This window comes from Bicyclus anynana, chromosome 4 (genome assembly GCF_947172395.1).
Source record: "Bicyclus anynana chromosome 4, ilBicAnyn1.1, whole genome shotgun sequence".
NCBI lineage: Eukaryota > Metazoa > Arthropoda > Insecta > Lepidoptera > Nymphalidae > Bicyclus > Bicyclus anynana.
Window position 1 is genome coordinate 12370184 of NC_069086.1, and position 71232 is coordinate 12441415.

Below are 71232 nucleotides of genomic sequence, written 5' to 3' on the forward strand. Positions count from 1 at the left end.
TTCCAGATAAATGTTTTAATCTGTACTGTTTATTAATGATAATGGTTTTATTCTGAGGTTGGTAGGGTATTGTGACATATACTCTATGAAAAAAGAGGGGAACATGCGATTAAGTGGCGTGAAGTTTATTTAATTAATGTATTATCCATCTACCAAAGTAACGATTTGTTTAAGAATGAGTAATAAGTTATTTGAAATACAGTTTATACATTCCAGCTTGTGTTATTTTATTCCTTTGCTTTTATGTAGTAATGTTTTCACACTAAGTTTTTTTAATAAAGATTATTAGATATTTTTTTAAAGACGGGGGATTTCATTTCTCTACTCTCATTAGCGAAACTCTGGTCTTGAATAAAAGTTTTGAAGTTTAAGAATTTTATTTAGAATAAAAAGCTACACATTTATGTCAAATATGTCAGCATCTTAATTCTCTTTGGAGTAATTTAGTCTTTGAATTTATTCTTTGGTCAGCATCATTACGTCAAATCAAATGTCATCCTTTAATTTAATGTCAAATTCCTGTAGAAAAACTAAACTTCGAATTTTGACTTATTTTGATTTGATTGAATTTCTGCTAAAAAAAACGTTCCTACGGCTATGTGATTTCAATTTCTTTATATTGTTTTTCTTGCATTCGTATGCAAGCTTATATGCCTGATTTTTGTATATGACAGACTTATTGAGATAGAATAAATCAGTGAGTAAACAGACATTATGTAAACTGCACCGATTTGTATTACAATAAAACATGATACAGATACATCTAACGTAGCTTACATTCTAAAGACCTCGAATGAAAGTGAAAGTGTGCACGCGTTAATTCAAACGGTCACTTATACAGCTCATTGGAGAGTTAAAACCTCGTGTAATTTCAAGCTTGGAATTGCATACTATTCTAAAGGGTATCTTTATATTGTTTGTTAGTGTTTTACATTGATACTTGTGTGTTACCTTCATTAAATAAGCCATAACTTAATAACCATTATGATAATACTTATACTTATTGAATACTTGAACTGTATGTTTGGGTTGGAGATCTTATTTTAAATTTATGCAAATTATTTGGTAAACTTTCATTCAATTGAACAGCTGTCCCTTTGTTCAGTTTGAAAACACATGTAACTGTATACATATCTCACAACTTAATTGTCACATCACCAATTAATTCTTATGTTTTGTAAAGCCAGGTTGGAATTATGGAGCACAGTGAACCAGATTATTCTTCTACTCATGACATGGGGCATATGAATCATGACATGGGGCATGCAAATCATGGTGCCCATCATCATGATATGGATATGCACGACTCTCACAATACAGACAACATTATGAATGTAAGTATTATTACTGGTATAAGATTTTTCTATATTAATAGTTGATGGAACAAGTGGATGGCTCAACTGATAATAAGTGCAAAGTACAACAAGGAACACTTTGTTACCTACAAAGTGTTCCTTGTCTTGTGTAAGCATATATCATACTAGCAGACCCAGTCAAGCTTTGCCCTACTCTATTCTACCCCTATCCTACCCCTTGACTCTTAAACATTTGTATGGGAAATAGAAAAGGGTTGCTTTATGGTTTCCCTGGTATTATTCTAATTTTTCTCACCTTTTAAACCTATCCTAAACTTCCACGAACATTTCAAGACCAAGAAGATAAGATAAATCTGTTCAGCCATTCTCAAGTTTTAATGAGACTAACTAACAGCAATTCATTTTTATATATATAATGTATGGCTTCTATTTATGAAATGGCTTGGCTAACTACTAGCTTGTTGCATTGGATTTGGTGGATAACTAGACTAGAAATAGTCAATAAACCACTGACTAACTCTGAAGTGTGCTTAGCAAAAGTTTCAATCTCCCTCACCATCCTATCTATCATAGATCTACACATCCACAGAGTTTTTTTCAACTCTGTGCACCTTGCAATCTTGGGCACATTATAAGTTTAGTTTCCCATTCCTTTCACTACATTAACTAGGCCTATAATTTTTTTTAACTGTTACATTTCTTTCTAGGATATATTTAACTCAAGTAAAGATATTAAGCTTATTCAAGGCAGTGATATGTTGAAATCACATGATCACCACAAACAACATAGTGGGCACATGATGTCAATGACTGTAAGTTATTCACCAATAGGAAAAAAATAATTTTGAAATATAAAAATAAGTAATTTAATAAGTATTTTTCCTTTGCAGTTTCATGGTGGGTTTGTCGAGACAATTCTTTTCTCATGGTGGAATGTAACAAAAGTAGAACAATTTATTGGTTCCTTTTTTGCAATATTCATCTTGGCTGTACTTTATGAAGGGTATGAAATATTTGTATAATGTAGTTGTTGTACAATTTGTTGTAAAATTTAGAAATGTGTTGAAAGTATGATTTGAGCCCTAGGAAGCAACTTGACTTAGATACATCATCATCTTCATCATGTCAGCCAACATGTTTTCTCTTGTGGTCCAGCACCTTGACCCCAATGTCCATCAGTTCTTGGAACCATGTGCCTTGCCCATTGCCACTTCAGTTTTGTGACTTGTTGAGCTATGTCAGTGACATAGTTCTGCGGATCTAGTTTCTGATTTGATCACACAGAGATACTCTAAGACTAGCTCTAGATTAAATTAATACAATAATGATTATGCATGTGCTAATCTATTATTATTATTATATTCTATTATTAAATATTATTATTATCTGTATCTAATATTACAAAGAGGTAAAGTTTCTGGTTTTGTAGGAGGTAATCTCTGGATCTACTGAACCAATTTTGAAAATTACTTTACATTATGACGAAAGTCTTGTCTTGTTATTTTTTTTAAAGAGTATTTGCCATTTGCTTTTAAATATGACCAATATTCACATTCCTCTCAAAGTCATTGGTATAGCCAGTATTGGGAGTGGGTACCCACCATCCCTCTCTGATGAGTCTGACCACTTTTACCGTTGAGCTATTGAGGCTCTATTTGTGAGTGTCATAGGCTATATTTCATCTCCACGATCTCACTGGAATGGGAACTACGCGGGTGAAACCTGGGGCATCGGCTAGTATAATCTATACTATCTATATTAATATTATAAATGCGAAAGTATAGGTGTCTGTCTGTTAGCTTTTATGGCCATACCACTTAACCAATTAAGATGAAATTTGCTATAGAGAAATAAATAAGAACTTGGAGTACTTTTGATCCCAAAAATTCCAAGGTTCCTGCGGGATTTGTAAAAAAATACAATTTCACGCGAAGTCGCGGGCGTCCACTAGTATAAAATATATCCTGGGTTAAATCTGAGTAGAGTAATCACTTATATTCCCAACACAATGAAGGATTTATTTTATCTTTGTCTGGCAAAATCCAATAAATAATTAAGATAAGAAAAACAATTATAGCTCTACAAGTTACTATTGTTCTAGATTGTGTATTTATTATGTTATTGATTGTTTAATATTTTCCAGTCTGAAGTACTATAGAAAACATTTACTATGGAAAACATATGCAGGCCTTCAATATTGTGCAGTGGCACCACCAGACAAGGGCGTTGCAAACATTTGTGCGCAAGATGAACCTCAAGTAATTCAGTAAGTTCATTTTCATTATATGCATAGTTTTAAGTAGCTTAAATCTTTAGTTCAATTCAATTCAATTCTTCTTAATGGCTTTCATTTGTGCCAACTGGGCATGGTAATCTTTAGTTTAAAATTTATAATCACATCTTGCATTTCTTGGTTTCATTAAATGTTATTTTTTAAATTATTTGGAGCCCCATATCAGCTGCTTTTCAAAACTTTTGAATCTTTTGTGCTCTATGTAAGACAGCACCCATATAAATGACACACTGCAGAGTTACCACTCTTGAGGAGTGGTAACTCTGAGGTCCTGAGATTTCTAATGATTACCAGTATTTGACGGATTATTATTAAGAACTTCAAGACATTTTCCAACTAAGGGAACAATCAGCATGCTAAACAAATTCCAAGTTTCAACTAAGAATGTGTTTGATTGTTGTGTTTTGAGCACTGGAATCAGTAGCATTATAGTCAAACATAGCTTCACATTAAGAAAAAGAATGATAATTTTTTTTTATTCTTCACAAATTAGCCCCTGATTATAATTTCACCTGATGGTAAGTGTTCATTTACACGAGCAGCACATAGCCAACGGCAAGTCGCAGATTGCAGTTGACTGCAGTCAGCGACGTCTCGGCGGCAGTCGCCGACTGCAGTCGATGGCAGTCAAGGGCAGTCGACTGCCGCCGAGACGTCGCCGACCATATTATAGGAGAATATTAGAGTTTTAAGGGAAGATCCCTAATTTTTTTGAAAATATAATATAGCATTAAGCACTCAGGCGTGGAAAGCTACGCTATCCCCGAGTGCAACAGTGAAAGAAAAGGTACGAGGCGAGAGTCTAACTGAGCTATTATATATATTATATTATATTATAGCGTCGCTTTATGTAGATAAAACGAAGTGCCGCCGTTACGTCATCAGCTGCCGTCAACTGCAGTCGTCGGTAGCAGTTGCTGCTCGTGTAAATGAACCCTAAGTGAATATACTGTTAATGACATTGTTGTTGTTGTTGTGTTAATGTAATCATTAACTTCTGAATGTAGGCAACCACAGTCAAATACAATAACACACATCTTACTTCCTCATATAGTGACAGTTATAAGTATTACTGTATGTATATAATTTTTTTTTTTGTTTTAGACCCATACCACACACACTAGAAAGAAATGTGTAAGTTTACAATATAAAGATAATATTAAGAGCTTTTTAACTTTTTTTTAATTTAAACTTGTTATTTTAGGCCTAGAATGATGAGTGTGGCACACGGATGGCAGACAGTGCTTCACGGTGTGCAAGTGTTAGTGAGCTATATGTTAATGCTGGTGTTTATGACATATAACACTTGGCTGTGTGCTGCTGTAGTGCTCGGATCTGCGACTGGTTACTTCCTCTTCGGCTGGCGTGAATCAGTGGTAGTAGACTTCACTGAACACTGTCACTGACAAATGGTTCCAAGACGTTCAGAATTAGTATTAATGTACTGCTCCAATTTATAACCTCGCCTATAGAAAGGAATACAAAATGGTTATCTATATCTATGTGTTATAATTGCTTATTTTAAGACAGCCTTATTGGGTGACAATATTTATACCAGTTATTATTGTGTACTGTAAGGTAGCTCATTAGAAGAAATACAACTGCTTTGAAATGTAACTATTTTTTATTCAAGTGTTTTAATTATTTATATTATTTACATTGGAATAATAACAAGTAAATGAATGTGTTACGTAACAATCATTTTGGTTAAATTAATGACATTATGAGAGGTATAATTTCTAATAATTTATTTCATGTACTTGCTTGTGACTTCACTCCTATGTATACATTTTATCTATCTCAAAGACAATATTTTATGGATGTAATGTACATTATGATCTTTTGTATACTTCTATCAACATGTAAGCAATATGAGTGATAATAGTGTGGATGATATTAATGAATGCTAGAGATCTATACTTATAATAAATCTGTAGAGAGTTCAATTCTGTACATGAAATATTTTTCCAAAATAACTATCAGGGGGTGATTAGTGATCGATACTGATGCCAAAAATGCAATCAGTAAAACTTTTGTCTGTCTGTCTGTCTGTCTTTCTGTCTGTCTGTCTGTCTGTCTGTCTGTATGTTCGTAATAGAAACAAAAACTACTCGACGGATTTTAACGAAACTTGGTACAATTGTTCTTCATACTTCTGGGCAGGTTATAGTATACTTTTCATCATGCTACCATCAATAGGAGCAGAGCAGTGAAGGGAAATGTTGGGAAAACGGGAGAAGTTACTCCATATTTTAAGCTTCCGTCGCGTGTGCAGCCTTAATGAATAGGGTAGGGGTAGGGTAGGGTAGGGTAAGGTAGGGTAGGGGTAGATGAAAGTTTACATCGACTTTCACGCGGACGAAGTCGCGGGTGTCCGCTAGTCTTCAATATTATGAGTAGTACTTGAAATTGAGTAACAGTACAATTTGTGTGATTATCTATTATTATTTGCAGTATTAGAATGTTTACGAGTGCAATGTTTTTTCAAATTGGATCCACTATTACATTTATATTCACAGTGCTGGCATTCAAAAGGTCGCTCGCTGTCATGCAATCTTTTATGTGTTTTTAATGAGTTAATGAATTTGGACCTAAATGTGCACTGATCACACACATATGGGTAATCAGAAGAATGGGTTCTTTTATGGGTCTTTAGATTTGAAGTAAACTTTGTGGCATATGAACAATTTGGATAATCACACTTGTATGCTTTGTGTGTCATAAGATGCTTTTTGTATTCACTCTTCTTGTAAAATATTCTGAAAATAAGATAAATAGTATAAGAAAAAGAGAATAGTATAGGAAAGGGAAAAAGAAAGTAATTTCTATCTGTTAATTAAAACATTTACAGGAATAAGATGCTGTTGTGATGATCAACAGATCATGCCGTTGAAATGTCATGATAATACTTGAACTAGATCCTCTTCTTGCTAAATAATTAAAAAGCAGAATATCATCTTTGTCTTAAAGTTTCCTTCATGTGATGATGACAATTAAACCCGAAACCTAAGAATTTTAATCCAACTTTTAAATCATTGGTTAGTTGACTAACACAAACCTGATATGTGCTGAGTTCTGAGAGATTATCAATATGAACACCAAAGCAAGACATTGACTGGCAATTCAATTACTTTCAGCAGCAAAGTAATAACGAAATATACCTTTCTGAACAAAATTCACATGTCCATTTTTTGACTACTTCAACAGTTTTTTCTTCTATTTCATTTTGGATCTCCTGTTTATTATCTTTTTCTTCGCGCAATAACAAAGATATAATTGACTTTGGCGGTGCACTAAAAAGGATTTCGTGCTTTCTAGTTGGCCTTCCAACATTGTTTTTAAAACCTTTTACTACATTGGTCGTTTTAATTTCAATATGTAATGGATTCTCCTCTTCCAGCACGTCCATAATATTAACAAGTTAGAGTAATAAAAAATATTTTAGCCTCTCTTGAAGCTTAGCTTCTTAACTTCGTAATTAAATTAATATTTAATTACAATGATAAATTAACATTCATGCTCTTGCTAAATACATTAAATTCAATAAAAATGTTAATTGTTTTGGTAAGGTAGACAATTTTTTTTATTGTTTTTGATCATTATCGGATAACACATGTGTCAGTGTCACATTTATTTTGATTTTTAATTTGGCATTTTTATCAAGTTTCTGGTTCCATCATGCCATGGCAACTTAGAAGAACGTGAAATCTTTATGAAGCAGCGCCATCTACATCCTAGATTTAAGATTCCAGGATAGTAAATTCAATTACTTATGGTGTGTATGTATTATAATGTTTTTAAAGATTTAAACCCTGTAAGTATGGAAAAAAAAACCAAAAAAAAAAATTATTTATCCTTTTAATTTTGACGCGTAATAGGAAGAATGTGTTTGTATTTCTGAAGCAAAGGGATTATTAAAGAAAGACAGTAACCGTACATTAATTTCAACGATGATCTATATAGTTATTTGGCCTAGTGGTGCATAACAAAGGTGCGATCTCATAATCCTGAGTTCGAGCCTGGGGGTAACAATAGAAAACTTTTTGTCTTTTTTTTTTGTTTTTCTCAATTGGTTTCTTCAACTATTACAAAATCAAAAATCTCTCCTTTACAAAAAATATGTATTATTATTTTTATAACATAATGGATACTATACTAAAAATACCGTAGCTAGTCACTAGATGGCGCTATCACAAGCGTTCCGAAAAAAGTTAGAGTTGCCTATCTATTTCCAATAATACATTGTAATCTTTGGGTTCCATTTCCAAGACATTTTTAGTCGGTGTTTGGCATAGAGTACATTGAATATAGGGTATAGAGTCCTCAGATGCCATCTCCGCTTAGCGCCATCAAGTGAGCAGATAGAGAACTACACCAATTATAATATATATCCATAAGTATAAAATGAGCGTCGAATTACGTATATATACCTATATTCATAGAGACATAAACATAATATTTACCTACTAGTATTAACTGTTCTTTAATTCTATTATTTTATTTAGGAATTCGGATACAAATAATAAAAACACAAATGGGATACATATAATTATTTATTGTTTCTCCTTTTGTGAACATAAACAACTCCGTCTCTTTGAATAGAGTCATCTTCGTCAAAACCTCTAGTGGTACCCCTTAACAATATATTTGTTGACTTACACCAATTAAATGTAAAAAATCTGCACGAAAAAATAAAAAAAGAACTCTACTAAATCTCAAGACAAGACATATATAACAGAGTTCTCGGAATCCAAAGTAAAGCACAGGTCAAAACGATTTATAACAGTCACCAAAATCCATAAAAAAAGCCAGGTCGTCGGAAAAGATCAACGCAAAAAAACACCATGAAGAAAGCAGAAGAAATAAAACCGTTTCGTCTACAAAATTAAACAAAATGTCACAAGCCGCACAAGGTTATAATTTAATACCTGGCTTAAGATTACCTCAGAATCCTGCTGGTCAAAGTGCCTTAAAGCGCCATCTATTGAGCAAATAGGGAATTAAGGAGGCATATGCAATTTGTACTGAGGTCGTAATGTACAGACTGATTACACCCTGGTGTTTGGTATATATTTTCACAGAATATGGATTAAGGCTCATAAAAGCTAGAACGTAATGCCAGTTCAACAATAATAAAAAGAATAAGAGACAAAAGACAAAAAAAAGAAGACCAGTGAGTGGGAGACGCTACGCTACTTCTACGTACCAAATAGAGTAAAATGAATTGACTCGACTAAACTATTTACTAAATTATAATTTTAAACACAACAAAACGAAAATAACCGATAAATAACAAGAATCGGTTACTTTTATCGGTAAATTACGTCACTATTTACTAGACAAAAAACACATAGAGTAGGATGAATATAGTAGGTCACAGACGACAAAACACGACAAATGACAATTGACAAGTGACAACACAAAATTTCAAAACTAAATAAAATTTTGTCTTCGCATCTGCCGTACATTTTAATTTTACAAATAAACGTAGTAAATAGTAAAATAACTTCTAATTTTGCATCGATTTATATAGATAATTAATGTTGAAAAGTTTATGAAATTTGTATTAATTTTTAGTTGGTCAAATAATGCAACGTTGTTCGTCTATTAGGAGATTTAGTAGCAGTAGCAAAAAATTATGTTTTCGAGAAGAATTAAAAAACAATTATATACCTACCAATTTTTTACAAAAAACCGTACTAACAGTTGGTTCAGCAGCTGTTGCTCTCATGGAACCACACAGAGGTGACATGATTGCATGCTTGGGAGAGGTGACTGGGGAAATGTCTCTTAAATATATGAGAGAAAAATTGCTGGGAAGCTCCGAAGGTGCTGAAATATTAAAGGAAATGCCGCGTATAAATTCTAAAACAGTTTGTTTCAAGACACTTTCTGAAATGCCTGAAAGGACACTCGGTCGGGTTTATGCAGATTTTATGAGAGACAACAATATAACAGCAGATTCACGGTTGCCGGTACAGTTCATAGCTGACCCTGAACTAGGATATGTGATGCAAAGGTACAGAGAAGTTCACGATTTAGTTCATGCAACATTATTTATGAAAACAACCATGTTAGGCGAAGTGAGTAAAACATAAGTAATTTATTACAGTTGTTGGGACTTGGGTATTGCACCTAAATGTAGAAGCCTGGCCCTTGCTTCATTAAAAATTGCCTATTAAGTCCACAAAATGTCTATTTACATGGTTTGTAATATTGTTCTACTCAAAAATATATATTACTAGTGGACCTGGTCAAGCTTCGCTTTGACTTATGTGCACTTCTTCCCTATCCCTACTCTATATTACTCTACCCCTACCCTTCCCCTACCCTTACCCCTACCCTACCTCTATTCTACCCCTACCATACTCCTACCCCTACTTAAAACTCAAAAGTTTATATGGGAAATAGAAAAGGGTTGATTTTATGGTTGTCCCAGCTATTATTCTAATTTTTCTCACCTTTTAACCTTCCCTATACCTCCACGAACATTTCAAGACCAAGATGAGATAAATCCGTTCAGCCGTTCTCGAGTTTTAGTGAGACTAACGAACAGCAATTCATTTTTATATATATAGATTTCTATTAAATTATAATTTATTTTGATATAACATACCATTTAATACTTTTAGGTTACTGTGAAATGGGTTGAAGGCATTCAAACAAAACTTCCTATGTGCATTGGTGGTGGAATTTGGGGAGCTGCCAGGCTTCGACCAAAACATAGACAACTTTATTTAAAATATTATTTGCCTTGGGCCATCAAAACAGGAAATAGTGCTCAGTTTCTACAAGGTAACTTGTCCACATATCTAGGCACTACTAGTTTTGTTAATAAACTCAAAATCAGTTTAATTTTAAATGTACTAAGAGCCTCTGGTTATAAATTCTTCATCATTTTATAAATGCCAAAAATTTGTCAGACCATTATACTATACATACACATTAATATGGACATTCGATTTGAAGTTCGATTGTGGCTCGTTTCATAAGCACAGACCCTGAATCATCCAAGTATACTAAATGTTTCTTGATACATTTCAATATATGCTTAATTATATAATATATTATAACCCTCTGCCAGACACCCATAAAGAAACAAAATAAGGAGTTATTGGAAATTTATAAGGATTATTTTTCAATAATGATATTTTCTTACAGCAATATATTTTGAGAAGAGATGGGACCAAAACATTGATGACTTCCATAAAGAGATGAATATTGTACCACTTACTAAAGTTTAGTTCTCTAAGATAATTTTTAGATTGATTTACCTAGTTACAATTAAGAGTATATGAAGGTGGTAGTTAAGTGTGACATTATTTATTAAATACACAAAAAAGTTTTACTAGCAAAGATGCAAAATGAGGTGGGCATAAATAAAAATAAATTATTATAGTATATGATGATTTTTATTTTCATATTCATGTGTCTAAGTAAATTAAAGGCAGTATTTTAATTTACAATCATAATAACATTTCTGAACTACGTCCATTATTATTGTGCATTGGAGTAGCACGGATACCAACTTCAACAATCCACTCGTACCAAACTTTACGAGGATTCCTGCATCGCCAAAAAGTGGCTTTTATTGTTTCACCTTTTTTTACTCTTAAAGGAGTCTGTAACAAAACAGTAAATACTATTATTTAATTGTCTATGAATGACAATGTTTAAAGAATGAATATACAAGAACAGTAAAAGAGTTAAATTGTTTTTACTCTCATTAGTTTCTCCTTGGTCCATAGAAGCTATTTGTAAGAATTATTGCAACATACAAGCATTTTAAATAACATTAATTTGCAAAGAATTAAAGTTTAAATTGATTTACCTTGATTGGAATAAATACTGGAAACCATGATATCATTCCTGGGCTGTGAGTTGATGGCACTATGCTAATCATTTCCTTGCCATACAATAAACAGTCAAAGTAACCACCAAAACCATGCATTACATTGTCTTGCTTAACTTCCCAGCTGAGAACTGTTGATCTTCTGTTGTCTGTCACTGGTAAACCTCTGTAGTCCAATACCTCCTTCCCTTTGTGATCTTTTACACCTTTTGCAGGATGTTCGAAAGTAAACACAGGCTAAAATAAATAATGATTACAAAACATTTGTAGTACAAAGATTTAAATGTTGCAGCAGTCTTTAAAATAAATCTTAACTCCACTACTGAGGTGATGGTATAGTTAAGATTGTATTTGCTGTTTCAAAAATTTCTATAATTTTCCTCAAAAACAAAAGGTACATGGAAGTTTATAGCAATCTATAAAAAACTGCACCACTGTTGTGATGATGTGCCTTATGGATTTCTAATTATTTTTCTTTCAGACATTGATAATAATGTTTACTTTAATTACCTATCCAAAATAAGAAAATTACTCTGTACCTTGGAAAAATTCAATTTGTTTTTCAGTTTAAAAGAAAAAAATAACATTCTTACTTTAATTTCTCCAATGTCATGTTTATTTTGCATATAAACAACCCAAAGAGTTTCAAGGTTCTTTTCCATTTGACAGCTGGTGACATTGGCTACCTTCGCTGCTGCCCATAGTCGTGCTGAGGATATAGGGGCAACATATGAACTGTATTCCCTGGGTATCGATATACCAGCACTTTTCAAGAGTCCAGCTGCACCATCTAAACACTCTGGTGACAGTTCATTGTCTCCCCATGACCCTAAAATTATTATAATCACATTATTTCAAGGAATATAAGGTGACAATAAAAATAAAATACTTGTTGCAACTGCATTACCCAACAGTTCAGAAACTATAATATCAGCTTTAGGTGACAGGTTGATTTGTCTCATGTCCCCCGGAATAACAGTGACGTCACGATTGTGCCACACTTCTTTCGCTAGAGCAGTGAGAACTACTACTGCACATGGATTTTTCTCTACTGCAACTACCTGAAGAAAAATAACAATTAAATAAATTAATTAAGGTATTATTTTATACCCTTAGTTATTTGTTTGCTCATGGAATGTTACACACACATTTAGATTACAATTAGTTTTGAGACTTTTCTTTTCTTTGGTTCTGATTGATTTCTTGTATACAATGATGATTTGAAGAAATTAATAATACAGTGAACAACACAGTATCCTCAGCTAACAGGTTTCTAGTTGTGACATGCAGTGAAACTGAGAAATTGGGAATACAGGTCTCCCGTTTCATTTTCATTTGTTAAAATTGAAAAATACAGTCCATAGTCAATGTGAACTCCATAACATTACTAAAGCTGTGTTGTGATAATGATGATAAACATAATATTATAATTATGTTACTCCTTATGACTCTCACAAGCATTGTATAGGAACAATTTTTACTATCCAACTGATACTTTCAGACATAAGGAGTAAGGACATTTAACAAATAAACTCTTCTGTTTTATATTATCTATACTAATATTATAAATGAAAAAGTAAGTCTGTCTGTCTATTAAGTACCTTTTCATGTCTAAACTGCTGAGCCGATCAAGATGAATTTTGGAATAATGGAAAATGGGACCTTGGGGCAAAACATACTTGACCCTAAAACCCTTGGAAAAGTCCAGGACCAGACCCTTTTCATTTCAAAAGAGCAACTGTTGAGTTTCTTGCCGGTATCTTCTCAGCAGAACCTGCCTTCCGAACCGGTGGTAGAATCTTTACAAATAGTCAACTGACGTGTCAAAAGTGCTTGTAAATTGAGCCTACTTGAAATAAATGAATTTTGATTATGATTTTTTTGAAAAAAAATAGAAGGGGGTGAAATTTTGTATGGAAAGTTCTTAATTTTTTAGCATTACAGTTTTAAAAATTTGTTCACAAATCTTAAAAAAAAATACGAAATAAGTGGTGAACTAAGGGTTGAAAGGTTACGTTGATTTCCACAACGGAAGAAGAAGAAGTTAGTATATAAATTCTCACCTTAACTTTACTTTGTGTGATATCTGCTGCATTCAATGTAGCTCTCACCAGTGGGCCGCGTCCTGCTCCCAACACCATCACAGTAATAGCTTTATCAATTTCTTTTAATGCATTATCACCTTGACCACTTTCTTTTGTATCACTATTGATTATATCAGTACTGGCACTGAGACTTTCATTCTAAAACATAGACTATAAACATTAACATAGCTATGATTGCAATAAAATTAAGTTATCTTTCACATTAAATAAATAAATATAGTAGGACAACATACACACAGTAGCGTGCACTTCATAGATGCAAACATGCACTGCCTACCCTAAATAGATGAGGACTCATTTTTACCTTGTATTGGAGAAGGAATTTTCCATTTTGTTCAATTTGTGCACTTGCTGTGATATGTACACAAAACACGTTTATAATATAATACAAAACAGATTTATAACGAGACCTTAGGGTATGCAGTGCATTTTTGCATCTACAAAGTGCACTCCCTTGCTGACATCACTGTCAAAATCAAAATTAATTTCAAGTAGGCTTGGCAACTTCGTTCATAACACTCCCTATGTTCCGCGCGGGGCGGGTGGCGTGTAGCAATGATTGAAAAACCCACGACTGATGCACGTCACTTCCCTGCACGCACGATTTTACACCCGCGCAGTCTTTCCCCCTTAATCTTTGCATTTTAAAATACATAATCGTAGTAGTAAGACTCAATATCGACAAGATATTGCAATTGGTACTCCATCCTTCACTAGTAAGCTACTTCATGATATTTATCAATTAATAAGTTTGGCTAGGTCATAATATAAGGGACACAATTTAAGATCTACTTACGAAATATAAAATTTTTACTTCAAAAATATTCATTTTAGAATACATGTTCCTTTGACATTTTAAAGTAATTTTCCTTAAAGAATATGACCTTAGAGTTATGGGAAATACTCCCAAGCACCCTGTATAGTGCATAAACACATCCAAACTGTAAAACAACCATGCTCATCACCTTTACCATTATAAATTAAAAATGTCTGTATACATTCAATAAAACATTGTAGTCTATAATTAGTACTAACATTAATGCTTTCTCCTTTCCTTTTCTTTTGAATATCAGTCAACGCTTGAGCAATTGCTTTTTGATACTGGTCATATTTGATGGGATCTTTTTCAAAAACATTGTATGTGTGAGTGTCCAGGTTGTCAGCCAATGGTTGTAGAGGTATTTGTAGGTAATCTTCCCATCTGAGAAAACATAATATGAAAAAAAATATTACTAACTATGGGTCTTATTAGAAGGCTCAAAGTCACTTAGCGTGCAGTGGAGCAAGCTATGCTTGGTGTTTCTGTGTGATCAAATCAGAAATGAGGACATCCAGTTGAACCAAAGTCACTGACATAGCGCAGCGAGTTGCAAAGCTGAAGTAGCAACGGGCAGGCCACATAGTTTGATGGATGTTGGGGTCCCAAGGTGCTGGAATGGCAACCCCGCACTGAACACCAACCGACGACAAGGTCGACCAACACTGCGGAAATCGCAGTGTTGGTCGACCCCCACTAGGTGACATGACTTGACAGGAGGACATCAAGGTGATTGCAGGTAGCCACTGGATGCTGGTGGCTTGAGACTGTTGTGTATGGAGGTCCATGCAAGAGGCCTATGTCCAGTAGTGGATGTCCACTGGCTGATAATGTAAAAATAAAAATTGTTCAACAAGTTTAGTTAGATGTTATTATAATTACTACTTATTCAGAATGATATGATATTACATTTACAGAAAATATAATTATTTTACCCTTTAGCATAACTGAGCATAGGATCATCAGCAATATATGGCCTTTTCTTCCACAATCTATAAAGATATTGCAAATAGTACTCTATATTTGACCTCCTTGCTCCACTGACTATGACTTGTGCTTCGTGTTCTATCATTTCCACAACAAGTTGTTGATGAGCTCTTGACAAAACTGGGTATCTGGAAGTGGAAAGAGAACATTACAAATTTCTAAATACTTCATTTTTATGCAAGTTGGGTTAGGTAAGGTTAGGTAGTTAGGTTAGATAGCCTGGAAGAGATCAATAGCATTAATGATATTGCCTTTTGCTTAGTATAAAGAATAGAAATAAGTATCTCAGGAACTACTACGCTGATTTGAAAAATTCTTTTAGTGTTAGATATCCCATTTATTGAGGAAGGCTATAGGCTATATACTATCCCCGTAATCCTACAGTAACCGAAACCATGTGGGTGAAACCGCGCGACGTCAGCTAGTACTATAGAAAAAAAAAATTACACATACTGACCCTTTCTTGTTATTATGAAATAGAGAAGTAGGTACAACAATCGCTTTGATTGGTTCACCGAGCCATCGTTTTAGTATTTCTTGTGGTGGCAGGTTGGCTGGTATCTCCACTACAACACCAACTCTCTTGTCCCAGTTTATGCGCTCATGGAAGGTGGACCACCACCTCCACGGCTCATCCCAAACCTCAATGTTTTCATTTTCTTCAGATTCCTGATCCCTTAAAGTTCTTTGGCAAAACATAGGCACATAACTCCAAATAAGCGTTGGGTGGTGGCTGTAAACAATATTACAAATATAACACTTATACTTTTAGTTTTTTTTAATGTTGGTCCTAATATTTTGTATCAAAATTCAAAACATAAATAAAAGTGTCTGTCTGAGATTTCTTAATATTAGATCAATGCGTAGAGTTATTTACACAATAAAAATTTTTGTCTGTCTGTTTGTCAACTTGTTCTTTGTAAATCTTTGGATTGGCTGAAAGGATTATAATGGCATTTTTAGAGGCTTTTCATCACAGAAAAACACAGAATTTCATGCGCACGAAGTCGCGGACGTACGCTAGTGTACAATAAAAACAATTGAAACACCTTGTGTCCAAGTAAGAGAGCACGTTTCTAGCCAAATTACTGACATTGGTTGAGTGCAAAGACAACATCACAGCTGGAAGACCTAATCCTCGACTGTATGTAAGCTCTTCATTTAGGCAATCCTCATGGCGTTGACGAATAATCGGAGATTCCGAATCAAGGTCCAAATAGTGTGATAATTTTCCCACAATCCTACTGTTCCAGTCTTGTGAAGCGAGTAACATATCTGATCTTGAAAAGCCTCCAACCGTTCCGACGGACGATTGGTGCGACCGGCGAAAACGTGGATGAACAATCGGCATAACGATAAATGCATAACTAGACTGTAAAGCTTCCGAAAGGCACTCTTGTAAATTGGGAGTTGTAATATATTCTAAACCACATGAAATCTCGTGATGAGACATGATTCAATGATCGCAAATTAATAATTTTAATAACAAAAAACAGGCACTTTCATTTTTTTCACACAATTTGTTAATGTTTCACTTTTTTTAACTGGCTTTGGCTTTATCGCTCTGAGTTCTAGTCATAGACTATCAGTGGGCTCGGACGCCACATAGATTCGGTCAAAAAAATCGGTAAATTACTAAAAAAAATACGCTCGATTTTTAATCATAAGCTATAATGCTATCTAATTATGACCAACGAGGCAGATATAAAATTTAGAATTCTTCTTTTAGGCCTAGTTTGGACACTTTAGTATTATAATCGAGTACGAACGATTTTTAGATTTACCGCCCAAATATCGTTCTATCACAATAGGGAAATCCCTCAACAATAAGTTTAGACGATACACTTATTGCTAAGGGATTTCCCTGAAGCCTAGTTCAGACTACTTTAGTATTTTAGTCGAGTACGAACGATTTTTGGGCGGTAAGTCCTAAAGTAGTTCGTACTCGACTAAAATACTACTAAAAACTAAACCTTCAAGTTCAAGTTAAACTTAAATGAAAAGGGTTGCCAACTTAGTGTAAATTGGTAGAAAAATTGGGAGAATTTCCATGTTTTCTCAAAAATCGTTGCTTTTCGGTATTTCGGTAGAAAAGAGCCCAAATCTCCGTATAAATAAAATTATGGCTTCTGATTAAAAATCGAATGTATTTTATTTTTTTAGTAATTTACCGATTTTAGATCCAAATCTACCGATTACGGACAATGACGTTCGAGACCACTGTTTACTTTACTATTTAAAAATATAATCTGCGTCTGGCCGAAGCGAAGTTGAAGTTAACCTAAAAATATATAAAATAATTTAAAATTCAAAACTAACCATCCATTACGTATAAATTATTTACAGTAATATACTTGAATAGTCGAATTCGAATAAGGAAATTTTGGGCACTTTTTATTAGATCGTTCTTTTCCAAGTTTTCAAAACCATGACTGCAAAGAAGAAACAATTTAAAAATGGTCAACTGAAAGCAGAACTCACAAAGGAATTGAATTTTGTGAAAAATTTGTTCACAATGTTTACATTGCCTATACAGAAAAAAGGTAAGGAAAAGCTGAACAGTTTGTTTGCTTGGTTGAACGCGCTAATCGCAGGAACTAATGGTTTTTAAAAAATTCTTTCAATAGCCTGAATTTATAGAACACTAGCTTTATTTCTAGCAGTTTCGATTACACTAGATCAGGTTGCTCTGACAGGTAAAATTTATCCAAATCCTTTGAGCCAGTCTATATACATAAATGCAAGCAAGTTATCACTCCCTTGCCTGCTGAGTGACTTAGAACCTTCTTGAGGCCTGTAGTTAGCTACCAAGATTTGGTTCTGTTAGACATCATTGGCAACACTCACTGTTCAAAGATTTTGGAACTCTGCCCAGTCTTGCTGGATTGTGCTTTATCTCTTTCTCAAAATATAAATATAGATGTTGGAAATGTTGCTTAATAAGCTTGAGCTCCTGTGTACATATGGGTATATTGCTTTGTATTTAGGCCTAATTCCTTGCTAAAATTGATAAAAAAATTCATATTTTTCTTAATAGGTTTTAGTTTGCACTGGTGAAAAGTTGATGTTTTGAGGAAAGTTAAATATGTGCAGACATAGTTCTAAGAGTTCACTAATTATAGCATATTTCTAATGAATGTTATTCTTAATTTTAAGGAGAGAATGATAATAATATGGATTTTGAAATAACAAATAATAAATCACAAGGTGAGGAAAAACAACTTCCACAAAGGGCACGAAGTATTTTAGAACTTGAAGAAAAGTTGGAAAAGATGAAGTCTCAGAATAATTTTAATCTTAAAAGTAAGCTTGCCAAGAAAAGTTTAACAAGTAAACTAAACAAAAAAATAAAAAAACGAGAAAGAGTAAAACTAAACAAACACAAAGTCAAAGCGGCTATTGAAAATTGTTCAGAAGTGAAGGAAACCAAGACGAAGCCAAATGTAAACACAACAAAGCCTATTTTCAATAATGAAGGAAAGCTAGTGTTCAGCAAGTTTGATTTTGCTAAATTAGGTGAAAAAGGTAAAGTATTTTTTTTTTATATTGTAGAAACATGCACGCCATACCTAAAACCTTCAACTCAGCAGAGGTGAACACAGGTCATAGGTTCAATGCCCACCTGCTTGACTATTACCTATTTCTCACAATCTTACTGAATTATTGGAGAACATTGGTCATATTAAAAAAAATATAGATGTATAAATTATGTTATACTAATGTAATAATAAAATGTTGGTATTATTTTTATCTGACACCTCAACACATTGTCTTTGTGTTTTCTATATAAATAATTAATGAGATGTAACTTTCAAATAGTGTGACATTACATCTTTTACTTCTTAGATGTTTCACAAGGATAAGGGATCATTTACATGAGCAGCAACTGCTACCGACGACTGCCTTTGGCTGCTGTCGGGTGTTGTTGAATTTAGTCGGCGACTACCGTCCACTGCTGTTGACTGCAGCCGGCGATTGCCATCCACTGCCGCCGACTGCAGTAGTCGGTAGCAGTTGCTGGCTGCCGTTGGCAACATGCTGCTCATGTAAATGAATCCCAATGTGAAAATTTCTATATTCAGATTAGGGTTCATTGGTAACAGGTAAAAATAATTTAGATATATTTGTGTGCTAGAAAATATATTATAAAATATTATTGTCACCTGTATGCAACCAACAACAAATCTTGTAAAGAAAAATAGACAAAATGTCAACCAATGTTGGAGTAGTAGATTCAGACGCATCTGTTTCTTCCCAATGCAAGAAAAGAGATACAAGATATTTCCAGTCGTGCTACTATTGGTTTTTTTTGGTCTATTTTGTAATATTAATTATTGAATATCTGGGTAGTTATTAGTGAATGAAAAATAAATGCAATATAAGATTACAATATTAGAATGTAGAATTACATTACAATAATAGAAAAATCTTATAATAATTGTAGGACCGAAAACATTTGATTTATATTTGAAAGTGCTATTAATATTACAGATAGAGGAAACAAATCACAAAAAGATCCCAAAAAGATTCTTGACAATCTCAAACAGCAGGAAGAAAAATTGCAGAAGCTGGCTGAAGTGGACAGTGAGAGAGCTAATGAGTTAAAAGAAAAGGCTGCTTGGAAAAATATTCTTCAAAAAGCAGAAGGAGAAAAAGTTAAAGATGATCCATCTTTATTGAAGAAGTCTATTAAGAAAATGGTAAAATTTGCAATTTTTTTTTAAATGAGACAGAATACTCTTGGTATTAATTTGTACAAAATAGTTACTTGCATAATTTTTGTAGTATGTTATTACTTATAGAAAGAAATAATTTTGGTCTATTTTGCTTTCAACTTTTTAACCTATGTTACTTAATAATATAAACCTACCAATAAATTGTTGACATAAATTAATTTGGATGCGAAACTCTATACAAAAAATCATACATACATATTGGAAGCTATCAATAAGTCGCGCCAGACTTCTTTCTAAACTCTGTCAAGAATAGCTAGTTATTAATATCAGAAACTCATTTTTAGGAACAAAAGAAGAAGACAAGTCAGAAGAAATGGGAGGGCAGAATTCAGAATGTGCAAAAGAAGAAGGAAGAACGGCAAAATAAGCGAAGAGAGAATATTTCTAAAAAGAAGAAGGAGAAAAAAGCTAAAGTTGTAAAGGCGGCGGTGAAGAGAGGACGAGTTGTAATTTAGTTTATAATTAATCTAATAAATGGTTTATAAATTGAATGGGATTTCATTTTTCTGTAAACTTAGTAAATTCAACTGTCCCTATTATTTGTACACACAGGCGCAGTGCACTGAATATTTAGGATGTGTGTGAATATTCTGATTAGATAGTTCTAGTTAAGCTAGTGGTCTAAGATAGCTTTTTTTTTCAATTTTTTTGAGACGTGATGTCATGAAAATCTGAGTTTTTAAATGTTTTTGACAATACGAGCAAAAACGCCTGTCGGCCATGACAGTTTATATTTCAACTGTTTCATGACGTCACTTTAGCAAATCTCTTACAAACTGAGTGTTTTAATGAAACGCACAATGTTAACATTGCATCGCAGGTTCAGGTTTGTTATGTTATTATTATGGAACACAAATACCAGTACTTAATAATGTTTTATTCAAATTTAAAAGAGTACAAATACTCGTATAAGAAGACTGTTGCATTATGAACAGGTTATATTATTGTAAAATGAGGGTAATCCGATGTTATTTTTCGTTTTATAATAAAATACAAATGTATCGCAGCGAAATCAAGCAATAAATCCGTTTCAATCGTTTATTACTTAGTAATAGTTTGCATATTTGTCTCCGGTCACATGATGGTTGGTAATATTTATTTGGTTAGGGTGGTACCTATCCTTAATGCAAGTAAAGTTAGCAATATATTTCGGTGGAAAATACTAGAAATTTCTACCAAGAAATTGCACTGTTTTACAGTCTACACTACTGTAGAGATTAAACTAGGTATACTCTATGTAATAACTAAATTCATATGAACACATTTTTTCTTATTTCTAGGTGCGTAAGTTAAAATAATTAACACCATACTAAGTTAAAAAGAAATTATACTAATCTGTTATTATACTTATTTTATAATGCGTTAAACCATACTTATGTAGGTAGATGAAACGAATTCGTTAATTCTGTTTATTTGTACATTTGTACTGATTAATTAATGTTTACCCATTTTCCTCCTTTCTCCGATAGTGAAAAAATTATTACTTAGAAATTCTCGAAAAAAGATTATCCAGTCTTTGTTTAAACAAGGACCAACTTAATTTTTTCAAATGAATTTCTGTTAGAGTACAGAATTTTCAAATGAACCAGTGTACAGCGCCATCTAGAAATAAGTAGGTAATTACTGAGAAAGCAAGTCTTTCATTACTTTTCAGAATTTAAAGAGATGCCAGAAAAAACACGATCGAATTTAGATTTTTCGGATATTTGCGCCCAATAACACGAAAGTATTTTTTGTTAGAGGAAAATTGCGTGCTTCATGGGATTAGACATTATTTAAACAATATCCGTGTTTGAATTTGTATTTGACGCGTCTTCTTTTGAAACATTTTTGTACTACAGCTTATAGCGCCATATAAAAAGAATACCTAATGTAGATGTAGAGTAATCTACGACTTAGATTGCATTCAAATCAAAAATCAGTTCTTAAATATTTTTCATTTTAAGAAATGTAATGATTTCCACGGGCATTTTCAATGCCTAAATTCTGGCGGATCGATTCGCGGGTAAAATCTAGTACATACAAACTATATAAAATGAACTAAGCTGTAACAATTTCTTATAAATATTCGCATGCACAAAAACAATTTCTATTGTAATTAAAACCAAAGAACTATTGTTCAATTATATTAATAGATATAGTTTTATTTTATTTCTATAAATGTGCAATAACTTTTAAAAATAAATTTTAAATTAATATTGCAGATATTATACGCGAATATAAAAAAGAAAGATTCCTTAACAGTAACTTTAATTACTGAATAAAATAAAAGTTAATAAGTATCTAATATTAAAATGATTATAAACTCTTAATTTTACATAATAATAATAATTAATCTATAAATAACGTATGGTACAATTGAAGGGAACAGATACTAAGTTAGGTAGGTATTTGGTAAATTGTATTGACGAAGGGGTGAGCGATAACTTTATATGCAAAATCTTATTGTCTTGCTTGTGTGAGTGTATGGCGACAGGTTTAGGGGCGAATACACGCATGCTTTTCAAGATTCAATGAATGAAGAGAGCGCTTGCCGCCCCCACTCACTCACTCCCCTCGTGCGTGTACCGCGCAGGCGACTCGCTATTTTATTTGCCCATACAGCTTGGCCAATTCGTTCGTAACACTCCCTATCCCGCGCGGACCGGGAGAGGGGTAGCCATACCCCGCACGCACGACTTCATACCCGCGCAGTCCTTCCCCTCGCGTCGGCCGCATATCATGGGAGTGTCATCAACAAACTTACCAAGCTATAGTAATTTTGGATGTAATTCCAAACTTGTGTTTTCTGTTTACATCATGTTTTCTTCAATTTCAGTAACAAAAGTAAATAATATTAAATTATAAAAATCTTAACATCTATAGTAGCCCTGCAGGTAATTATAAAAAGTTTAACGCTATGCTGTTTCTTACTACAGTTGCTTATTGTAAGTAATGGAAAAACTTTAACTGAACTTAATTTTAGTTGAGATTTATAATATTCAAAAATTGTTGCATCACATTTACAGATATACTCGTAAATGTGTATGCGCGCTTTATTGTCTTGTAGTAAAAATGTAATTGACTAAAGCCTTATATACTACGGCTCCTGTGACGGGGGTAGGTACATAACATGTCTTAATTATTATGGGGAAATTAACATGTTTTTAACATCATTAAGACTTTTAAAAAAAAAGGGAATAATAAAATACAGCAAGATGCCAAAAATTTGATCACTTTAACAAAAAATTAAAAAAATAAAATAAAAGAGAATCTCTGTCAAATGAATCGTTCGTATAACCAAATTATCTACATTTTCATCCATGGTACCATGTAAATTATTTTCATTATAAAATTAAAACAACATAGAACATACCCATTGTTTTGGTTACTGAGTTTTAACTACTTAATTCGTAAAACTTAAAAAATAATATACATATTGTAATAAAAACAATTATAAATAGCAACAACTAAACGTGAATATAAAAGCCTCGAAATAGAAGTCTCATCTTTTGATTAACTTGTTATAAAAATAAATAATCATTTGAACCATTCCAATTAGTGTAAGACAAAAATCAATAATAATATAAAATTGTACACAAAACTTTACAAAAATAATTGATTTTGTAGCTAAAAAGCAATTGAACAAGATTAAATTAGACAAATTGACGATATTGGTTTTGGTGTTGTGACACTAAACCATAGATAGTAAAGTGGTTTCTCTTATAATTAATTTTAAAATAACACTCACATTCCATGTTCTGTGTTTGGTGTACAACAAAGAACTATTCATCAATTTCCTATTTAGTATTCCTACAAAACAAAATTCTTCAAGATTAGGCAGTTTCGAATATTCATGCACATTTCCTTATAATTAAATTACTTAACAATATGTCAGAAAGCCAAAACACCTTGGGTAGAATTGCCAATATGGTCTCAACTGTATGTTTTAAATTTGAAGACTGTGTAGTATGAATTATCATTTGGTATATTAAGATAAGACACCATACAATTTAGGTAGGTAAAATAATATTATATTTAGGTAAAATAAATTGATTAGTCATTAGAGCAACCCACTTACTCTTGACAGTCATGTTATTCACATTAAATGATTAAGTAATAAAAAAATGTGCTGAAGACTTGCACCTATACATGAATCGTTAAACTGAACTTTAAAATAAGAAGCATAAGGTTTGTGTTAGAAATAATTAAATTGAAATACAAAACCAACACTTTAATGTGAAATGGCAGCATTATTGGCACTTGGTCTACCTCAAGGTGTTAGTGTATAGTGCATTTGGCTCCTTATGTACACATAGGAAACAAACATGAACAACTAGCACTATCATAGCCACCCCAACTTCTGATTGCATTACTTTATGAATTATTGCAATTATTATATTTTGTATGTCACATACACACAGACTTATGCAAAGTAACGCCTGTTTCTACCAAGTCCATTTACATTTTGTACTATGCAAATAGTACAAAATATGTAAACTTAAAGACCAATCACACCCACATTTTTTTTAAATTAACAACTACCTAATTGTAACAAACATGTTGAATTGTAACTAATTTGTCAGGATAAGACAACCAGGATAAAACATCCTGAGACCAATTATGTTGTAAATTCAAATTGGAAAGTCCAAATGTACTAGGTAATTTTCACGCTACAAACTTTTGTACTACAAAATCAGTAATGCTCAACTTTGGCTACAACAAGCATCTACAACAGTGGTGGCATCATTGGCAACACTTGTTACAATTGAGTGTTACTAATTTTTCACATTTCGTTTCACTTTGTCTCTGGTGTAACAAGTCTTTATCCTATGGATAAAAGCAATAATTTTAAGTGTATAACACTTTAAGAATAAATATTTTGCTTCACTTTGATACCCAACAAAATATTTCCATAGACTACAACATGTTTCCGGCTTAGCCAAGGTCATTGCACTTTACAAAGTATGCCTAGATCTAACACTACAAAACAAAATACATAATATTATATAGTTGTCTTTAGAAAATATTCAGATTACACTCCTAACAATATGCATATGAAACTACATTTAAAATGTCTTTGGAGCAATGTACAATAGAGCACTGGAAAAATAGAATTTGCTCAGTTTAGTCTCCACCGACCAACTCAATGTAAACTTATACTCCTAAAAATTATAATAAAAATATAGCTCTTCAAATTTTACAAAATAGAAAAAAAATGATTAATGTAATACTGCATGCTAATAGTTATTATTCTCTATCAGTCAAGGTGTAGTTATATTCAAATAATAAATAATGTTATCTGTCATTTTAATAGTATAATAAGCAAGTCTGGTCTGGTTTGCTATTAAATAAAGCTGGTTTGTGGAAACTTATCTTTCTACTATATTATGTTACAAAATAAAAGGTGGGAAACCATTTGAGCATATTTTAGTGCACAAAACACATTATAGATGTGGTTCACCATTATTCACACATAATCTGCAGGGAATATCATGTAATGCTCCTTCTGATCATTCAGCTTGTCATAAACATCAGTCCAGAGCAAATAACTTCCTGCAGAATAAAATGTGATTATTTAAATATGCTCAAATAGTAATCAACTTACTCTAACTGCATTTACTTACTAGCTACATCCTATATTAAAATGGTAATAATAAAGCAAGTTGTGAGGCGGGATATTTGCATCAGTCTTGTGAAATTCTCAAATGTGTAAATTATTACTGTCATTGATTTAACCGTTTGGTAATCTGTAAAAAATGAAATCAGAATAACTTGAGTTTACTATTAATAAAGTCCTGACATATAATATAATGTCATCAGTTCATTTCAGATTTTAGAGATGACATAGTAGCATCGAGAACACGGCCGGCTGCGTAGCTAGGTATGTTTAAATAAGCTGGCTTGTCATGTTCACATAAGCCAGGTTGTGTGCAGCAGCGGCTCATTTGAGCTGCTGCAGCGGCAGTGGAGCCACTGCTGCCAGCTTCTTGTGAGTTTCCTATACAAATCATTTTGTGATTGTTGAACTGCTCTAAAGAACGAAGTTGTTCACCACAGATTTCACATTTTAGCTCCCTCGCATGCACCTTTTTGTGGCTATTCAAAGATCTGGAATTGTCAAACACTTTTGTGCACATATCACAGTACTTTAGTACTTTCTCTCCAGTGCACACAACTTTGTGATTGTTAAGTCTGTCGAGAGACATATAGCGCTTATTATTACATAAGTCACATTTAAACTGTTTCTGTGGAACACGTCCTGTGTGGACTTGCATATGTTTACGCAAGTTACTTTTATCTTTTATATATTTTGAGCACACTGAACATTTGTTTACATCTTTACGAGTGTGGTGTGAGTCCAAGTGTCTTCGTAAATGTGATTTTTTATAGAATGGTTCAAGACAAATTTGACATCTAAAAGGCTTTTGGGCAGGGTGCACACCTGTTAAATGTGTGTTGAATTCAAGAATAGTCGGATAGCTCTTTCTACAGTGTGGGCAATGGAATAGTTTACGACACACTTCCACACTGGAATCACAGAATGGATCTGAGCAATCGTCACAGAAAGAGTCAATTCCCGCAGGAGCCGCCGGTGTGGATTGTAATTGTTCTAAATCATTCTGTAAGGGATCGCGATCTGGAGTACCCGCCCTGCTAGGCTCTTGTTTAACTTTAGCTTGGTCACTGTCCGAGTAATCGTCTTGAGATGGAGCACTTCTCGAGGTGCTCGCGAGCATCCACCAGGGATTGTAATGCCAAGGTCCAAGGCTGCTTTGAAGGCCCTGAGTTTTTAAGTCACTTTGTTTTGTTTGTGTTTCAGCGTTAGAAAAACCAGGGAAACTTGGTAATTCATGATGCCTGGGCTTCGATGACTCGAAGATACTGTGCTGTGATATTAGGTTCTCATAGTCACCAGAGTCTAACTTTCTCTCGTTACGATCATTTGGATCCTTCTTAGACATTTTTCAAGTGTCTGTAACAAATAATTTTACAGAGAACAACTTAATATATTAAAAAAAGTATACAACAATAACAAACACTGGGTTATTTAACTATATGAAGCAAAAACATACAAGTGATACAGGTAAACAAACAACGCACAAGCGAGAACGATTTACTTCGCTCTAATAGAAAATGACTATGTATAAAATCAATATACATTTACAATTTCATTAGAATATCATTTAAATTGCATTTCAAATAATATGTTTCAAAATACGTACTTTTAATAGACTTTGCTTTCCAAAAGTCAATAACATTCAAAGCAACTCAGCCATTTTGTTTAATTGAAATATAGACAATTGTCAATTTTTTATAATTTTATTTTGGCTTTGAATCATGGATGGTCAAAGAATGGACAAACACCACAGATTAATGGGATACTACCCATAGACAGGAACTCTAAGTTGATAAGTTGATGGAGGATGAAAGAGAAAGCAAAAGACGCATTCGCAATCATTAGTCTGTGATCTGTAATCTTATATAATCCGTGTTACAAAAAAAAAACTTTTGACGTTTAATTTGATTTTGTGTATATTATATCTATGATTTTGTGTCTCTGTCTGTCAGCTGTCTAATATTTTAATTTTTAGTCTTTGTTTTGTGTTGATTAATAAAAAAAAAAAGTTCAATGTCCGTGAATAAAAATTACCCAAAAGATTTACCGAAATTTTATTCTCAAGAAGTAGTATAGTTGTATATTAAACATTCACAATGGAATTACTTAGAAATGGTGTTTTTAGAACGCTGTGGCGGCCAATTGTAAATATCACAAGGTTAGAATAGAAGTTTTTAGTTTTCAACTTCCCAATGCCAGTAACCTCCTCCTCCAGCCTTTGGGTAAATACAAGGATAGAAAGGACAAATACAAGGATAGAAAAGACATAGTTAGTCTTTCTGTGGAATGCATTGTTGAACTATCTTGTGTGGAGTTGGAACAAATTGTTATAGTATGCGTGTACCGACCCCCTCCTGCTAACTTTGATCAATTTGAAGAGGTAATGGAGGATGTAATGAGACGTTTGTGCACATCTTCCAAACAAATACTGATTTGTGGCGATTTTAATGTTGATATTCTAACAGAAAACTCAAAGTCTGTTAGATTTCTTAACTTATTCAAATGTTTTGATTTGACTCCATTGCTTTTAATGAACCTACTAGGATAACGGCTACTTCAGGGACATGTCTGGATAATATATTTTACAATTGTGTGATTGAAAAAAAGATGATAATAAATAAATTAGGCTCTGATCACAGTGGTCAAATAATAACTATTTTAAACAATAAATCCAATAGCAACCAATGGTTCAAGTATAGGGCGATAACTGAAGGTAAATTAGAGCGATTTAAAAGCATAATTTCTTCAAAAATTCCAAGTCTTTCATTTGAAAATAGTCACCCAGACAGGCTATTTGGTACGCTGTTCAAGACAATAGACAAAGAGTTTTGTAAAATTTTTAACTTTAAACGTATTAATGTTACTCAAAAATTAAAGTTTAGCGAATGGGCTACTGTAGGCATTTACAAAAGTAGAGACAGATTGTACGAGTTGTACGAGGAGAAACAGTATAATCAAACGCGAACATATTTAGAACATGTAAAAAACTATTCAAAAATTTTCAAACGTGTTTGTATTCTTGCAAAATCATTACACATCAAAGATAGAATAATAAAATCTGAAAACAAGGTACAAACAACCTGGAACATAATTAATAAAGAATCAGGCAAAATTAGACCATGTGATATGAGTTTTGAATTAATTGTCAATGATAAAAAGATAAACACCGATAACGAGGTTGTTAATGCCTTTGAAGACTTTTTCCAGAATGTTCCTATCTTGTTAACAGATTCACTGGACTCTTCTGCTACGGAAGCCCAGAGGATATTAAGAGGCCATGTTAAAGAGTGCAACGTTCTTTTTGAATTTCATCATATAACTGTATCAGACATTAAAAAAACTTTTAAACTGTTAAAATTAAAAAGAACTGGAGACATGTGGGGCATGTCAGTGAAAGTAATATCTAACATCATTGATGTCATTGCTCCCCACTTAGCTATTATTTTTAATGAATGCGTGGATTTGGGTATCTTTCCGAACCTAATGAAACATGGCAAACTGTTACCACTTTTTAAATCAGGTGACAAAACTGATGTTAATAATTATAGACCAATTACAATACTGCCAACACTTAGTAAGGTTTTTGAAAAAATCATTTTAAATCAACTTTTAAGTCATTTTAATTTAAATAATTTATTTCACCCTGAACAGTATGGTTTTACTAAAGGTCGCAGTACAACTGATGCAGGAGCTAAACTTTTAAAACATATATATGATGCATGGGAAAATGCTAAGAATGCTATTGGTGTATTTTGTGATTTGTCCAAAGCATTCGATTGTGTTGACCATAACATTCTTTTACTTAAGTTAAGCCACTATGGCATAAAAAGTGTTGCACTCGATCTCATCGCCTCTTATCTTAGTGATAGAACACAAAAGGTATGCATAAATGATTCAAAGTCTCGCGGTTTTTCTAACACAATGGGCGTCCCACAGGGTTCAATTCTGGGTCCTTTTCTATTCCTAGTGTACATAAACGATTTACCACACCATGTTAGCGGCATCTGTGAGATAGTACTGTTTGCTGACGACACATCCCTAATTTTTAAGAGTGACAGAAGTAAAGATAATTCCGACGATGTAAACCGTGCCATATCGCATGTGTCGCATTGGTTCACTGTTAACAACTTACTTTTAAATGCAAAGAAAACTAAATGTATTGAGTTTTCATTACCAAATGTTATAAAATTAGATAAGTCTATAATGATCAATGGTGAAACACTAGAAATAGAGAATTCCACAGTTTTTCCTGGGAGTGACCTTGGATTCTAAACTTCAGTGGGGTGCTCATATAGAAAAACTGTCAGGTAAACTCAGCTCAGCTGCTTTTGCAGTGAGAAAAATAAGACAGTTTACTGATGTTGATACAGCTAGACTTGTTTATTTTGCGTACTTTCACAGCGTAATGTCTTACGGTATTTTGTTGTGGGGCAAGGCTGCTGATATACATTCTATATTTGTACTTCAAAAAAGAGCAATTCGAGCAATATATCAACTAAAATCACGCGAGTCCCTTCGTCAAAAGTTTAAAGAAATAGGCATTTTAACAGTAGCCTGTCAGTATATATATAACAGTATAGTTTATGTGAGACAAAATATTAATTTGTACAAACGAAAAGGAGATCTAAACCCACGTCTTACTAGACACGGGCATAAGTTAGTTATTTCTGCATATCGTCTCCAAAGAGTTAAAAAATCTTTTGTGGGTTTGGGTGTACTCTTCTATAACAAGATCCCCAAGACTGTGATGGACTTGCCAATGCACAACTTTAAGCAATGTGTTAAAAAACATTTACTTAGTCAAGGTTACTACACTATTGATGAGTTCCTTAACGACAAAGGTGCTTGGAGGCCATTGGATCAGCTTCCACCTTCACACAGGAAATAAAACTATAAGAAATTGTAATTTAATTGTTATCAAATGTAAATTGTAATACTGTATGACTTTTTCAAAAGAGCAACTGTTGAGTTTCTTGCCGGTATCTTCTCAGCAGAACCTGCCTTCCGAACCGGTGGTAGAATCTTTACAAATAGTCAACTGACGTGTCAAAAGTGCTTGTAAACTGAGCCTACTTGAAATAAATGAATTTTGAATTTTGAATTTTGAATTTGGGTTTCAGGACGAATTATAGTAATATTGAAAATGTATTTTCGTTAATTTTTTTAGATCTGTAACATATCAGTATCACGCGGATAAACCTCGCCTTGTAAGAAGGTATGGTTATGAAGAGAAAATCTGGAGTGGAGGTTTGAAGCCACGTTCAGAGGGAAAACCATTACCATTACCAGAGTACAGGTAAAATTATTTGTAGGAATTGCAACATGTATTACATGTTTAGATTTGGTACACATTGGAACACCTGACAAATATAAATTAAAAGATTTTGTTTTTAAAGGAATATTTTATGTATGACTAGTATTTTAATTTTTACTTTTTTTCTCTCCAATTAGTCATAGTCTGTTAGTCTGGTGAATTGTAGTGGTTACAACAGTTCACCAGGCTGAGGTCACACCCTCAGTTCTCAGTCCAGAATGTGGCCCCTTAACAGTGAATCTGTTGAGGTAAAAATGTATTGACTGAATTTTTTTTTGACTATTATTATACTCTGTATAAAAGCTTTCAAACATTTAAGACATTACAAATAAGCAGATAAAAAAAGTTAGATAATGATAAATTAAGTTATTTAAATACTTATTATTTATGAGTAGAATGTAAACTCTATACTCTACTACTATCTATATATCTCAACAACACTAAAGGGACTATATTTTATGGCTTAAAGAGAGTTGTTGAGATGGAAAGAAGAAAAATATATTAGTAATTTTTTTTACAGTGATTTCTTTTACTAACCATGTTACAAAAAATTACATTACTTATTATTACTAATTACATTAAAGTTTTTGATGTCAAACATCTATGGCCGCCCGTAAAACCGATTTCTGTCGTGTCTACGCATGCCGTGCGACGCGTCGCCACGCCGTATGATGGCAATATATATACAGTCTATATGCAGTAGTGTGTATGGTGTGGCGACGTGTCGCCATGCGCCATCGACTGCGATTCTCTTCCACTCGTTCCGGCGTTAAGCCAAAAGAATGAATTTCTTAGAAAGTATTTAGGTCTAGGATAATAAAGCAACAGAACTTACACAGCTGCATGATTTTCAGTATTTTTGCAACTTAAAAGGTACTTTTTATTACTTCATTGCAAGCTAAACCAATCAAAGCCATGTGATGTTGATGTTTTAGAGAATTTGTCATTAAATTGAATGACATTACGTGGAGTTTACTATGTGTTTAAATTTTTCCAAAAAATTATTTTCAGGCCAGCAAATCCATGGACTGAGCGTAAATCACTATTTGGCCAAAATGACTATATTGATATTCTTGGACCTGGTGATTTACATCCTGTGAAGACATTATACAATGTACCATCGTGGATAAGAGGTGTTAGAGGAAGTGAATATCACGTAAGTATAAATACAATTGCTAACTGTAATAATACAATTGCTAACTGCCAATTAAAACTTATTGGTCAAGATGTAACCCTCTGGTATTGTATTGTGAGGTAGTGATTGTTATAACTATATCTCCACAGCAGTGCAAATATATTATACTCCTCTTATTTTGAGGTAAATAAAAGGAAGAGGTAAATAAGATTAAACCACTTTTCTACATCCTAACTACTTATATTTTTGTTAAATATGGGTCAGTGTGATTTGGGACTGTCACTATTCTTGGAGAATCATCCGGGCAGGGTAGAAATCACTGGCAGGGGCTAGAGAAGGCTTATGCTATGGGGTTATTCTATGGTCTGTTTGCTATTGTTAAATATGGGTCAGTATGATTTGTGACTGTTACTATTTTTGGAGAATCATTTGGTCAGGATAGAAATCACTGGCAGAAGCTAGTCAAGGCTTATGCTATGGGGTTATCCTATGGTCTGTTTGCTATTTATATTATATTACTAAATGTTTTTCTTAGAGAATGAAAAAGGTAACTGTAATCTCAATTAGTAAAGGCTATTATTATATTTCATTTTAATTTAATTTTAATAAAATTTAATAGTATAAGTTTAAAATATTAAATTTACAGATTTTACTTCGAAAAAGGAAAATGTGGGCAAGAAGTGCAACACCAAGTTTAAGGCCAACTAAATGGAAAGAGTATGAAAAACGTCTCTCCTTTTTGTACAGAAAACTGAACAGAAAAACCAAAACTGGTCCTTCTCCAATCTAAAAAGATTTAAGTTATTGTAGTCTTTAGGTTTAACTTAAATAAATAAAAAAGCTTTTATGATTGTTTTATTTTATTTGTCACTTATTTTTTCATTACAATAAAATATCAACAGGTTTTTGTTCTATGTGTATGTATGCCTATAACTAATGCTTTAATTAATATTATAATTATTATGACTAGTATGTGAAATAATAAATATACATATTTGTCCAAACTAAACTAGGTACTGGTTGTCCTTCTGTGTATTTGATTTACAAGTTATACAAGTAAAATTAAAAATCTTGCGATCCAAACAGGGGATCTAGTTCACATGATCAGACATGATACTCATAGTTATTTGTTTCATTAGAATTACTAAATGCTGCCTTCCCAGTCTTCTTTGATGAGGTCTGAAGCTTTTTCAGCTATCATTACAACTGGCGCATGAGTGTGCGAAGCTGGTATCCTTGGTATGACGGAAGCGTCAACAACCCGCAGTCTTTGCATACCGTGTACAAGTAATCGAGGTGATACCACAGCGGTGGGGTCACTTTTTGGTCCCATTTTGCATGTTCCAACCTGTAACAAAAGATGTTGAAGCTTTCAAACGTGGTACAGGGTCTCCTTACCGAAGCTACTAATTTTTGTTCAAGTCGTAAAAGTAATCATAGAACATTTCCAAAAATTTACAACAACAACAACTACAAGTAATTCAGACTGGTTTTCTTTTCGGAAATCGATCAAATAAATTAACGGTACAAAAACCCTACATCACGCGGTATTCCCAGGCGGTCATCCATCCAAGTGCTGACTGCGCCCGATGTTGCTTAACGTCGGTGATCGGTCGAGAACCGGTGTTTTCAACATGCTACGTACGTTGGTTGTGTAGGAGTTATACTAGCGCTGTTTACAAATGTGGAAAAAGGAACTAATTCGTGAAGGTACTGACAGGCGACACCGTAAATTACGACGCTTAGCGCGCGATACGTTGTCACTGCGTGGTGTGTGTAATATCTTACAGATGGCGCTGTAAAGTACACGCACTGTTCTACATCGCGCTGGGGAGATGATTCCCAGTGGAACGACCTCCGCAATTGGACGCTATGATGGTATCGCTTCTCGGCCTTTTGGCTAAGATCAAAGTGTAGTATCTGTTCTTTTCAGCTTAATATCTGAAAGTTCCCGCAATGCGGGACCAGTATATTAAACTGATTTTTGTAAACTGATGGGATGTTCGGGGCTCGCTCCACTCCCATCACGGGTCGGCCCGGCATTGCAGTGCCGCCGGGATCGGCCCACAGAAATCACAATCAATCCTGAATCCTCTTAGCAATCAATAGGATTCAAGTTTATCTTATAATTGTTACTTGCCTCAGCTGGACCGATTTTGATGGAAGTTTTATAAAATTAAATGTATACCTATTCGATCGTAAAAAATCTCGAGCCCAAAAATGTATTTTTTAGTTTTTTTGGAAAAAAATATATTTTTTTATAATGTGGTATTATGAAAACTACATCTAATTCTATTTGATCTAAATGAATCCCTAGTAATAATTTAAAAGCAATTTTACCGGGTTAGCTAGTAAATATTTTAAAATAAAATAAAAACCACTCAAGAACGAGAGCATGTATAACTAGACATCTCATGAAGGCGGAAATCAGGCTATGTTCCTATAGCTTGGCAACTTCGTTCGTAACAAATACACTGTAATCTTTGGTTCGTAACACTCCCGATGGTCCGCGCGGGCCGGGTGGCTACACGCGATGAATGAAAAACTCACGACTGATGCACCTCACTTCCCCGCACGCACGATTTTACACCCGCACAGTCTTTCCCTCCGTCTTTTTTATATTTTTTACGGAATATCATGAGGAATTATTAGGGCAGTTTGGATCGTGCCGCGTTGCAAAATTCAGCTCATGACTAAGGGCCCCGGGTTCGAGACTAGTCGGGCATTCTCCGACGTTGTATCACGTGAGTTTTAGCTGTGTTGCATAATCAATTAATAAGTAACTATTTATATAATCTGGATATTTGAAACGAAATTCTCTTAAGCTTGCCACCAATTAATTTTTGCCACAAATTAATATGAGGACTGTCTCGAGCTCAGGGGGGTAGCTACCGCCGACCGCCGTATCAGCCGCGTCAATGATACGGGACCCGACAGGGACCCCTTACGAATGAAATTAGTAAAATCTAATCCACAATCTCACTTAATCTGGTGTTTCCCGAAAAAAAAACAAAATAAATAAATTTACTTTCATAGTTTATTTCAGTGTTCCACAATGGAACTCAAAAAAAACATACATACAGCCGAACTTAGAACCTCCTCCTTTTTGGAAGTCGGTTAAAAAAGTATAACATCGTGTGTAGCACGTTACAACGAACATTTGGTACCAATTTTACGCTGTGGAGAAAAATATAGGGTAAATCAAATACTAAAGATATTTTTGGGATTTGCCGCTCGTCTATCAATGGCCCTAGGCCCCAAACTAATTTTGATACAGGGCCTCCTTAAGTCACGCTACGCCACTGCTCAAGCTGATGGCATATTTACTCAGGGTCGGCCCATCCATACCCATACGGCGAACGAAACAGTCGCTCCAGGCGCCAAATCCTAGAGAGCGCCTAAATGATAATCCATAGAGTACATTGAATATATAGACGGTACTGGGCCTGATATTCAATTGGTCACCCCAGAGTATGTTCGAGATCTTCGCGTTCCATTCTTACTTTACACTTATAATTTGGTATAGGTCTAATCTACATATTATTTGGGACAAACAGGAGAGGCGCCATAATTGGATCTCGCTCCATTTTAAAATTTACTTCGGGACGGCGCTGTATTTACGCCACTGGGTGTAGCTATATGTCGTAAACGTCATTTAGTACAGCTTTATGTGATTAGTTAATGTTAAGATTAGTTAGTACTTAAGCAATATTAATGTTTGTTTGTTCGTTGCAGTTTGTTTTTGCACATTCCATGCAAGTTAAGTTAGGTACGTATTGACTATTGACTTACACACAGGTGCATTCTGCAGAATTAAGTGTTTGTGCGACTTTGACTACATGCTTGCGATGCCTGCCACTTAATTAAGTACACATACATATTTTAGTTAATAGCTAAATAGGTAGATCCTAACTTTGGTATCTACTATAAACGAAATATCGTTGCTAAATTGACAAAAGAAATTGGCGAATTTTCGCCAGTTTGGGTGATGTCGTTAAAATAAATAACAGTCACAGCAACTATTGTTTTAAAAAAAAATCGAGGCTTAATTTAATCTGCCTGTAAAACCACTTGACAATTAGTATTTTTTGAGACTCGTGACAAACAGGCAAAATATGACTTTAAATTTATATTATTACTTTATACAGTTATTTTTTTTTTAACGTGAGGAAATCCTCATGGATGTCGCCACGGGGAGGCAAGAAGGTTATGTCGGACTTCAACCGACTAAAACCTCACGGTGTTCCGACTCGCCGCCTGATGACTGAGCCACGGGAACATTTCGTACACTACCGCCACCTTTTGTTGTACCAACCAACAACAACCAACCAGTTGTTGTACTTACCAATGGAAAGAGTATAGGCTTGGGCTGACAAACTTTAGGCTTTTATAAAAAGACGAAGATCTAGCCATCCAGGCTCCTAGACCAGTAATCACTGATACATACCTGATGATCCAATGTTATTGATGTCTGCATGATAGCGCACTCCCAGTATTCATCAGAGTTGAAAAGGAAACCTTCACAGTTCGGGAATGGCGCGCTGTGTAGCCTAGTGCCAAACCGTTGGAAACCATTTGTGTTGATGACCCGTTGAGCCTGTCAACAGAATATTACCATTTACCCCTCGACCATTAATCACAGGACCTGCCTCGCTAACCGTTACACCTCTGGCAAAGATCAAAAATCAATGATTTAACGCTTTTATAAAAACTGTTGCTAAAGAATCGATTCTTTTGACGGAACAGTATAAAATCGAACAAATAATCGAACATTCTATGTATATATTCTGTGGATAGTCTAAGTCTAAACGACAGACTTTTTTGTTGTCCATAGTCTAAATAGTCTAAGCCATTTACCCACTATCTGGGGCACGGTAGTGACCCTGCCAATGCGAAAACGGCACCGGCACTACCGACTCTTTCTTAAAGTGATTCGTTGTATTTTAGTATATATATATCTCCTCTATATTCATGTACATATGTCCCTGTAAATTATTAGGTTTGTTGTTGGAAAATGCTAAAGAAAATATTTCATCATTTTCTATTGAAGAATTTTAAAAATAGTACAAATGCTCGGTCCTATTTGTTAAAATTAATGATGTTACAAGCTACCTAATTATTTTTTATGAAAATATTGGCTAATGAACTGAGTATTTTTTTCGTTTTTTACTTGTCTCGGGATAATGGTTTAAAAGAGAGAAAGAATTTTCAAGATATATCTAAGCAATATTTGTTAGAAACAATTCTTATAGAAGTCTTTGTTTTGTTTTAATATTTTTTAATTCATCTAATGGAAAATACTCTTACATACTATATAATGGAGTATAAAGCTTAAAAATACTTGTAGAACATGTCCCTTTCATGTTGTGCGAAGTGAATAGTGATATTCTGGTTATAGACCCTTATTTACCTATTGTCATATTTGTTCCGTCAATTACAAAGTGATGTTAAATTCTAAATAAGCCATGCAACTTAAAAGCAGGAAAGGCAAAATGCCACGAGTCCCTGACACCGCCCCACACCCCGGCCCTAGAAGCTGCGAGTTCAGATTAGAAGTAAGCTAACAATAAAAAAATCCACATTTTTTAAGGCTCCATCTAACGAAATAGCCGGACTCTAGATGGTATATTTATGACACTGTAAGGGGTTAACTGACTCGTTGGTTCAGTGGTTAGCTATGTGGTTTGGGATCACGAGGTCCTGGTTCAGACTGTGAGTTTTCATTCTTTTAAGAAATTTTCAGTTGAACTTTGCGGCTCTTTAGCCAACATATTATTCTGATAGTGGTCGTTAATGAATTTAACATCATTATGATCCTCACCTTAGCAGCGTGGGGGGCCTAATCTCCATATCCCATCTCCAATAAGACAGGAGGCCCGGCACTGTTGTGTTGGCCGTTAAAATAGGCTGATAACGACAAGGGTTAACTTACAAATCTGACTCCTTCCTTCATAGCTTGCAAGTCGTCTGGGTGTTCGAAGTAGTTGGGGTGTATTTTGGGTTGATCGCTGAAGTTCGAGGAGCGGAGTGTGACCCGGCCCACGCTGCGGGGTCGGATCAGTATGGGGTTGAGGGAGAACGAACGCTGCCGGTCTTCCAGAGGTAGGGAACCATAAACCTCTCTGTACCAGTTGTCCGTGATACCTGGAGACGATCCTAGTATTAATACCTTTTGTAAATCACTAGATGTGCCGCACGGTTTAACTGGCTTTAAAATATCGTGTAGGTAAATAGCCTTATGTAATTATGTTATACTTGTAAGGCCTATTAATAGACGCCCCGCGGTTAAGCCCTCGCGGTATCGGTTTCCGTGGCAATACGGGGATAGAATATAGCCTATGTTACTCTTTAAACTTTCGCTTATCAGACAGTGAGTGCCATCAAAATAGGTTCGGCTGTTTCAGAGATTAGTCGAAATAAACTGACTGAAGGACAAAAATTTAACTCTTTAAAATAATTTGAATATTTAGAAGCTGAAAACAGACTAACTTAGTTATACAAAAACTGTGCAATTCTGACCATATTATTTACGAGTCGAATTCATTGAGCAGCTCTTTTGAAGTCGGTTAAAAATTAGGTTCTTATACGTGAAAACTTAGCCGCCTTCTTGGCAGAGGAAAATATTATGGGTTAGCGTAGCGGCATGCTGTGTTGTGCGCCTTAGATATTTCTTGGATGGGTGAAATCTCGTCCATTCGTTTTACCGTCATGCTTATATTATCTGTAGCTATACAACTGACGTTAAATACAGTTTTTACAATGATTTTATACTATCAGATATGTTTTTACTTCTATCGGCATTCTATATGTAATTTTTTTTTATCATACCCAGCATAGATCGTATTATTCCGAGCAAGTCGCCAGCGAGCGAGCCTGCGCCCATCACCAGTTCGATGTCAGGCCGACCCGGCGCCAGGTCGCGCGCGAACTCCGTCTGAGTGAAGGCGAGGCCCGCCGCACCGCCCGGGATGGTCAGCGGCCCGTCACCCATCATGTAGGCTGCAGCTGATGATGGTGAAGCCGCTGTTATCTGACAGATATTAGAATAGTTGACTCATATCAAATTTAATTTGAACAATATTAATTTCGCATATAAACAATATTAAGGGTCCAAAATATATCGATATCAATTAATAAAAGTTAAGGATTTCCTCTATAACTTAATTTAAAAATCATGTATTTTTTTCCACGTCCATTGTATGACGTCACAATGTTACTTTATGTAATAAACGTAAATAATATTTTTGTCAAACACTCCGTTTGACAAAAATATTATTTACCGTTTGTAAGGGATTTGTTATAGTGACGTCATAAAACAGTTGAAATATAGACCATCATGGCCGACAGGCTTTTTGGCTCGTATTGTCAAAAACATATTTAAAAACTAAAATTTTTTAAAATTTCAAGAAAATTTTAGTTTTTAAATATGAAAAACTTATTATTATTTCTCGACAAGTCTGACCTAGGATTCGAACCCAAGACCTCTTGATTCGTAACGAAATATGCTAATCACTAGATCAGCGAGACGGGTATAAAGCAGAGACTCGATTATCCGATTTATTACTTCAGATAATCCGGATAAAAAGCAATGTGTAATACTTACTCGTATGTACAACAATGCTCATAATAGCTGAAATTAAAATTTTAATTTTTCTCACTTAAAAAACAAAGGCTTTTAAACAGTTTCCCGTCGCAATTTTCTAAATGTAAAGGAGTAATTTTTATACAGATTTCCATAATTGATCTCATGTCTAGTAATGAGATCAAAAGACACAATGTGCACGTGAAATGTTGTCATATAGAACTCAACGGTTTTTGTTGATATATTTGTAGTCATGAACTTACGTCGTTTATACAAAGTCCGCTCGCATTTACGATAAATGCATTTCCAGAGAAAGTCACGTGATCTTGCAAGTTGTACCCCACTGGTAGATTGACTAGATTATTGATTCCTAATTCTCGAAGGTGTTCTTTGGGTCCTACTCCAGACAACATCAAAAGTTGTGCCGATCCTATAGACCCGGCCGATAATATTACTTCACGCCGAGCGTAAACTTTTCTCCTGAAATAAAATAATTAATTTCATTTCATTTACATGAACTTTTTCAATAAAATTTTATCAGGCACAACGTGTCGTGCCGGCTATGAAGCGGTGCCTTTAAGGAGCTTTTTTTTTTATTCTTTACAAGTTAGCCCTTGACTACAATCTCACCTGATGGTAAGTGATGATGCAGTCTAAGATGGAAGCGGGCTAACTTGTTAGGAGGAGGATGAAAATCCTCACCCCTTTCGGTTTCTACACGACATCGTACCGGAACGCTAAATCGCTTGGCGGTACGTCTTTGCCGGTAGGGTGGCAACTAGCCACGGCCGAAGCCTCCCACCAGCCAGACCTGGACAAATTAAGAAAATCTTAATCTGCCCAGCCGAGGATCGAACCCAGTACCTCCGTCTTGTAAATCCACCGCGCATACAACTGCGCCACGGAGGCCGTCAAAAAAAAGACATTCTACAGTGTAAGTTTTGAATTCGTCTGCTTACACTATAATATACGAGTAGATACAAAAACATCTTAACTGAGTAGTTGTACCGTCATCGTGACTCGTACGTGTGGAAAATCATTATCAGCACTTAAAATATTGATTTACCTTTTATTATTTTTTATGAATTCTACCCCCTTAGCGATATTCGTAAAGGGATCTATAATAATCCTTGTAACAGTTGAATGTTTTGAAACTTTTAAATTTCTTCTAAATCTTATTGGTTCTAGAAAAGCTTTCGATGAACTGCATCGTTTACCATTTCTCATAGTTGCTTGGGGTTTTGAAAACCCGATTAATTTTTCTCCATTGGGATCATTCCATTCGTAACCGAGTTCTTCTCCGGCTTCTCTAAATGCAGTATTTAACGAAGAACTGTAAGGAGCATGATCAATGTCAAGGTATCCTCCTAACCCATGATAAGTTGAGTTTTTAAGTTCTTGTATTTTAATATTCTCTGATTTCTTAAAATATGGCAAAACCTCCTCATAGCTCCAGCCATCATTACCCATTCGAACCCAATCGTTGTAATCATCGGGGTGCCCTCTTTGATAAATCAAAAAGTTCAAAACACTGCTACCTCCGAGCACTTTACCTCTTGGTAGGTAGCAAACGTGTCCTCTTAAATCTCGACAGGCTTTTTGTTCCGGTTCAGAGGTATATCCCCAATTCATCGGTGTAATAGAAAGGAATGGAGCAAATATTGGTATATCGGAGAAATAATTTTCATTGCCTCCAGACTCTAATAGTAACACTTTCCATTGTGGTACTTCTGACAGTCTATTAGCTACAACGCAGCCCGCCGAGCCCGCTCCTACGACAATGAAATCATATTCTTGTCCATTCTTTGGATTGTAATCGGGAATGAATCCTTCGTTTTCATTTTGAGGTGGTCTAAATAAATTTGTCCAGATATCAAATATGTTGTACCTTTCCAATGAAACACCAGATATGCTAAGAATAAAGCATATGAAAATTGATATTCGCATTTTGATTCACATTGGATTTCATACCTGAAACAAATGAATTGATGTTTTGTTAATGAAATTCTTTTGTAGGTCATATTCCGAAACTCTAGGTTTAAGTCAGGGTTAATTATATCATAGTTAGTAGCGAAGGTGATCGTTCTGTTTTTGTTGCATTTTAGGTCACGCTCTAGTTAGCACTCACAGGTGTAAATTACAGCTTAGTGTCACTTGTACAGGATGTTAATCAAATAACTTACTACGTATCGCTTGGTCAAATAAAGTTAATACATAACTTTTAATATTTGAACATATTTTACGTCCAAGGTTTTGACCAATTGGTCAAATTGGTCATAAACCTTAAAGGTTCGATACAATTAATTTAGTATCGTGGAACGCTTGGGTATTCTTTTTATATAGGTATCACATAAAATATGACCATCACAGACGACAAGATGTCCTACCACAACACCTGGCTAACATCAACATCACTTTTTCGTTCGTTCCAATTGGTCAAAAACTTTGAAGGTTTAATACAATTAATATTTTATGTGTGCAACTAATGTAAAATGCAAGATTATGCACCTTCTTATGTTAAAAAGTTTTGACTACAATCGTGCGCGATGAAGATCTGCGATGAGGTCTATAATAAAATGGCATTTTTAGGCCTATTAGAAGTTAACTTGCCTTGATAACATCTTCAAGGCAAGATAGAAGAAAACTTATATCTTGCCTTGAAGATGTTTAAATTGCAGGTGGCAGGAAACACAGTCGCCTAAAGGGTACTCCACACTATTGTTACTTCACTTTATACTTGTGTTATAATGTAGGTACCTCTACCTACTTAACTAACATGTAGGTGTCAGGTACTACCTACACGGGTCAAAACTCTCAACAACTTTGTACAACGATCAGTATTTTATTTTTCAACCCATTCATGTCTGTTGGGGAGTTACCAACGTTACTATAAATATGCGAAGGACATCCTTTGTCATAGTGAGTTAGGTATTTTATTTCTTGAATACAGATGACGTACCCTAGATACTGAACCAAGCTAATTAGGCAAGCAGATCAGGTACGATGTTATTATGCGTATGCGATGTTTTAGTATCAGATAACTGCCTTGTTGGGCCTATGGTTAACCTATCTTTCTTCGGATCACGAAATCGTCGAGATATAAAATACTGAACTTTTCTTTCTTCTAAGTTTCGGTAATAATTCTCAAGCCCGGAGTTAGGAAGATGGTGGTGTTACACACTCGTGCCTCGGAGTGCATTAATTATTACTAAATCATGCATACTCGTACTTCGCCAACCAATTTATTGGAGCAGCTTGGTGGGTCCAAGGCCCATATCCGCTTTTCAATAAGGATGTGACGCCTGGCCTGGAGTGACCGCTAAAATGACCTGATAATGCTTAGTGTAAGATATTAGCATTAGGTGGCGTGGTGGTTTAATGAGATAAGTTAGCTAACTAATGATTATTAGATAGTTAAACATCGCGTGACGCGATCTACGCTGAATGTCGTGTCACAACGTGTTATCACAGTAATAAATATGTCCTTTATGGTGACTTTTCGTTCGTTATTCTTTGCATTCAATCATTTTTCATGCCTTAACCATTAATTGACTTATTAATCGAAGGTGGATGGATAATTGGTACGTATATAATTGACTTATTTTTGGATCCCACCGCTGTCACCATGTAGTAAAAGACCATTGCGTGATATCCAACTGTTTATTTAATCCATTGTTTTCTAACAATTCCATTTGACAGATGTCGAAATACAAATTAATAAAAAAGAAACTTAGTATAGAAACTTATTCTATAACATTATTAACATAAAATAATAATTGCTTATTGATTAACTACCTTCTGCAGGCTTAGTAACATGAGGATGCAAGCATTGGTCAGCAAGCTATAAAATTATCAGAAGAAGCCCTGAGTTGGAGGAGCTATATAAGGAGGGAGGCCTAGACATGTATTTCTCATCATCAGAGCGGGCAATTGCTTGTTTGCAATGAACGGCTAATGCTAAACTGTAAACCCTCTCTGTTTACTGACACAGTGATCCTCATATACAATATCGAAGATAAGATAGTATGTACTGTTTGTCCCACTAAAAATGAATAAACATATTTTCTTTCTTTCTTTCTATTACCATCATTGACAGTCGATGAAAGTAGGTATACTGCTGGACATAAGCCTATTGTAGGAACTTCAGTCTTTTATAAGGTTATCGAAATAGGCTGATAATGATTTTGACACATAAATTACCTAAATAAATTACGGTCTGTGACCCAATTATTCGAACTAGTCATGTCCTCGTGGCATATTGCCAAGAATCCTAGGAACATTTCCGCTTTGGATCGTTAAGCTGGTCTCTGCGTAAAGTGTACCTAAACTACGAACTAACCCTCTTCTCGCTTCAGGTGGCAATTAAGGGAGGTGATATATATGTTCACTGTGCAAATGTACGTTGAACGTTCCTACATATGGACGGATGTCAGCATATATCTAATTTTCTGTTAACAGAAAAATTAATAAATAAAATATGCCAAAACTGAATTGAGATATGTGTAACTGGAGTCAGTGGAAGAGATAAAGTAAAACTGATAAAATTAAAAAGGTCACTAAATTATATTTAAAGAGGTGGAAATAAATATGTTATTAGATAATGTATATTTGTAAGATATATGTACAGAATATCCGACATGAGCCCTTTTCGAAATTGCATATTCAATTTGTCGTGACCGTGTTCTATATTTCAAGAAATGTTTAGTAAGATATCGACATAGCAACTGTGTCACAAATTGCGAAAAATACACATTTCAAATTTACTAATTTCAATTGAAATCTAATATCGTATTGTGGTTTTTGATTGCTACTAAATCTGTTTCATAATTTGTATAATTAAATGGGAAGTCTGGCAAAATTTATCTAGGTATATGTACCTCCCTACTCGTATTATTAATAACACTAGTTCTTCTATTACAATTACTAAAAGTGATTCGGAGCGTTAAAATATGAATACCTCCCTACTTATAGCTTCAAATATTTTTCTTTTTTAGATTTTTCAGTTTGTCTTTTTGCACTGATAAACAAACAGCATACTTACTGATTTACGTACATATAATAAGTTCCCGAAACTTTTAGCGATTTTCATGCGGCTTACACAGATAATATATTATGTGAAGTTTAGGACTTTGTTTTATCAAGATCATAATTAAGGAAAAACAGATATAAAAAAAATCATGCTGTCGAAATAAAGGGCGTATAGTTAATTTTTTTTGTTATTACGTAAACTACTAAAGCAATTGTAAAAATCTTTCATAAATGCAGCTAATTATGGCAGCAAGCTAAATAATTTGAATAGGTACCTAATAGGGTGAAACCGCGGGGAATTTGCTAGTGATATTGATATAAGATCAGGCGTATCGGTTTTTATAAAGCAAAATAAAAAGTACATAAGTTAATTTCCTCTTTTACATTATTTACATTATTATAAAATTACGTCATCAGTCATCAAGGATTTATAAAATAGTTACGAAAATAATAGTTAATTTAAGAAGATCTTAAGTATGTCATTGACACAGTAGACACTAGATAAGTATAGACAATGGATCTTTGAGGTTTATGTGAGTATTGTTAATTGTTATTATTTAGTATAATCGTAAATATCTAAGATTTCTGATAAATATAAGGTGGTTGCACAATTGTGGTCGTATATACTATTTCTGCCACTTCAGGGCGAATATTCACTTTGGCCCCATGTTCGCAACTAAGCAAAAAGTAATGTTTGTGTGATTCGTTCGTTCGTTGTTCGTTCTATATAAAAAAAATTAAAATCCTTTTTCCTTTTATTTGATGTATCACACGATGAAGTTTGTAATAGTTTTTTTTCAACTTTCCATCTTGAAGAACTTGTTAGGAGTAGGATGAAAATCCACACCCCTTTCGGTTTCTACACATCATACCGGAACGATAAATCGCTGTGCGGTACGTCTTTGCCGGTAGGATGGTAACTAGCCACGGCCGAAGCCTCCTACCAGCCGAGCCTCCTTTTGCAGTGCCAGTCCATGTTGTACCCGCTATATTTCTGATCTCGTCCTCCCATCTTTTAGTCTGCCTACCTTTGTTTCTTTTGTGGTCTCTTAGATACCATTCTGTTATAAGTCAGTAGTTAGTCACTCAGTTAGTAAGTAGTTAGTCAGTCAGTAGTTTAGACGAAGTCGTGGGCATCCGCTAGTTTTGCATAAAACTATTATATGTGATTTCTCGGGGATACGGGGTTACTGCCGGCTGAAATATGTTTGGAGGACAATAGGTGCCGTGAACCAGCAATTCAAAATCTAATTAATCAATTCTGATTCGAGTCCGTAGAATGAATTTCACAATAGACAATAGTTAAGTCACATTAATATTATACATATTACTTAAGTTATAAATGAGCGCCAATATTCATGTGAGTATTATTCACAGATAAGAGAATAGTTCAAATCATTCCGTACCGACTCTTAAATCTATGGTTCAAATTGTGTTTTAATTGTAAGTCTATCATTAAGCTACTGGAGCCTTAAAAATAAAACACAAGGCTAGGGCAAGGTCGCCTTATTTACTCCTTATTTTGCCTTCTTTATTTACTGGAACAGCATGGTGAGTATAAACTAGTGAATTGAACTTTTTTGAACTTAAGGACTTGACAGTTGTTTGTGGACGCATGACGCAAATTATTAAAACGATACAATTACTTTTGTATGCGTTTGGAAAATAAAATAATATTGTTGAAGATCACCCAGTTGTCTTGTAATTTAAAAATATTATAGAAAACAACATAAGCTATTGTTTATATTGTTGTACCCACCATGATACTCCAGTTGGCGGGGCTTTATAATATTTAACTTGCTCACTAATTGATCACTAACACATGTTAACAAACTAACTCTTCAAGTCACAGGGGTGTCACACAATCAACTAACTCCGGTTTGTTGTTGAATACCTACTTGGAAGAAAGAAAATTTACATATTTCATAACCCTTCCCAAGATTTGAACACACGATCTCATGATCCTAAGCAAGCAAAACGCTCTAGAAACATAAATTATTATAAAGAAAGTAGGTAAATTTTGTGCATATTTTAGACCCAATTTTAGCCCAAGGTGCTTCATCGGACATCCGAATTTCGAATCTCGCGGCCGATTGCATCTCCCGGGGTCTTGGGTGAGTTGGAACTTCGTTTTAGTCGTAAGAGTTGGACATAACCTCCGCTTGGCCGCGCCTAAGTGGTGCGGTGGTAAAAGTTAGAGTACAAAATTCATTTATTTCTAGTAGGCTTAGTTTACAAGCACTTTTGAAACGTCAGGTTATGTTATGATGTTATGGTGATAGGTAAAATTAAAAAAAAAACATACATACAGCCGAACGTAGAACCTCCTCCTTTTTGGAAGTCGGTTAAAAAAATGTGTGGCACTCGGGGACTGCCGCGGTAAAGCTATTGCATGGCATTTTTTTTCTGTAGAAAATAATAAAAAAAAAGTAATAAAAGATTTAATAAATGAAAAAATATATCTTTACGTTAAGCTGGAATTGAACTCGGGTTTAATAAGTTTTGAAAGTAAGGGGTAGTTTCACTCACACCATCACTTGTCCAGTTGAGTCGATATGATAACGTCGAAATGTGTTAACTTGATGCACGGTTTGGGTGGGTGTTAGGTTTATTTTCATTACGGAATTTCTTGAATCGGTCGCCGCACTCAAAACCCACGATTATGCAATAGCTTAAAAACTTCAAATGAAAGTTACATGAGTATTTCCCCACAAAACAAAAGAAGAAACTTGTAAACTTTAAATATCTTTTTTTTTCTATATTGTCGATATTCTAAAATAAGTAATACGAAAGCTTCAGTATAAAAGCAACGACCCTTGTACCTACAGTCTCTGTTTTTTATTTATTTCAAAATACATCATAGACTGCGAAGTTTGAAGCTTAGGATAAAACGGATTAAGAGATGATTTATTACAGCTTTACCGATCTCGGGTAGAATATTCTTTTTATAACTTGTTTTATTTATTATTTCATAAAGAGATCGTTTCCATCAAATAAATTTAAACTTCGCACACAAAACTTTACTTAAAATCTTTGGTAGAAATAACTGATGGATTTTAGTGAAAATTACATTTCTACGGGTATCTAACCTTTGCTTATGTTAATTATTCTTAATAACCCATAGATATATGGCGGTTGAGTACGAGTCTTCTCTCATCCCTCAGGATCAGAGGAGGATTACGCTAATAGTCCATCACGCTGCAGTAAGAGTAAATCCTCATTGGTGCGGATTGGCAGACTAAGACTTCACATACGAAGAGAATTGAGAAAATTCTCAGGTACGCAGGTTTCCTCACAACGTTTTTCCTTTACCGTCTCGATGTTTCTCTTTTACTTAAACTGAAAAGTTGGGTATGTGACTCGGACTGGATTTGAACCTACGCCCTCGAAATCGAAGGTAGAGGTCCTATCCATTGGGCTATCACATCTTTTAATGGCCTAATGTTAATAATACGCTTAAAACCATGTACATAGCTTTTAATTCACAGCAACGTTTAATATAATTTAGGAGTTTAATACTAAGATTGAAACATGACCATCTTGGTTACACACAAAGTCATTAATTCATCACAATTCAATTAACAACAGCTACTGTTTAGTAGTATACGCACGGTTATTTAGTTATTAACATCCGATCTCGATATAACAGAGCCTATATCGTATAATTACTCCAGGTAACACCTCATTTACCTTTGTCCTAACAGAAACTCACACATACGCAACACCAATGTGTGGTGTATGTGTGAGTTTGTATTATTCTCTCTCTTTATCTCCCTATACTCAATTTTATAACTTTTTCTATGTACTCGTATATACTCCATTTCTATTCTTATTATTTTACTTTTATAAAGATAGTATTAGTGATGAAGTGATGGCTAAGAAGATACAAATACTTTCAAAATGTTGTTCTTCTACACTAAGATTACAAAGAGGAAAGTTTTGTTTATTTGTAGAGACTAAGCTTAGGAACTACTGTACCGATTTTAAAAATTGTTTCACCAATGGATAGCCACATTATCCGCAAGAAACATAGGCTATACTTTCTCTCCGTATTCCTACTACAACAAGAACTACGCGGTTAGCGATAGCGGCAGCGCGGGGTCCGCTAGTTGAATATATTGTGCTACTTGTAGGCACCGGTTAACGTTGTTGTGGTGTTGATTTCGAAATTTACGCACAGACATACAAGACAGTGCACTCAGCACTTATATACATAAATTATTATGCAAGTGTCTATTGGTTTCACAGCTTACTTACTCGTTTACAGCGGCAATATGCATGCTAAACATTGTAACATGAATGTATGAGATTTGTATGCTGATATTATTGCTACAGGTATTTTTAACTTTTAATTAAATATCTTGATTATTACACCTATTACAACCTATTAATTATTACCTAATAAGTAGTCTCTAATATGGTTAAGTTACACAAGGAAAATGTGATATTGCGAACAATAGTTTCTTTTGCAACATAGTCTGGTCAACATCTTGACAAATTTTAAAAGTATAATAAATAAAGCTAAAGAATATAAAACGCACGCCCGCGACTTCGTTCGCGTGAAACTCGATGTAAACTTGCAACTAATCTATTTATGTATTCTAAGACGTGGTCGACTAATGGCCTAACCCCTCTCATTCTGAGAAGAGACTCGAGCTCAGCAGTGAGCCAAATATGGGTTGATAATGATGAGGTACATACAAGTATACCTCTTAAGTGGTCAACCTTTTGTAGGTAATTAACGATTGAGTTTTATCGCAAAAGCAAGTTGATCCGTCCAAATAAAGATTTAATTTAAACTTACAAGACCAAGACCTTGTACTTACGAGTAAGTAGTACGCGTTGTCATTTAAAGGTTTGATGAAGTCAGTAAGTAATTTGATTGTAATCATGAATTAAAGTGAGTAAAAGCAGTTATTTTGTAAATAATAAGCATACACAGATTGGTTCGAGTTCACCGACATTCGTTAAACATAATCAACCGTTTAAATAAGTTAAACGCCGTTAAGTCCAAATTTCGTGTTCACTACAGCCCCTATGTCGGTTAAGGACTTAAATCGGGCGGTTGTCTTAACCGAGCTTGCATACCCAGGTTATTTTTCGGTTAAAATGTCTTTGACAGATGCGATATATTTGCAGGATATCTCTATCAGATCTCTGTACTAAATAAATTGTTCATAGATCGTTCATTCGCCGTAGTCAATCGCTCGCTCTCGTTTACAAACCATAGCCAAAAAGGTGAACAGGAAAGAAACACTCCTTGTTCAAACTACGTTAAATATTTGTTTATGTGAAAGTCGGAGATCTCGGGTCTTACTGTTTTATTAATTTAAATTCTTTTGACTACAAATTTTAATTTGTATTTGTTCAAAGAAAATTAAAAATATAACGATGAAGAAAATTATTAAATTGTTTTATTTATAGTAGGGCAAAATTGCAAGCCCAAGAATTTTGAAACAGTAGGTTCCATTTTAAATTGGTAGAGACGTGGAAAGCCCTGGAGAGTAACCTATATGGCATTCAGTAAAGTAGGTAATTGCAAGATGCACTTAGTACCACAGGTATCTTTGTACAATGTACACATCTAGGTATCTGAATAATATATCATTTATAGGCATACGAGTAGGCTCACTAGTTCTGTATTTTGTGTGTTCTCTTGAGAAATACCTTAAGTAGGTAGGTACTAGTTATTTCAACAGATCCTTACAAGTAAATACAAGTTTCATGTCTACTTTAAAAATCCTTAGGGCTGACACTTTCAAGGATACCTATAGGTATGTTCTACTAGTAGGTGGTAACTGGTATAGTATATACGGTATTTTACAAACCTATTTGGATATTACGAGTTAGGCGTGGTATCTAATTTAATAAAAACAGGCGTTTCCTATCATCCTAATTCTGAGGTAATATTAAAAATTATTAAATGCTTGGCTAATAATATTGCGTTGGCTATTAGATCACCGGTCAGGTATAGAAGGATAAAATTGTATTCCGAGGATGCTTACGCCCCTTTTACGCAGCAGTCCAGTTTTGCAGGACCGGCTTTTGACTCTATCATGTAAAACTGGACGCTGTGTTCACATGGCAGTTCAGTTTTGCAGGATCCATTAAAAAGCTTAAAAAAACAGTTTCTAGCAAAAAACTGCATGCAGGAAGCCGTGTCAACACTGCTATTACGAAATATATGTGATTAAACGGGATACCACTTTTCACTTGACTACGGATCCAGTTTCCAGTGACAAAACCGAATGGCACAATTCGACCGGATAGTTTTTATGCAGGATCCCGTGCGGGATGCTTGTGTGAACGCTACCATATAAACAGATTTACCATCTAAAGAGATCCACCAGAAAACGGGATCCTGCAAAAACCTGGGCTGCCGTGTGAAAGGAGCGTTATTAGCCCTCAATCGTTGCATTTTCAATTTTGGACGTTCGAAATAGACCTTCATTTAACTTCATACTATATTTGAACGCTTTTTAACGTCCGTTAACAAACTCTCGTGCGAATGACGGCTTATAGTTACGTTCTTCTATCCGGTATAGTGTACGATTGATTGCTTGGGTCCATAAACTCCGCAGAGGACCGGATAAAGAATATTGTGAATAAATAAATCAAAGAAAATAACCTATGATTTTTGTTCAACCGAAAATATAACTTATTACCTGCCTAATTACAAAACTTGTTTGGAAATGAACTTGAATAGTGAATATTAATAACGTTACGAAATTTAAATTGAGATAGCTTACAACGTGGTCAAGTTCATCACTAGTTCGTGATCGTGAATACGTATGTGGGTGCGGCTACAATCTAGTTCTTGATTTACGTAAGATTTATGTTTGTAACATGTTTTGTTTGTATTGAGGCAATATGCAATGTTTCGGCCTGTATCAGATTTATCGATATTATTAGCATCGTTTTAAAAATTTGTCTCTAAACGCGTGCTAAGGATGCGTATGGATTTTTGTATTTATAATGGTGTAAGTGTACCATAATTCTCTGCGTGTGTGAAGTCTGCCTATCCACATTGGGCCAGCGTGGTCGACTATTGGCCTAACCCCTCTCATTCTGAGAGGAGTCTTGAGATTGGCAGTGAGCCAAATATGGTTTGATAACGAAATGTACCATTAACTCGTAACATGTCAAGGAGTATTAAGACTTACTACTTAATGTTTTTTATAATTAGTTACAAGGCTTAGAGTTACCAGAGATTCTTTCCGTTCCAACTAAGTATAAAACCTTTGCTACGGTGGGTGCTATAATCTGGAGGGAACAGAACATAGATTTTATAGGATTTGTCGGTTTTTTATCTGTTTTATTGCGGATTTAATGGGAAAATGTATTAAGAATACGATAACGTACTTATAAGCGATACGTGACATCGTACCGGAACGCTAAAGCCAGTTGCTACCTACCACCAGACCAAACCTCATCCAATTTAAATAAGTTTTGGTTTAGTCACTGAAATGTACATTACAATGATTTTAAAATCATCGAACTACGAGTAAATGCGAACTTTTGCGAAAAACAACTGATCAAAATATTAGGCTTACGATTTTTAGCTTAGTAGTTTAATTTTTTATTTTACTCACCTTTATTAGATACAAAATATCATGAGAATCCAGAGTATTAAAATAAATTTAAAAAACACTAAAAAAACACATTCAATAAATTTTGTATACACTTCATAATATTTACAATACAACTACGTATCACTGAGTAAATATAGAACATGCGATTAAGAGGGTTATTTTTGGGTACATTTTGTAATTTTTTTCGCACACGCACTATGCTCGTAGAGGTTAATATTACATTGGCCGTGTCGGGCAGCACGCAGGGTATTAATTTAACATTTAAGGCCGGTGCGATCGAGTGACCTTGCTGGTTGACCATTAACTGGTGGCTGTGCGTGTTGACTCAGAGATAGCTTCTCATTGTTACGTCAATGTTATAACTTTATGATGATGTTACATGATGCTCATTTTTTTACGCCGAAGAAGGGTTATGTTTTTTAAGTATCTCTAAGACAATTTTCCAATTTCGGTTTAATATCCGCATTAAGTCTAGATTTTAGATTGCTTCCTCGTAGTTGTTCCAGTCTATAAATGTAAGTTCGAGTCTGAAGTCGGGCTACTGAGGTTTTCTTTCTTTCTAGAAATTTTCAGTGTAAATTTTCATCCCTGAGATGGGATGTTGATGGTGTTGATGCCCGTTTCTCGGCAGCATGTGAATCTGTAGACATTTACGTCATTCATTAAAGCGTAAGCTTTAGCGTTTTATACATTCTGTGGTCATTAACATCTGAGCATCATCATGATCATCCTAATCATATCTTATCTCACAAAACAATGCGATACCCCAGGTTAAAAAATTCGACAGTACCTAAAGAAATCAGTTAACTATTGGAATGTTTTGACGTCGAAGAAGTTGAAGATGATCATGTATACCACAGAACATAGACAACGCAAAACTAACGCTAGGTATAACTTAATAATATTATTTAGAAGTAAAGTTTCCAAGTTGTGAATAATCTCTGGTTTTACCGATTCGATTTTGAATATTCTTTTACCAACAGAAAGACACGTTATTTGTGAATGTGATTGATTATTCGGGAAGAACTACATGAGTGAAACCGCGGGATTTCTGCTCTACGGGTAAATATTAATTCTAAAACGACGATGAAGTATGATAACTTACCGTACCGTATCGTTATCGTTATCAACCCATATACGGCTCACTGCTGAGCTCGAGTCTCCTCTCAGAATGAGAGGCCAATAGTCCACCACGCTGGCTCAATGCGGATTGGCAGACTTCACACACGCAGAGAATTAAGAAATTCTCTGATGTGCAGGTTTCCTCACGATGTTTTCCTTCACCGATTGAGACACGTGATATTTTATTTCTTAAAATGCACACAACAGAAAAGTTGGAGGTGCATGCTCCGGACCGGATTCGAACCCACACCCTCCGAAATCAGAGGCAGAGGTCATATCCACTGGGCTATCACGGCTCTCCGTACCGTATACGTATGTAGTATAGCGAAATAAAAAATTTACTAAAAAAAATAACCATTTGAACTTGAAAAATAGTATCTATCATTAGATTTATATGCAAATATGCCTATTAGTTTTTGGTAGGTTCGTTCAGATTTTATCATAATTGCACGATTAACTTGTGTTTATTGCACAATATGCAATTTATGCCAAAATAAATTAATGTATCCTAGAGTGATTAATTTTTTTATAATAGGCTTTTTAGTACCTATTTTTCGACATTTGTATAGTCTTACATTTCCTATCATCATCAACAACCTGTATTCGTCCACTGCTGGACATAGGCCGAGAGCGCGCCACCACACACGATCCTCCGTCTTCCTCATCCAGCCACTTCCCACTACCTTCTTGACCATCGGACCATCTAGCTGGAGGGCGTCCTACACTACGCTTGCTGGTACGTGGTCTCCACTCCAGAACACGTGTGCCCCAGCGGCCATCTGTTCGACGACAGATATGACCCGCCCACTGCCACTTCAGTTTGCTAATCCTTTGGGCTACATCAATTATTTTCGTTCTCGTGCGGATTATTTACATTTCCTATAGTCTATCTGTTTAACATATAGATGAAGACGATATCCTAAATGACTAGATATTCTAACAATTTATACGCTGGAAGTGCGTATTTCGACATTTTATAAAACTTGAAGTTAATAATATTTGGCCCCGTTTCCCATCAAAGGTTAGTACGGCAGGTAATGTAGTTTGGATCATGTTGGCTTTAGGGTATAGCATGCTATAATGTGCCTTTATAGCATGCTATACCAACAGTGAGTTTTTGGGATAATATATCAAACATCATGTTCTCAATGGAACGTAGGAACGTAGCTTCATGGTAATACTTATAACTTAACAAGTTCGTTCATAACACTAGCGGTGGGCTCGGTCTGCATGGTCTGCGTGGGCCGGGGGGCGTTTAGCGATGAATGAAAAACCCGCGACTGATGCACCTCACTTCTCCGCCTGCACGATTTCACACCCGCGCAGTTTTTCCCCCGTCGCCCGCATATCATGGGAGTGTCATAAACGAACTTGCCAAGCTATAGCTTCATGGTTCGTTGGATACCGTTTAACATATATACAAAGGTACTATAAGGTTTTGTACTATCGAATATATAGGTAGTCTCTAGCTAAATACATGTAATACACTGCTTATATCGCGTACCTACCCTTTCCTGTAGGGTTGTTTCACCGGAAACCGGAAGAAATAAGGATGTCGGTAGGTACTATTTCCGAGGACGAATTCTCTCTCAAAGAGCTTTAAGCCTTGAAACAATAGGAAAGACCCAAGAAGGCCCATTAAATTTCTGTTAAAATTTATTTATGTTCCTAAATACTGAGTTTTTCTTTTCTCTACGAAATTTTCAGTAAAATGTCTGTAGAAACCGAAGGAAGGAATGTCTGTGGAAGGACATAAGAGGAGAGGAAGGCCAAAGAAGAGATGGTTGGATTGTGTGTAAGAGGACCTGTGTGTAAAAGGAGTGGATGATGAGTTGACGAGTAATGGAGACGAATGGAAAAGATTGACAAGTTTGGTGGTTACAAGGGTAAGGAGATGATGATGACCTATACCAATACTCTGGGGTGACCAATTGAAAATCAGGCGCAGTACCGTCTACGGTTGACTAGGATTATCATTTAGGCGCTCTCTAGGACTTGGCGCCTGGAGCGACTGCTCCGTTCGCCGTATGGACGGGCCGGCCCTGCTCCAGATAATAAAGATATGTTGAGATTTAAAAGGTTGTGTTATGGACCATTACTGGTTAGTTGGTAAGGACTAGACAGGCTATATTAGAAAGGTATATATAAAAATTTCAAAACATTTTCGGCTGCGCATAAACAAACCATAGACCTACTCAATTTTAAGGCTGTCGTCGAAGTAGGTATGTTAATCAGGGTGACACAAGTTTTACAAATTGCTTTATTTGTAGAATATTTTAGAAGATTTTAGAAGGATGTTTTCCACATAGATATTATAATGTTAGCGTTTCTTTGCATCTTTACACACCATAAACGAGCCTATCTATTGATAGCACAATGCGTTTGTGTGTGTATACTGATGGACATCAGCACGCCAAAATGTGTTACCAAATTATTTAGAGTGATACAGGAGCAGGCATGGCATCAAAACCTGTTTACCAACAAACAGTCGTTCGACAACCTTTTACAGCAAGACGATAATTTATATACATGTTTTTTTGAATATTTAGAGTTAAACAGGGGTAGGCGTGTGGCATAGAAACCCGTTGCCTAGCCACCACAACCTCCTCACACTACGCCTGTTGCCAGCTCGCCTGTTCACTAATTTGGTCTTTATTAACAACCTATTAGACTCCGCGCCACAAAAAAAGTCCCGCGGCTAAAACCTGAAACTGGTACATATGTTTTCTGTGCCTGAACTAAAATTGACAGTGACTTGTATCGTGGCGCGGAGTCTAACGAATAAACACCAAATCAAATGAGAAATGTCATCTACCTACTGTATGATATCCGCGAAGAGTTGTCAGCAGGCACAGGGTGACATTTGTTACATACAATACATACTCAGTTTCGTATATGTTTAGACTAACATACGTCAAAGTTAGTGAATTAGCATGCTGGTCGCAGGTGTACAATTACAACTAAAATCAAACCGTCTTCCGAACGGATTCCAACATTAACAACTCATAGTCGGCTCACTGTTGAACACGAGAGTGTCCAGTAAGAATGAGAGTGGTTAAGCTAATAGTCCACCATATAGAGAATTTAGAAAATACTCAGGTATGCAGGTGTCCTCACGATGTTTTACCTTTGCCGTTTCAGACACGTGATATTTAATTTCTTAAAATACACATAACTAAACAGTTGGAGCCGTAATAGCCCAGTGGATACAACCTCTGCCTCCGATTCCGGAGGGTATGGGTTCGAATCCGGGCCGGGGCATGCACCTCCAACTTTGCAGTTGTGTGCATTTTAAGAAATTAAATATCACGTGTCTCAAACGGTGAAGGAAACCTGCATACCAGAGAAGTTTCTTAATTCTCTACGTGTGTGAAGTCTGCCAATCCGCATTGGGCCAGCGTGGTGGACTATTGGCCTAACCCCTTTTAAGGCCATTCTGAGAGGAGACTCGAGCTCAGCAGTGAGCCGTGTATGAGTTGAAAATGATGATGATGATGAAAAAGTTGAAAGTGCATGCCTCGGTCCGGTACCGAACCTACACCCTCCGAATCAAAGGCAGAGGTCATATCCACAGAGCTATCACGATTCACGGCTCAGCGGAAAATCTGTAAACTAAAAGTAAAGCTACCAAAATTCCTATTGTTGGTTATTGTGATTACAATACACAATGTTCACGATTTCGTCACGTAACGTTATTATTTCAAGTTTCATATTGTATGGGAGATCAGAAACCTTCAACGCGGTTCTATGTGGTCACACTTTGACCTTCAAATTCCAGCCGTGGTGTTATAATTTGAATAATTAGCGACATACGAATTTACAACTTTGCTATTGATGCATCAATAAAATTATTGAATAACATTTTTTTTACTTATTTATCGACTAGTTAGCCTTTGAGTGTGATCTCACTCAAGGCGGACCCTGTTAACCTACTGTTACTACACTCTTCCAGGAATGAATTTCTCTAAAGCGGTGGTAAAAATTAATAAGAAGCAGTGGCGTAGCGTGCTTTGGAGGAGCCCTCAAAATTAGTTGGTGGCCCAAATTAAGGATAACTAAAGTTTTCCTACAAATGAAACAAAAATGCTCGCTTATATTATGATAGTGACTTAACCTATATAGGATGTTTCCAACTTTAGGGCGCACGCTTAATCAAGGGAAAAAAGGGATTGTGGATTACCTACATTTTATTAATTTGTGCTACCACACGTAAGGGGCCCCTGTAGTCCGGGCCCCGTATCATTGATACGGCTGATAACGTGGTTGCTACGCCCCTGATAAGAAGGCTGCTTCAGAACTACTAGCGTTCAGTAGGGAAAACCTATGTATCTTAGCGGGCACTTACCGGACACTGTGGACTTAATAGACACAATATGTTTTTGATCAACCATAGGCTCCGGGGTACATAGACCTAGCACAACGATCTCAAGCCGCCAGCATCCAGAGACTCCTTGCAACCCGCTTGATGTCCTCGGTCCACCTAGTGGGGGGTCGACCAACACTGCGCTAAGAAGTATATTTGCCATATCTTTTTAATATGATATTGACATTCCCCTCTAACTACTCAGAAAAGGCTGTGTTAGTGGATACGACTATAGTCCAGCGGGCAGAGACCTAATCACGACCTCTCGGTGATGAGTCCGGCCCTATATGCTAGCCACTCACTATCCATTAAGTTCGCGTGCCTGCAGCGGTAAGGGCAGGACATTTTCTTTTTCTTATTTCTTGCAGGTCTCTTCTTACTCCCTTGACTACAATTTTATCTGATGGTGAGTGATGATGCAATCTAAGATGAAAGCGGGCTAACTTGTTAGGAGGAGGATGAAAATTCACACCCCTTTCGGTTTTTACACGGCATCGTACCGCCAGTTAGGTGGTAATTAGCCATGACCGAAGCCTCCCTCCAGCGTGAAATAGTGATCGTGTGTCGGTCGAGATCTGTATGATATCATGTACATCAGGACCAACACACGATCAGTTTTTTATTGGATGGTGAGTGGCTAGCATTACCGTTAAGATTTAGATTGTTATTATTACTTAATGATGGTTTGGCTAGAAAGAGCAGAGGAGTTGGTGTAGGTTCGTAAAATGTAACATAACTGATCAAATGGTATAGATTATTTTAATATTTTTCCTTTTTTTAATAACTCATTATTATAAAATGATACCTATAAAGTGACAAAATGGAACTACAAAACGATGGTGAATTATTTGCTGCAAAGGCTTCAATATTGTTAACACGATTCACGCCGTCCATGCATATTGAAGCGACACTAAATAAATGCAACGTGTCAACTTGTCACGTCGTCTGCTCGGCATACAAAATACTTTATAGCGAAAGCCTGTAATGGTGACAACTTGGTGATTTTATATACGAAAATGTCAGCCTACGCTTCTGGTAACTACTTAGAAGATACCAAGTTTGAAAGGTACAATCGTTCTTCCTTTGTGAGTTTGAAAGGATTCTCAATCCTTTGTGTATGCAAAAGCATGGGCTGACAAATTGTTAGTTTTTATAAAATGAACGAAGCTCTCTCAAACTTAAAAGACTCTTATCCAAAAAACAAAATCAAAATTCGTTTGTTTCAAGTAGGCTTCGTTTACAAGCACTTTTAAAACGTTTTTTTGATTTTGACCATTTGTAAAGACCATCGGACCGGAAGACAGATTCTGCTAAGAATTGTCTAATAAGCTTGGTCTATTAAATGTGTTTTAACAGATTCTTTAAACTTATACAATGGAATATGGTACCACTACCTACGTACAGTAATTTTGATGTGTACTAAAGTGCTGGCAATGTATTTGTCAAGGGAAATACCCTAGTATTTAGCAGCTTGTTCGATTAATTATATCCAACAGCGATTTGCAGCGATAATGTCAATATTCAATACGGATTGGTAGAGCAAATCGCAGCGCTGATGTTTGACTGCCAATTAAACCTTAATTTGCACTAACGTGAGATAAAATTATATTTACTGCTGCAATGGTCAGCTGTAACAACTTTTCAAAATAATTTGAATGTTAGATAAATTAGGAAAAATGATATATGCGTTCTAACATGTAACATAGGTAGAAGCTATTAATACTTATCCACAGCATCCACTGGCTAACAGTTGTCTAGGCTACGGATTTATGTCCGTGGTTGGAGCTAAAAGGTTAGTTAGGCCTATTTTTTTTTCTTCGGAATTCATTAGTTTGTTAGTAAGGTGTGAGATATTTTAAGCTGACGAAGAGCATTTTAAGTTGTACGGGTACAATACCTTTTGTTACATTCCTAACTCTTACAGGGGTCTCACAGGACCTTTACAGTAGAATTCATAGACGTTGTAGGGGCACCCCCAGAGTATCATTCTCCCGCTGAGTTTCAAATTCTCAAATAAATAGAGGTTAAATTCAGCGGCTGAATGATCTCCTGGGGGTGCCCCTACAACATCTATGAATTCCACTGTTAGAGAGTCATTTTGCCAATCTTCTGCCTTCATCTCAATGACATCAGTCATTCTGCCTTCGTTCAGGATTGCTTCTAAGCTCATCCCCGGTCCCAGATTTCCCCCTGAAATAAGGATCAGTATTAGAATTAAAAATCTCCAGTGACGCCGCTGAGGTCTCATTAAAGAGCCGTAAATATACTCAACCCCAAAAAAAAAACAAAAAAAGAATCAACAAATACTAAATCTGTAAAACGCCTAACTAATCAATCAATAAATTCATAAATCAACTACAACCTAAACTCTGTTGAAAGTTCTTATAACAAATGTTGCCTTTATGTTCTTAAACTACAAGTAGGTAGGTAGTAAAAAACTTAAAAAAATCAGGCTGCACGTTTAATGTAATATCAGTCACTTGTTCACAAAAGAAATGTTCAGTCCTAAGTAACAGCTCAAACCGCGGAGCTCTCGAGCGTTAATGAGGCCCTCTCATGATACCCGGGGTCGAGGGGCTCGTTAGACTTGCATTAATCGCAACTTGTGTACCTACTACGAGTGTAGCTCTTGTCTGAATGTGTTTTCGATACACTATAATGGTGCTAAAGTTTTACCGCAACAAACAATCGGTGGAACGATCGGTTGCTGGTAGACTAATTAACTCGCAGCTATTAACCACTTTGCGATTTTGTGATATCTCATTAATGTACTAATTGATGTATAATAAAAATAAACAATAGGTAATTAAAAAGTCTTTATTTTCGAGCTCTTACAAACTGAACATTAACTGTCGAAATCGGCAGATTGTAGCATCATATGAAGGCAGATTCAACCGCATAAGACAGTGGAGAGCCGTAATAGCCTAGTGAATATGACCTCTGCCTCCGATTCCGGAAAGCATTGGAATCCGGTCCGGGGCATGCACCTCCAACTTTTCATTTATGTGCATTTTAAGAAATTAAATATCACGTGTCTGTGAATTAAAAACATCGTGCGGAAAATTTTCTTAATTCGTGAAGTCTGTCAATCCGCATTGGGCCAGCGTGGTGGACTATTGGCGTAACCTTTCTCATTCAAGAATGAGACTCGTGCTCAGGCCTTAGCAGTTAGCCGAATATGGGTTGATAATGATGAAGGGAGGCTTACGACCCTGTGGCAGAGTGTCTAAAAAACAGATGACGTTTCACAAGTGCTTGTAAATTAGGCCTACTTGAAAGAAAAAGCAGTTACGTGCATTCTGTCCTACTACGTAGACTTACTGTCAGATACAATCGCTAAAACTGCACTATAGGTACATGCGTATTCTCTATTCTACTACGAACAGTCAGTGATACTGCCGCATATAACTTAAAGGTTTTGTTTTCTACTGTATTACATATAGTCTATACTCTGATCTGATATTAGGTATACAGTCAGATACTGTCGCATACCTAATAAGTGAGTTCATACTAGATCCATTCCTTCTAATAACTCCTTTATTTTGCAACTTCGGTATGTCAAACCGGTAATTGAGAGTAGTAAATAAAGATTAGGTTGGTCACCATTTATAAATCGTGCGTGTCATATATATTGCTATTCAGTAGCGAGTTAAAGCAATAAACCTTAACACACTGATCCAAAAGCATCGTCCTGTTTACTAGAACGGGCTATAAATTCATTTCGACACAGCTCTGTGAGGCACATCAATACATATTATATTTATTTAGATGTATCTGATATGCCATAATAAAATAAAATATAATAGGAATAATGGAATATAATCTGGACGAATTATTGTTTTTCTCGAGGAAATGCAAGTGGATCGGTAGGTAGACCGTTTTGTTTGCTACTCAATGCAATTACCTCATAATATCTGAGTAAACTTTCTCGTTTTCTGTTTTGTTTGTGTCAGCGTTTACTACTTTGCATTAAATACGGCGGAACTTGTATTATAGGTAATATTTTATTGTTATAATACTTCTACTTATAATACTACTGTATATTTATCAAATCAATTATCTAAATTTATCCAAGCACGAAGTCTATATTATATTCATCATTCATTAGCAAACCATTTTCGGCTCACTGTTGAGCACGAGTCTCTTCTAAAAATGAGAGGGGTATTGTATCATTAGACAGGTGAAAATATAAAATTATAAAAATCCCCAACACCTATGAGTTTTTAGCTAGAATAACGATTGTATGTAGGATTTCTTTTATCATAAATAAAAAAATGCTGATTTCTTATATTGCTTACCTACTTTACTATAGATACTAATATTATAGAGGCTAATGCTATCGATTTTAGAAAAAAAAAATTATAGTATTAATATTTGTTGCTCGATATACCTTCCAATATGTAACCATTTAAATAATATGTTGCACAACTCACATATATATATATATATATATATATATATATTATAGTTTCATCACAATCCATAAAGGAGCACAAAAACTACCAAAGGAAGACATTAATTTTTATCTACGAATAATAATGAAAAATCAAGTTGACATTATATATAAAGCATTTCGCGAATTCGGTTGACTTACTTTTGAGAAGCGGATGACATTTAGACAGAGCGTGGAGCCTGTTTATCTTATTTCGGATTCCCTCGCTGCACAATGCACATGACTGACCTACAAACATTGATTCCAAAATGATTGGGAACAAGGTCGAACGAATTGCTGTTTTATCAAGCTTTTTACGAGGTAATTTATTACCCAAAATTGCTCGTCATTTCATTATAAAGTAAAATGATGGGACTTAATAAAGCTTTGCTTGCATATTTAGTAATGTAAATTTATCTGCTTTTTAAAGTATTGTTGTTAAACATAATGTTTTGGTTGTCAGTTCTCTGGTTAGGAGACTATTAATAACGAAGGCTCTTCGAATTGGCCAACAAAATATGTTTACTGGACTCTGGTGTTGGAAAATCTTAAATTAGGGTATATTATCTTGTCTATTAGGAGGCTACGTAAAGCCGCCAGTCTTGTGCCTAATTTATCTTATTTTATTAAGCATAATTTTTATTTATTAATTTATATGTATCCTAATTTATCGTGTGTCGGCTCCACGGCTAGAGGATCAGTCTCAAACCGAGAGGTCATGGGTTCGAACCCGCTCTTGTGACTGTTGTAGTGTCCGAAATGATCCTAAGCAGTCTTTACGACTAATTGGAAGGAAGGGGGTATATTATATTCGTCATAATAAAAAAATACAATATTTTATCCATAAATCACAGATATAATGTTTTTGCATTTTTACGAGTTTTTTTCTTAGAAAAACAAAGGTTTCTCTACGAAAATATTTCATACGTAGATTAATTTCAAGGTAATACATACATACGAGTATATTATATGTAGGTAATTAGTAGGAAAAATCGATCAACTGATTTAGATTAAAGTAAATAGGCAATTTAAATTAATTACCCATAAATAAAAATATTTTTTGCTATTTAAGGTAGTTTCCGTTCCATAAATAAGGTGAATACCACATTACTTATGTAATTAATGTTAATCTAAGTAAATAACTTAGCACTACATTTAAAACATATTAAAAAATAGAGCTGTCGTTGCCTGAGATTGGCCTTGAGAGTACATTGTGCTGTAATCGGATAGATATTTATCACCTGCTCATGCCAGCATTCTTTATTTTATCAATTTTATAAATTACTTTCAAATAGATTTCTGCGCCTTCAAGGCAAGAAGTAAATTATTGCTTTTGGGCAAGCGCGCTCCAACCTAGACCTTATCATTGCCTTCTGTGGATTTTAGCCGATGATTATCAACCACAAGAAAATAAAATTATGACGATGTATTGATTGCGAATTTATTCATAGATCTCTGATCGCTTGCTATAAAAATGCATAATCTAAATGTTGATTTAGGCAGCTTCTGAATAATTGTGCATAATTGAGTATACAGAAAGCGGATTCACGAAGATTACAGATGTTTAGTAGTAGAGCACTTTGTGGCAGAGGGAAGTACTACCTATGCTAAATGGCGTCGTTATATGTTAGTTAGTCGACGACGATATGTTAGTCAGAAGGAGGTTGTTTTCTGCAGTTTCAGTTTGACACCAATGCCCGGATTGCCGGACATATGGTGGCGCATTATAACATTTTTCTTAATGTTTTATTTTATTTTAATGATGACTTATTTTTAATTTTATTTATTGCATCATGAAAATTTATTATGAATTAACTTTTAAAAGTAAAGAGAAAGTAGTTAGTTCAAAAGCGCTTACAACTTTGGATGTTTGCGAAAGATACTTTCTTAGCGAAATTATCGTCGAGAAAATCGTTTGCTTGCGCGGAAAAATTTAATGAAATCATTTTTCAAAGAGCTTACGAAGTTGCCAATTCCGTAACTTTTAGCTAATAATATCCATTCTACTTTTATGTTAACGTAAACGGTTAGAATGACTTTGTTGGTAGTATCATTATGTAGATTAAAAGAGTTTGTTTTATCCAGCGGAAAGTTTGAAAATTGAAATTGAATGAACCGATTTAAAATAAGAAATTATATGTTATACCCATACTATATGTATTTAACTATTATACATATTTATCTTATCAATGTTTATATGTTTAGTTATTTAACATAAATATAATAGGTTATAAGATACAAACACCATTATCAATTTGACGGCCTCCGTGGCACAGTGGTATGCGCGGTGGATTTACAAGGCGGAGGTCCTGGGTTCGATCCCCGGCTGGGCTAATTGTGGTTTTCTTAATTGGTCCAGGTCTGGCGGGTGGAAGGCTTCGGCCGTGGCTAAATATGTCTAAGTAAGCTTTAGCTACTGGCAAATACGTACCGCCAAGCGGTTTAGCGTTCCGAGACGATGCCGTGTAAAAAACGAAAGAGGTGTGGATTGTCATCCTACACCTTGCATCTCAATACCATCAGGTGAGATTATAGTCAAGGGCTAACTTGTAAAGAATAAAAAAAATCCTCTTAAAATCGATTTAAAGGATAAAAGTTCCTATACCTATTCGATCTCAGTAAAACCATATGTTTTCTGTGGTAAAACTAAACCAAGAAATCCATCCTTACTCTAAAGCTAAGCTTACTCGAACTGTAAAAATTGCATAACCATTTAGGTATTGCAGAGAATACCGTTAACAAAAATAGTCTACCACCTGATATCATACCGTCATAAAAAGTGGGTATGTTATGTTCTAATACCCATTCTACTCGTATAACCTTCTAAAATTATCTGATAGACAAAACAGTATAAAGGCATCTTATGTTTTATTCCCAGCTATAAGCATAACTAGCGGACGCCCGCGACTTCGTCCGCGTGGAATTCACTTTTTCACAAATCCCGCGGGCACCATGAATTTTTCCAGGATGTAAAGTAGCCTGTGTGTAATCCAGAGTAAATTCTATTTCCATTCCAAATTTCAGTCAAATCGCTTCAGTAGTAGTGGCGTTAAAGAGTAACAAACATTCAAACAAACATCCATACAAACTTTCACGTTTATAATATTAGTATCTGTTCACCTATTTAAATTCGTTCAGCCGTTTTAGCGCGAAAAAAGCATCAAAGTAATTTCGCGCAGGTATGTAAGACCTCATTACAGAGGCTCGAGTTTTTTGCAATAATAAAAAGGAATAATCTCGCGTTCCTTCCTAATGATTAAATTCCAACGGATGTTACACGTTTATTCCACGCGCTTGTGTCCGGATTTTTTCATTAATAGAAACCTACATGAAGCCCGTAATAGCCAGACATACTTAAGGTTCTCTTATTTTCATTAAAATGGCTTAAAGTGTGTCAGCACAAGCTCCTACTATGGGTAAGTACGAGCCAATCATGAAGTTTGGTTTGGTGGCTTTTGGTATGCCTAGTAGCAGTTCTCAATAATTTCATACTGTGACGATAACGACGTCGCGTAACCGTAAATGCCATTTTCTATGGCATTAGGGCACTAGTGGCACTACTGTACAACTGTTTGCGTTACAGTTTCGCGTTTACGGTTACGCGATAGTCACAGTATGAAAACATTGAAAACTGCCACTAGGCACACACTGTCCGAGTATTAAACGTAACTTTTAAATGTTTTCTATGGGAAAACGTACATACGATCACGTGATTCGACAGGTCATTCGACATTGTGTTAGTTTTCTAAGAGTTAGCATTTGTAGAAAGAGAACCGACGTGCCACATGGCTAAGGCCACTGTATTCATATAATGAGGTATTTCTAGCAATCGCAGTCCGTTCGTCTATACATGAACATTTCTTGCGTCGTCTCGTGAGACAATATAAAATAAATTATCCTGACGTTTATACTGTAGACAACATTTTGTGGTGTTATATTTTCAGGAGGCTCGATTTACAAGGTGATTAAGCAGAGTGCTGCGACACTTGAAGATAACTTGGGCCATCACATTTGTAGATGTGTAACATATACAGTATAAGGCATCACTTTGATTAATTAACAAGTTTTGCAAGAGAATCGGAATACCAAGCATCATTGGCGAAAGGGACAGAAATATTTTGGAGAAGAAAAAAAACAGCTAATTATAGGGTTCCGAACGTACGTAGTACAAAAACTGAACCCTTATTTATTAACAGCCTACTTCAGAGCTACTGCCTCCCTCGGTATAGGAGAGAGGATATGGAGTCTACTACCACATACCACACTGATACAATGCGGTTAATAGTAGTGGAGCCCGGGATGCTAAATTAGCAGTTACTAAAGCGTCATGAGGACTGATTAAATTTGGTAGATTAGGCGATAGGAAGATTAAATGGTTATAAATATTATTTTCGCTTTCAGCGGTGGTTAACGAAACTCAGACTTTAAACATAATTTTTATTACTTCGGCTTACTGCCATTGTCAGAAAATATAACCGATTATTTAGGATTTCAAACTAAATAACCGTGCTCGTGGTTTGAGAACCCCTGTGGCTATCAGGGTATTTGTTTGTACAGACCTAACTTTGTAACCTTCCCATTTCATTACGTTACGCTTCTCAAATCGTTAGAATTTCTAAATGGTTTTAGCTATCAACTATCTATTTTATCTTATTTGATGTACTGGTTGAGTTGATTTTGAAGTTTGAAGTTCAGTATCAGCCTGACGCAGTACTTGAACCCAGGACCTTAGAATCTAAAGCCACATAGGCACAGTGACATAGACTAACCACCTGACCAACGTGGCAGTTTATAATATTAGTTTAAATTAATCGCTTGTAGTGTTAGGCTGAATGAAATAAATTTATTAATATATACGCGTCATTGAAACAAGATTTTGATTAAAAAAGTATTGATAATAATCCAAAATTTTAATAGGTTAACAACTGGTTTTGTGGACCGTGGTAACAGTGCGCGGCCTTCTTCGTTACAGATTGCATTACTTGGCCCTGTAACAATTCTCTATAACAAGTCCTTCACTGGATTGAAAAGTATGAACATTTTTTTAAAAAACTGTCTCTTTAGTCCAATGGTTAACCTATTTGGTTTCGAATCATGTGGTCTTGGGTTCTTGGTCTTGGGTTCTGGTTTCAGCTGTAATATATTGATTTTTATTTCTTTTTCGAAGTTAACGTTAAGTTCATAGTCATGCTTGCTGTTTTTATAATCTAGAAATCATCACCATATAAGTTCGATGTAGACAGATATAAAATATGTAAATAAAATATTCTATATTTAATTCTATTACAAGGTTTTTTAAACTTGTACCTTCTATTTTAAAAATTAATCATACCTAACCAACATCTGAATATATAAAAATCAAAGGTGACTGACTGACAAAGTGATCTATCAACGCACAGACGAAATCACTGGATCGGGCTGAAACTTGGCATGCAGGTAGATGTTATGACGTAGGCATCCGCTAAGAAAGGATTTTGATCAATTCTACCCCCAAGGGTATAAAATAGGAATTGAAAGTTTACATCGATTTCCTAGCGGACGAAGTCGCGGGCGCCCGCTAGTTTTATATAAATCTGTAAATAAGCAGAAATCTATACTAACATAAAAAGCTGAAGGTTTGTTTGTTTGTTTGATTGAACGCGCTTATCCCAGGAACTACTGGCCCGATTTGAAAAAATCTTTCAGAGTTAGATAGCCCATTTATCGAGGAAGGCTATATATTATCCCCGTTTTCTCACGAGAACGGAAACCATGCGGGTAAAACCGCGCGGCGTCAAAACAGCTATACATTCTGCTTAAAAACTTAAGGATTTTTAATTAATATAGGTACTTCTTCTAATTTCAAATATAGTCTATTGATATTTGCGACCGAAAAAGTAATTAGCTAAAAGGTAATAAATATTCGAAGCCGCTAATGTTACGGGAATATTTATAAAACCCTTTGATGATTTCCCTTAGGAATCATATTGTGGCCTACTACAATAAATATTATGACGGATAAAGAACAATAATCACTTGTGGACTCAACGATTCATCACGAGGAGATTAAACGCTGTCGATACGTATGTCCAATGGGGATTCGATTCACCGACCTCAAAATACGAGGCAACAATAATATATCTCTCATATGTTTTTTTATTTACTCGTATATCTACTTCTCCGACATTAATAAATAGATAGAGGATTCAATAATAAGGGGGGATGATTGGATCTATTCAAAGAAACAAGTGCCCGCACCTTTTACGGTGCCGTCGAAATGGCCAGCGACCGTATACGATAGAGGAGCATTGTATATCAAAAGAAAGTCGTCAAAGGGGTTGTCACGATACAGTCTTGAGGGACCGACTGAAGACCTCTCCTATTATTTTTTACTTATTTTTAAATAAGTTTGTAAAATGGTGGTAAACAAAAAAATAAACCTTGGCTGAGTTTGTTGTGGGCTCTTCTCGGACCAAGGCGCGTTTGGAACCCTCGTAACTTTAATTTTAAGTTTTCGTCTATTATTACCACCATTAGATTAAATTAAATTTTGACATATACCTAACCTTTCAAAAGTGCTTGTAAACTAAGCCTATTTGAAATAAAAGAATTTTGAATTTTGAATTTTACTGTTAAATAATACATTATGGAGTTTAAGCTAACTCATCCGAATAGCTGTAAAAACTCCCACGCGAAATGGTGGCAAAAATACGGCTGATCTTTTGCCAAAAAATAAGTCAACTATATCAATTTATAATTTCACATCAATAAAACAATAATACTAATAAAAATAATAACAGGAAGTAATATAATATAAAGTAGTTTTTCTGTATTTAAGCCTGGAGCTTTTAAATGAAATTCACAATGACTTCCGTGTAAATAATACGTATAATGTAAATGAGATCTGGAGCTCCTCGAGGGAACTTTTGGAGTAAAGCTGCGGTCTGCCCACTGTTTACCATCTCAACAAAAGGTATACATTAGTGCCCAGACCAGTGTATTTTTTTTTATTTCCATAAAGAAAATCTCTAAAATGTAATCGAGCCCACGAAATTAAACTAAAATTTAAATTAAGTCCCATCACACCATTAGCTTATATAATTCCGAATAGCTGAATAAATATAGATGGGATTTTGTGTGTGTGTGGGTCTTCTCTGCCCGCAAGAATGGGGCAAGGGTACTGGCCTCGAGGCTTCGCCTTCTTGCGTTCTCCAATCCCTGCCAGGGTTGAAGCCTTTCGGCCAAGGGTTTGTTCAAAGAACCCACCTTTGTACAAACCCTTAGGCCGAAAGGCTATAATAGTTTGGATTAACACAGTCTACATTTTATACCGATATTATCCCGGTGGTACCTATGAAACCGCGGCGCGGGTAGCCTAGTAGTGTAGTATTATACAGATTTCCACTTTTAGAGGCATAGGTGTACTTAGGTAGCCAAATATTTTCAATTGCCTGTTATTTTAGCTAATAAAAAGAGAAATACAAAGACAAAACATATAATACAGCTGTATTAGGTACGCATAGCCCAGTGAGACACGTGATAGCCCAGTGGATATAACCTCTGCCTTCAATTCAGAGAGCGTAGGTTCGAATCCGGTCCGGGACAAACACCTCTAACTTTTCAGTTATGTGCATTTTATGAAATTTAATATCACGTGTCTCAAACGGTGAAGGAAAAACTTCGTGAGAAAACCTGCATACCTGAGAATTTTCTTAATTCTGTCGCTAGCAAACTTAATAAATAAATAAAATAAATAAATAATTCTCTAAGTGTGTGAAGTCTGCAATTCGCATTAGGCCAGCGTGGTGGACTAAAGCCTAACCCCTGTCATTCTTAGAGGAGACTCGTGCTCAACATTGAGACGAATATGGGTTGTTAATGATAAGGTACATTATATACATAGGTATATAGTAAAACATACAAAATGTTGCATGAATGTGTATCTATCTATAGATTTACGTCTCAATACTGACTTACGAAATGACATAAACAACCACCGAGCTTTTATATACCTATTTAAAGTCTGTAAATGGACCGTTGACGAAAATAAATCTTTGAAATCGGAGACGGAGATTGCCACGATCGTTTCATTTGGCGTCAAATAAAACTCTCCCAGCCTGGAATTCTGTAGCGAGTGCTTCATATATTGGATATTTATTTCACCAAAATTAGATAAATATACTTTTGAAGATGTTATGTAAAGATTGTCTGGAAGTATGTGTATGAATACGGCACTCGTTTCTTTCATTCATTCAAAGATTTTAATTAGGAACAGAGCTTTTCCACTGATGTTTATGATTTATTGTAAATAGTTACGAGAATTTTTGTACTCTGCCTCCGATTCCGGGTGGATGTGGGTTCGAATCCAGTCCGGGGCATGCACCACCAAATCAGTTGTGTGCATTTTAAGAAATTAAACATCACGTGTCTCAAACGGTGAAGGAAAAACATCGTGAGGAAACCTGCATAGCAGAGAATTTTCTTAATTTGTCTATTGGCCTTGATAGTCTCAGAATGATTCTCATTCGAGCGTCGAGCTTAGTAGTAACCGAATATGGGTTAATATTGAATCTTGGTTGATGAATTCTATTTTGCTATATTACTTTAAAACTAGACACCCTTTAGTAAAGTTTTTGCGAAAGACTTATACATACGTTTTTACTCTGATATTGACATCAGGAGCATCATTTAGAGATATTGACTCGACAATGGAAACAATAAATGTCAAGGCTTAAAATAAAACAAAAAGTATTACTCTATACCTTAAAAAAAAACGGATAAGGTTCCATTCACTCTTCCTATACCTTACCTTATCAGCTGTTAGACGTCCACTGCTGGACATAGGTCTCTTGCATGGACCTCCAAGCACAACAATCTCAAGCCGTCAGCAACCAGCGGCTCCCTGCAACCCGCTTGATATCCTCGGTCCACCTAGTGGGGGGTCGCCAACACTGCGCTTTCCGATGCGGGGTCGCCATTC

At 35.2% G+C, this 71232-nt stretch overlaps 8 protein-coding genes, 1 non-coding gene and 1 pseudogene across 14 annotated transcripts; 5 read left to right on the forward strand and 5 right to left on the reverse strand.

Annotated features, from left to right (window-relative positions):
• The first annotated feature begins 507 nt into the window (after positions 1-507).
• LOC112046614 (high affinity copper uptake protein 1) lies at positions 508-5226 on the forward strand. Of its 6 annotated transcripts, none has more exons than XM_024083312.2 (7): positions 508-697; positions 1184-1334; positions 2024-2128; positions 2207-2319; positions 3460-3582; positions 4714-4743; positions 4814-5226. In XM_024083312.2, exons 2-7 carry the CDS (start codon positions 1197-1199, stop codon positions 5013-5015), a joined length of 711 nt encoding a protein of 236 aa, XP_023939080.2. In that variant the 5' UTR covers positions 508-697; positions 1184-1196; the 3' UTR covers positions 5016-5226. The 6 variants fall into 6 exon arrangements, with proteins under 6 accessions (XP_023939080.2, XP_023939079.2, XP_023939085.2 ...); XM_024083311.2 differs by having other exon boundaries at positions 1188-1334; XM_024083315.2 differs by lacking the exon at positions 508-697 and adding an exon at positions 711-919.
• Positions 4938-7280, reverse strand: LOC112046615 (zinc finger protein 513). Its single transcript, XM_024083318.2, has 2 exons — positions 6771-7280; positions 4938-6368 (listed from the first exon to the last, which is right to left on the reverse strand). Exons 1-2 carry the CDS (start codon positions 7016-7018, stop codon positions 6044-6046), a joined length of 573 nt encoding a protein of 190 aa, XP_023939086.2. The 5' UTR covers positions 7019-7280; the 3' UTR covers positions 4938-6043.
• Positions 7281-9010: 1730 nt separating this feature from the next.
• LOC112046613 (ubiquinone biosynthesis protein COQ4 homolog, mitochondrial) lies at positions 9011-11012 on the forward strand. The gene is made up of 3 exons (XM_024083309.2): positions 9011-9692; positions 10242-10404; positions 10771-11012. The coding sequence occupies exons 1-3, from the start codon at positions 9198-9200 to the stop codon at positions 10851-10853; spliced, it is 741 nt and encodes a 246-aa protein (XP_023939077.2). The 5' UTR covers positions 9011-9197; the 3' UTR covers positions 10854-11012.
• On the reverse strand, positions 11000-16926 carry LOC112046612 (protein arginine N-methyltransferase 5). The gene is made up of 9 exons (XM_024083308.2): positions 16420-16926; positions 15828-16103; positions 15319-15498; positions 14602-14767; positions 13525-13704; positions 12369-12522; positions 12055-12290; positions 11441-11698; positions 11000-11231 (listed from the first exon to the last, which is right to left on the reverse strand). The coding sequence occupies exons 1-9, from the start codon at positions 16821-16823 to the stop codon at positions 11076-11078; spliced, it is 2010 nt and encodes a 669-aa protein (XP_023939076.2). The 5' UTR covers positions 16824-16926; the 3' UTR covers positions 11000-11075.
• Positions 16927-17602: 676 nt separating this feature from the next.
• LOC112046604 (surfeit locus protein 6 homolog) lies at positions 17603-20597 on the forward strand. The gene is made up of 4 exons (XM_024083296.2): positions 17603-17913; positions 18527-18895; positions 19862-20070; positions 20391-20597. Exons 1-4 carry the CDS (start codon positions 17799-17801, stop codon positions 20559-20561), a joined length of 864 nt encoding a protein of 287 aa, XP_023939064.2. The 5' UTR covers positions 17603-17798; the 3' UTR covers positions 20562-20597.
• Positions 20598-20964: 367 nt separating this feature from the next.
• On the reverse strand, positions 20965-27463 carry LOC112046603 (zinc finger protein 253). Its single transcript, XM_024083295.2, has 2 exons — positions 27312-27463; positions 20965-27061 (listed from the first exon to the last, which is right to left on the reverse strand). The coding sequence occupies exon 2, from the start codon at positions 27048-27050 to the stop codon at positions 25905-25907; it is 1146 nt and encodes a 381-aa protein (XP_023939063.1). The 5' UTR covers positions 27051-27061; positions 27312-27463; the 3' UTR covers positions 20965-25904.
• Positions 27464-27678: 215 nt separating this feature from the next.
• LOC112046605 (39S ribosomal protein L51, mitochondrial) lies at positions 27679-32999 on the forward strand. Its single transcript, XM_024083297.2, has 4 exons — positions 27679-27863; positions 30873-31001; positions 32031-32175; positions 32801-32999. Exons 1-4 carry the CDS (start codon positions 27802-27804, stop codon positions 32942-32944), a joined length of 480 nt encoding a protein of 159 aa, XP_023939065.1. The 5' UTR covers positions 27679-27801; the 3' UTR covers positions 32945-32999.
• A 46-nt stretch (positions 33000-33045) lies between these two features.
• On the reverse strand, positions 33046-52628 carry LOC112046606 (glucose dehydrogenase [FAD, quinone]). Its single transcript, XM_024083299.2, has 7 exons — positions 52357-52628; positions 40803-41707; positions 40000-40216; positions 38983-39184; positions 38087-38298; positions 36602-36751; positions 33046-33502 (listed from the first exon to the last, which is right to left on the reverse strand). The coding sequence occupies exons 2-7, from the start codon at positions 41681-41683 to the stop codon at positions 33299-33301; spliced, it is 1866 nt and encodes a 621-aa protein (XP_023939067.2). The 5' UTR covers positions 41684-41707; positions 52357-52628; the 3' UTR covers positions 33046-33298.
• LOC112046617 (5S ribosomal RNA) lies at positions 33687-33805 on the reverse strand (annotated as a pseudogene).
• LOC112046618 (U2 spliceosomal RNA) lies at positions 34035-34227 on the forward strand. Its single transcript, XR_002886900.2, has one exon. It is a non-coding gene; the product is annotated as a U2 spliceosomal RNA (small nuclear RNA).
• Positions 52629-71232: the final 18604 nt, after the last annotated feature.

Coding starts and splice junctions, on each gene's coding strand:
- LOC112046603 (XM_024083295.2), bottom strand. CDS start 27,050: ATGTCTAAGAAGGATCCAAATGATCGTAACGAGAGAAAGTTAGACTCT.
- LOC112046613 (XM_024083309.2), top strand. CDS start 9,198: ATGCAACGTTGTTCGTCTATTAGGAGATTTAGTAGCAGTAGCAAAAAA. Junction 9,693..10,241: donor AAACAACCATGTTAGGCGAA/GTGAGTAAAACA, acceptor TAATACTTTTAG/GTTACTGTGAAATGGGTTGA. Junction 10,405..10,770: donor TAGTGCTCAGTTTCTACAAG/GTAACTTGTCCA, acceptor ATTTTCTTACAG/CAATATATTTTGAGAAGAGA.
- LOC112046605 (XM_024083297.2), top strand. CDS start 27,802: ATGGAATTACTTAGAAATGGTGTTTTTAGAACGCTGTGGCGGCCAATT. Junction 31,002..32,030: donor TTACCATTACCAGAGTACAG/GTAAAATTATTT, acceptor AATTATTTTCAG/GCCAGCAAATCCATGGACTG. Junction 32,176..32,800: donor TTAGAGGAAGTGAATATCAC/GTAAGTATAAAT, acceptor TTAAATTTACAG/ATTTTACTTCGAAAAAGGAA.
- LOC112046615 (XM_024083318.2), bottom strand. CDS start 7,018: ATGGACGTGCTGGAAGAGGAGAATCCATTACATATTGAAATTAAAACG. Junction 6,369..6,770: donor TGTGAATTTTGTTCAGAAAG/GTATATTTCGTT, acceptor TCTTATTTTCAG/AATATTTTACAAGAAGAGTG.
- LOC112046604 (XM_024083296.2), top strand. CDS start 17,799: ATGACTGCAAAGAAGAAACAATTTAAAAATGGTCAACTGAAAGCAGAA. Junction 17,914..18,526: donor ATTGCCTATACAGAAAAAAG/GTAAGGAAAAGC, acceptor CTTAATTTTAAG/GAGAGAATGATAATAATATG. Junction 18,896..19,861: donor TGCTAAATTAGGTGAAAAAG/GTAAAGTATTTT, acceptor TTAATATTACAG/ATAGAGGAAACAAATCACAA.
- LOC112046612 (XM_024083308.2), bottom strand. CDS start 16,823: ATGTCTCATCACGAGATTTCATGTGGTTTAGAATATATTACAACTCCC. Junction 11,699..12,054: donor ATGACATTGGAGAAATTAAA/GTAAGAATGTTA, acceptor TATTTATTTTAG/CCTGTGTTTACTTTCGAACA. Junction 11,232..11,440: donor CAGTATTTATTCCAATCAAG/GTAAATCAATTT, acceptor GTTTTGTTACAG/ACTCCTTTAAGAGTAAAAAA.
- LOC112046606 (XM_024083299.2), bottom strand. CDS start 41,683: ATGCGAATATCAATTTTCATATGCTTTATTCTTAGCATATCTGGTGTT. Junction 39,185..39,999: donor GCGGACTTTGTATAAACGAC/GTAAGTTCATGA, acceptor AATATCTGTCAG/ATAACAGCGGCTTCACCATC. Junction 33,503..36,601: donor CAATAACATTGGATCATCAG/GTATGTATCAGT, acceptor CTTTTGTTACAG/GTTGGAACATGCAAAATGGG.
- LOC112046614 (XM_024083312.2), top strand. CDS start 1,197: ATGGAGCACAGTGAACCAGATTATTCTTCTACTCATGACATGGGGCAT. Junction 2,129..2,206: donor GGCACATGATGTCAATGACT/GTAAGTTATTCA, acceptor TTTCCTTTGCAG/TTTCATGGTGGGTTTGTCGA. Junction 3,583..4,713: donor GATGAACCTCAAGTAATTCA/GTAAGTTCATTT, acceptor TTTTTGTTTTAG/ACCCATACCACACACACTAG.